At 37.5% G+C, this 72,089-nt stretch overlaps 6 protein-coding genes across 6 annotated transcripts; 1 reads left to right on the top strand and 5 right to left on the bottom strand.

Annotated features, from left to right (window-relative positions):
* Positions 1-12,062: 12,062 nt before the first annotated feature.
* On the bottom strand, positions 12,063-13,022 carry LOC138384145 (olfactory receptor 56B1-like). Its single transcript, XM_069469420.1, has one exon. It carries the CDS (start codon positions 13,020-13,022, stop codon positions 12,063-12,065), a length of 960 nt encoding a protein of 319 aa, XP_069325521.1.
* A 9,047-nt stretch (positions 13,023-22,069) lies between these two features.
* Positions 22,070-23,035, bottom strand: LOC138384144 (olfactory receptor 52P1). The gene has a single exon (XM_069469419.1). It carries the CDS (start codon positions 23,033-23,035, stop codon positions 22,070-22,072), a length of 966 nt encoding a protein of 321 aa, XP_069325520.1.
* Positions 23,036-37,712: 14,677 nt separating this feature from the next.
* LOC138384868 (olfactory receptor 52P1-like) lies at positions 37,713-38,648 on the top strand. The gene has a single exon (XM_069470529.1). It carries the CDS (start codon positions 37,713-37,715, stop codon positions 38,646-38,648), a length of 936 nt encoding a protein of 311 aa, XP_069326630.1.
* A 7,540-nt stretch (positions 38,649-46,188) lies between these two features.
* Positions 46,189-54,588, bottom strand: LOC138384867 (olfactory receptor 52P1-like). Its single transcript, XM_069470527.1, has 3 exons — positions 54,457-54,588; positions 48,750-48,758; positions 46,189-47,175 (listed from the first exon to the last, which is right to left on the bottom strand). Exons 1-3 carry the CDS (start codon positions 54,586-54,588, stop codon positions 46,189-46,191), a joined length of 1,128 nt encoding a protein of 375 aa, XP_069326628.1.
* A 459-nt stretch (positions 54,589-55,047) lies between these two features.
* On the bottom strand, positions 55,048-55,998 carry LOC138384143 (olfactory receptor 52D1-like). The gene has a single exon (XM_069469418.1). It carries the CDS (start codon positions 55,996-55,998, stop codon positions 55,048-55,050), a length of 951 nt encoding a protein of 316 aa, XP_069325519.1.
* Positions 55,999-67,696: 11,698 nt separating this feature from the next.
* LOC138384142 (olfactory receptor 52H1-like) lies at positions 67,697-68,638 on the bottom strand. Its single transcript, XM_069469416.1, has one exon. The coding sequence runs from the start codon at positions 68,636-68,638 to the stop codon at positions 67,697-67,699; it is 942 nt and encodes a 313-aa protein (XP_069325517.1).
* Positions 68,639-72,089: the final 3,451 nt, after the last annotated feature.

The raw sequence follows: 72,089 nt of genomic DNA, 5'->3' as shown, positions 1-72,089 counted from the left end.
AATTCTCTTAAAATAATGTAGCTATCAACAGCCATGATTAGCGGTAAAAATTGGTTTGTTCAAGTAATTATTCTATTTAATTACATTTACCCCATGGTATAATAAAAATCAATTCATATTTGAGAATCCTGCACAATTCAAATGAAATCATTGATGTTAAGGACAATGCTTAGCAACTCATCCCCAGTGTCTAGAAAAACAACTCACACATATTAGATACTCAATAACTGTTGTTTTTAAAATAAATGAATAGATGGATGGATGAATGAATAAATGAATAATTGATTTACATGTCATACTTGACTTTGAGATTTATTAAATTACAATCTAAATATTATTCCTTGCATTGCATAAAAGAAACCACTAGAAAGGAAAAATACAGAATATCTTTCTTAAGATTACTAGGAAAGATAAATAAAGTATCTTTGTTATAAAGAAGAGAAAAAAATACAAAGAAAGTGGAAAGTAAAAATAAGATGACAAAGGCAGAACAAGTAAATGGTTTTGATAATAAAGACACATTATTTAAATTTCCTATCAAATTGAAGATTATTCCAACTAATTTTTAAATATTATTTATGCAGTACAAAAGACTACATCAGGATTAAAATTATACACACGTTTCAAAATATATACATACACAAATTTTTAAGTAAACAATATTTCAAAGAAATGAGGAGGATATATTTATGTTAGACAAAAAAAATTCAGAACAAAAACACTTGAGTTAAGATAACCTTGAGAAAATAAAATGCTTCTTGTGTGGTATGTAATTAGAGGTAATTCTACAACATTGTTTCATTTCCAGTTTTGAGAAAGCTTTTTCATAACACAAATCATGCCAAATACTTACATTCACATTCTCAGTTTTTTAATAGAGAAGGTTTTAAAATGAGTTGCCAAAATTACACTTACATCATATAGCAGCTTATAAACTGAATTTCAATTTTTTATTTAAGCTTAGTGGATGATTCAGAAACTAAAATTTTAGCTTTGAAATTTCAAGGAGTGTATTATTTTTAATTTTATAAGAAAACATAAATATAGTCTTTTCAATATATGAAATGTTTTCCCTTAATAACCAAAATTACAAACAAGATTGTGTCATTCAGATTTAGTAAATTTATAATTCATAATTGTTGTCAACATTATATTTTTCAGGTTTCTTACACATAAATCATTAAGCTAAACATAAATTGAAAACAGTACATGTATATATACACACACACACTATTAAAATCTCAATAAGGCATTTGTAAAAGTTTCTTTTTCAATAATTTATAACAAGTTAGTAAAAGATAGTCAATAGGGTCACTATTCTTTTCTCCCTAGAGGGGAAATTGCACTTTAATTACATTGAACAGCATTTCTTAACTATGATATTCAATGCCTACTGCAGGCTATACATTGCGTTGTAAATAGCACTGCACAAGGCAATTTCACAGCTTCCCTTGAAGTTAAGGTGTGTCATTCAAAGAGTGGACAATATTAGTTCAGTGTCTGAATGATTTCTGTACAGAAAGAACAATGACCTGTGGTGGCAAAAAAGATAATGTGGATATATGCTGAGCCCACACATATGCAAGTTTGTGTCCATAGTGGTACTGCATTTTATGTAAGTATCAATGTGTCAAAAGTAGGTAGAGAACTTAAGGGAAGCATAAGTACTCCCTAAACTTAAAATAGAAAATGTTTTCTTCTAGGATTACATGTGCACTTTTCTGAAGGATTTATTTTTAAAATACTAGATAAACATTGTACTTATATCTCCTGTACTTCCTTGTTATAGGTATAGCTCGCTCACTAAAACCAGCTTTATGCTCACACAATAATTTAGGTCCAATGTTCAATACATTTGCAAAGCTCTTCAAGATCTAATTTAAAGGCCTAAATGTTACTTACAAATATAAGAAGTTTTTTTTTCAAAACAAATTTAAAATAATTTCTACACATCAAATTTTAATTTCTTCTGAAAAGAAATTTGACTTAGTTCTGCAGGGATGTAGGCAGGGTAACTGAAGTAGTAATAGGGATACAGGACTATCACCATTTATAAAATACAAGTTTGATGTCATCTGCTATTTATTCTCATTTTTAAACTCTCTAGGCAATAAATTTATGTTTTTATTAGACCGTCTTCAATCCAGTAGACCCACTTTCTCCTTGTATGAGGGTTGCTTGTTCCATGTACACTTTGCTACCCAAAATGGATGAAAAGCAGTTACAGCTCAGTCTTTCCAGAAAATAACAAAGGAAAATTAGACTAGGATTTGGGGAAATAGGGGAGAACTGGTAAGAAGCAAGAGTTATAGAGAACTATTTCTCCTTGTGGGACTGATTCTCACCTGACTTCCACCACTACTGAAGCAAGGATTCCTATTGGGATAGAGAAATATACAGACAATCATAATCATCATAACTCACACTGAATTTTAATGCCAGTGTTGGGAAAAGAAACATTTTCCAAGACAACTCAACCTCACACAACACTTGTTCATTCAATCTACGTGGATGGAATCAAAGATTTATGTCTGGAAAAATAGCAAACAACTGATATATCCCTCTTCACTTTATCTTACTGCCTACAGAAAAATAAATATTGTCATTTTGTAAGTTTTTAATACCTTAGTTTCAGGATAGCAAAATAGTGATCTGGATACAATCTAGTCCAGGTATTCGGGGTCTTGGTCGTAAAGCATCACAATGCTATTGTAAGTATACAGCTTACAGTCTTCAGTCACTAAATTTCTTAGTATCTGTGCTATTGAAGCACAGCTTTAAAGGAGAATGTGTGTTTTGTGTCCCAAGGGAATATTTCAGGATATCAGAGACGCAGATGCTGGTGTGGGAATCAAGTTAACCTCTGGAAGAGGAAAGAGAGCAAGAACTTTCCATTCTTAATGCTCAAATAATAGATAAATAAGGAAATAATCTTAAATGTGTTTGTGTGTTATATACATGTGGGGGAGAGAATGAAAATGAACACAAGTAATTATAATGAATACTAGCATTTAATTCTTATTGCAGATTTGTGTTTTCTTCTTTTCCACTGCCCTGTGGGAAATAGATCAAAAGCACTTAAGTAGAGATTGTTTCATTCATTCATACATTGATCCATTTTTAAATTTCTTCTTTTATTAATGTATGATTTTGTCTATTCCTTTAATTAATGTTTATTGAGAACTTTCTACTCTTCAAGTTAGACTAAGGACTGATGACTATTTTGGTGTCCTTAGATGTAATCCAAAGGCTTATTACACTTAGATATTAAATTAGAGAAATTCAGTTGGATATCCAGACATTGAAGTAATGATCATGATGATAGCAATAAATAAAAAAGTAACTGACTCTAATTTTATATTTATTATAATAATAAAATAAAAGTAGTAACAACATATGCTGAATAACTTGAAAAAACAAAGATGTTTTCAATGAGATTAAAAAGCCAATAATTCTAAAGCTTAAAGTGAACCTATGGTAGATCCCTACCTTAATTAAAATAATATATGTGTAAAATTATTGATATTAATTTATTATAAATGTTCTAACAAAAGTGATCATACTGTATTACAACATAAATATTACTACTTTAACAGTATGAAATATCTATTCCAAAACAGGACTATTGAGATTGATTAAAAGTTCATGTCAGATGTGTATAATTTATTTAAATACAGCTTATTCTTATATATGTAGATGCTTTTAAAAGGGATGCTATGATAAATGACCATGAGTGTGAAACTTCTATGATATTTCTGATCTGATTTTTTCTCAAAATAAATTTTTCTAGTGCATTAGAGTCCTCATTCCTTCATGCCCTAGTTGTGTGACAATTTGATGAGAGACCATTGTCTAGTTGTCATTTAACTATGCTGTTGCTTACTTAATAAATATTCTTTGTTTTAAAAGTTTATATGTTTAGTTTTAATTCAATGTGATAGAAGTTGTTTGTATTTTTTCTATTTCCAGGACTTCTTGATGGTATTATGTGATCTCATTAACAGGAATATGATCTGACTGTGCTAATGTTTTACCTGTGCTTGAGAAGGATGAATATTGTCTATCACTGGGGTATTGACTCAGGATATATTCACAAGAAATGTCTTATTTAGTAGGCTTACTGATTTTTTGTATTTTTTAAATTACAGATAAATTGTATGTGTTTATTATGTACTACACAATATTTGTATATATAGATTTCTGTATATATATACACGGTAGAATGGCTAAATCAAACTAAGTAACATATATAATACTTCCCACAGTTGTCGTCATGGTGAGAACACATATAATCTTTCTTATAATTTTTTAAGAATATAAAATATTGTTATTATAACAATGTTACCATATTGTATAATAACTTTTGAACTTACTCCTCTTATCTAAATGAAATTTTGTAACCTTTGACCAACATCTCCCTAGTTCCCTCTCCTACCACCACCTCAGATCCTAGTAACCACTAGTCTATTCTACTTCTATGAGATCAACTGTTTTATATTCTGCATATAGTGAGACCACGCAGCATTTGCCTTTCTGTGCATGGCTTGTCTCACTTAATATGATTTTTTGTACTTTTTGATTGTTCTTCAGTGAAAAATAGTGTATTCAAGTTTTCCTTTATTAGTTTTTCTTTTTACTTCTTTTTGCATGTGTACTAAGCTAGGAGATAAAATACAACCAAGAAAAAATACTCAAGTCAAAAAAAGGCAAGAAAGACAGAAAAGGTAACAAAAAACATATATGAGAAAGAGAAAACAAGGAAAGATGATAAACTTAAATCTAACCATATCAATAATCACATTAAATCTTAATGGTCTTTGTACCTCAATTATTAATATAAAGCATGGTTTATCAGATGAGAAAAAATAGCAAGACTCAACTCTATGGTGGCCACAAAAAAAGACACTTGGAGTAGAAAGACACAAATGTGTTAAAAGTAAAAGGATGAAAAACATTAAAACAATGATAAAACTAGTGAAAAGAAAGCTGGAGTGTCTATTTTAATATCAAAGAAAACTTCAGAGGAAAGAATTTTACCAAGGTAAATTTTATAATGTTAAGGAGTAAATTAATTAGCATTCCAAATGTTTATGCTCCTAATAAGAGAAATTCATAATGAATGAGGTCAAAACTTTTAGCTCTGTAAGGAAAAAATAGACAAATCCAAAAACAGGAGTAAAAATCTCAATACTGTCTCTCAAGAATTAATACAACAGGAAGCACACACCACGTAAGCAAGAATATACTAGACTTGAAGAACATTAGCAAACACCCTAGCCATGCAGAAAACTGTAAACCTGATGGAAAGCAGCATATGTTAGCACAGGAAACGTTCAAAATTCCAAATTTGAAGTACAATTTCTACTGAATGGGTATTGCTAGGATGAAGCAATGTTACTCATTTCACTTTGTACTGTCTCTGATTTTTTTTTTTATTGGAAAGGAAAAGAATGTACTTGTCAGATCAATTACTGCCTACCATTATTGAACACCATATTTGTTCCAAGATAAATACATTCTCAGGCGTAAACGTTACAATTGTAGATCCTACTTGATTGAACTTCTAGTAGCCTAGTTATTCTCCAGGATCCATCCCATTTTTGCAGTGGCCAGACTGGAGAATTAAGGCAAGCTATGACAGGGACTACCATCACTTTGTAACCAGCTCTATGAACAAATTCCAATGACCCTTATATGTTTGCTACAATCCTCTCCCTTAACTAACTACTTGACCTTTTTGAGTTGTTTACCAGAAATGGTGGCAATTCTGTAAGACAAAGGAGTTGAGATTCTGAAGGCCACTGGGCAGACTTCCTGATGCCAAGACTCACCATCCCTCAGTAACCTGCCCCACGCAGTAGACCTTTGTTTATTTATCCTTGTTAATTTCAAGATAGCCTGCCTGATACCCATAGCCCCTTTTTAAAAAGCCGTTACTCTCCGTTAGTGAAAACATGGACCTGAAGCTGCTTCTCTCATTTTCCCGACAAAATGTCTTCGTATTAAAATTTCCTTTCTTCCTTGGCAATGCTCCTTGTCTCAGCAATTGTTCTGTGCCGCAAGCCAGCAGACCTAGGCGAAACCTGTTTGGGGTTTTGATAGCAACTTTAGGTAACTTAGAATTTAGAAATTTAATGATATCACTAAACTCTATCATTTTCTCCACGATTTTATTTTTTTAATTTAATATCTTTTCTGAGAGTGTAACAGTAAAGGTCACTTCATCTTGAAGCTAACTAACAAATTTTTCTTTTACAATGCCTAATTGTGTGCTTGCTTAAGAATTCCAGGAAGCAGCATTGTTCAGTTAACTATAGAACCAGAGATTGTGGCACTTCCCCCTGGAGGGAAATGCTGAGCAGTTAACATTCAATTCCATTGCAGCCAAGCTGATGGTGGGTGGCTCAGCAGACCTCCAGAAGGCCCATTACTCCACATGACCGTCAGAAACAAGATGCAGATCTGCAAGTGGCCAGCCCCTCCCAAGCATCCTTCTCCTTTCAAATCCCTTCCTCAGGCTGAGAAACTTGAGATGGCTTTTGTGACATGAATCCTCTATCTCTGAGGGATGCCAGCTCTTGAAATAAACCCACTTTTCCTTTCACTACCTCCTTATCTCTCAAGTTTGAGAGTTTGGCTTTTTGAGAAATGGGTAGCCAAGCTTGCTTTCAGTTACAAGAGGATCAGTTTTATGGACTTCCACATAATATTACTACTATGATAGCTTTTACTCACAGGCCCAGAAAACAATACAGATGCTCCACAACTTGTAAAGGGCTTACAAATTGATAAAGCTATCATAAATTGAAAATATAGTAAGTCCAAAATGCATCTCATATAGCTAACATACTGAGCATCATGGCTTAGCCTAGCCTACCACAAGCATGTTCAAAACACTTACATTCGCCTTCAACTGGCAAAATTATCTAACACAAGGCCTACTTTATAAGAAAGTGTTGAACACCTCATGTAATTCATTGAATACTGTACCCTATAGAGTACAGTATCAGTTATTTACCCACATGACTGCATGGTTGACTGGGAGCTGAGGCTCTCTGCCACTACCTAGAATCACAAGAGAGTACCTTATCACACACTGTGAAAGATCAATTTCAAAATTTCAAGTAAGGTTTTTACTGAATGCATATTACTTTTGCAGCATCCTTGAGTCAAAACCTCTTAAGTCAAACCACCATAAATCAGGGACTGTCTATGTCTGTGTAGTTATTACGTCCCACTCTATACTCAGAGACCATGGAAATGACCAATAGATGGATCCATGACAGAGGGGACCTGCTAAAAGGAAGACTTCAGCTAGAACTAGGTTTATTACCTGTTCCTATTGGCCCTTAATTTAAACAGGGTGGGATGATGGGGGTCAGCAGGATAATGTAACAGAAGTAAAGGCATGAAAAGGGGCTCAAAATGTTTTTTGAGTTGTCTCTTTAAAACTGCTTTTGGGAATTAACAGGCCAGTGGTCAGAGGAGCAGAAAAGTGTTCTTTTCTGTTTGTTTTCTGTTGTCTTAAAATAGGATTGTCTGAACAAGGACAAGGATCTTAAGGTTGTAGTCACCAGAGATAAGGTCATGACCCAAGACCGAAAAAAACAGTTATACTTAAGCAACAATAGCCCGAAGCCATGATGCTGGTCAAACAGGTCCAGGGCCTACTCCCCAAAATCCCCCTTTAAAAAGCCCTGTATTTCTGTGTAAAGTCAGGGTGGTGGTCTTTGAGATGCGAGTCCAACACCCTCCACATTTTCTGATAAATTAATAAACTTCTCTTTCCTTTTCCTCAAATGATTTGTCCTTCTTCATTCTCACTGATTCGGCCCGGGGACAAGTACAGAACTTTCAGTAACAATAATACTTTGGGTTTCCAGGTGTCAATGTCATTAAAATGCCCAGATACTAACTTTTCCCCAGGTAGTGTCACCCACGTCAATGGATCTAAATCCATTTGTAAAGGGACTGGAAGAATCATTAGAATATACAGAAGCTCCTTGACCTACAATGAAATTACATCTCAATAAACCTATCATAAATTGAAAATATTATAAGTCAAAAGCGTGTTTTTGACTTAACATATATTCAACTAGCAATGAGCTTATCCAAATGTAATAACATTGTGCTGAATGCTTATTACTTAAACACCACTGGAAAGTCAATAAATCATAATTGGAACAGCTGTCAATGGGGAACTCTCGGTATATTTGCTAGAGTGTTGCAGATAAGGTCCTTACCCCTGGTATCCTGTCCATGCCCTCAGTTAAGATGTTCTAAGTAGGAAAATTGGCTCCACTCTGGGAACTGAGCAAGAGATCATGGCATTTTTTTGAGGCCACTGTCCACAGCCTCCCACTCCTCTGTTCCTGCTTTCTTGTGATTGTAGATGTTAGGTAGCAGCCTTGCTGGCTGCCTCTTTATTTTGCCCCTGAGGCCACCATTTTCAAAACACCCTACAACTGAAGTGTCCCTGGCTACAGCTTTGACCTCGCTGGTTGCTGAGTAATTGCTGTTCCCTAAATCCTGGCAGTTGCTTACTTCCAACACCTTTTCTTTTACTTAAAGGCTCTATCACCCCCACAAGCTACTAACCAGCCCAGCTCTCTGCCTGCCTCTCCTACTCTCACATCTGATCTGGAGAGGACAATCACACCTGAATATTTTAGTGTCCCTCTCACTAGTGTGTTCCTTATTGAATGCTGTGTTTTCTAGGCCCTCTCATAGAATGTAATTCTCTGATGACTCTTCTGGCCTCACCTAATGTCAGTTCCAGTGTTCTCTCTTCCTTCAGCTCTGCATTGCTTCCTCACCAGCTGCCAGGCCAACTCAGACATTTCCACTGACTCTTCCTCCTCCATCATCTTCTCCAGGCTCCAAAGAGTCACTCTAGCAGTGAGTTTGATCCATCTCCTGGAGTTCTTACCAGAGTGTTCAACACTGTCCACAGAAATTTCCTCAATTCAATACATTCTTATTTTCTATTAATATTTTCTTATTTCTTATGCTCTCATCCTCTTGATTAAGCACCCTTAATTTCTAACCCCTGACTTCTTACAATACACACTTTTTATTTATTGTAGCTCATATATGATATAAACACACTGGAATTTAACTTTAGTTACCAGCCTGGCAATCTGGAGAGGGCAGTAACCATAGCCTTGTATGGGGGAAGTTTCTTCAGTGTCTTCCTAAATAAGGGTAGGGTCAGCTCTCATGCAATAAGTGAAGACGTGGACCAGTTTGCAAATAAAATCCTCAGGAGTATCCTTCCAGATATCCATATCCTACGTTTCATAGTGCCAGATTTTTCAAACTAAACAACTAATGAGTTTTGAGACTCAATTTTCATGCCCAACTTTACTCCTCAGCTGTTACCCTTTTTGCTCCAGGAGGTAAGAGTCTGTTTGCAAGCTTTGCAGTGTATCCCACTTAATTTTTGTGTTTGTTAGCTGCCTTCTTTTTCTCATTATTGCTCTATGTGGTCTCAATGTAACATAGTAATAATTAGTCAATTCCACCATCCTATCCATTGTTAACCCCCACTCTCTCCATATCTTTCAAATGCCTAAAGTGATTGCAATAGCAAGAGCATCTACCTTCACAGAGACAGTTTTCTATATCATCATTGGTGAAATCTTCGGCCATTAGGTCACCACTTGTGTAAAGGCAAACTGTCCCCCACATTGTGTCATTCCACTCCTGTTATGACCTGTGTTGATTGTAGTCCCCTGAGAAGCAGACAGCTGGATAGAATTATTCACCCAATGGGTTTACTGGGGAAAACACATATGAAATGCATAGGACAAAGAGGCAGGAGAAGGGGAAGAGAGTCTTTAGACCATGATACATCTCTGACACCTGTGAAAAGAGAGAAGAGAGGAAAGATTGCCTAAGAAAAGCATCAGTGCTCAGTGCAGTTCTTAGAAAGCCTCGGCCAAGCCAGTGGGGAGTCTCCATGCCTAGCTTGACCACTGAAGGAGTCCTGCTTCTGGCCAGAATGGCTGCACTCAAGTTGTCTTGCAGTGTCCAGTCATTGGCAGGGGCAGCCAAGGGATGGACGATCTTTGTGTAAATGTCAAGTCATTTTCAAAGATATAGAAGTCAGACACTGTTTGTCAACAATGCTCCCCATATCAGATTCTCTTGAAGGGACATATAAGAGTTAAAAATCCCTGAAATTTTCAATTTTGCTAGACAGTAATGTGCAAGTTTTTTTTTTTTTTCTCCACTGGATATCATGTCATCTTGGTTTTATTTCAGTAAACTGCCTACTTATCATGGTAATATTTATTTAATAGAAATACTACCCTTTGTAACTTTATAGAAAATATCAAGCATATGTTTTCTTAAATTATCCTAATGTCCTGAAGTATATTGTTATTATAGAAAGTATTTTTGTGAGTCCACAGGGCATTTGATCTTATCTCTTTATTAATCTTTGAATGAAAAAAAAATCAAGTTTGTACAGAAAGCCAGATGAAAATAAAAATCCTTCACATTATATTCAATATACTTGAGAACTGATAGAACTGGCCTCATTGGAAGATGAGCGACAGTATGCAATGTGCAATAGACTTCTAGTGTCTGGTACAGCTTCCACTCAAATTAAAATTCATATTTAGGAGATATCCTAGAAAAGATCCCAGCTAGTAATGATAAGCTCTAAGCATGGGCCCAACGGAAAGCAGCTTGGATCAGATTGAAATACACGACAATAGGTTAAGACCTATTTTTGCTGTTTGTTGATTAATATCATGAAAAAAAGAAGAAAATTTTCAGGGTAGCATTTGTTACAGGGATACAAATGCTATACCTGCCTCCTTCTTTGTAGGCTTTTTCATTTCTGTCCCTCTAAAGATCTCTTTCTCACTTTCTCAAACTGCCTGCATCCTTGTATGGCTGTAATAGCAGTAGCAGAGTGGTAGGCAGAGGAGAGGTGCTTGCAGTAGAAATAAAGGGAGAGTCACTCAGGGTTAAGCAGTGTCTCAGCAAGAAACAAAAGTCACACACAAATGTGAGTCTGGAGAGAAGTTAATGAAGTTAATGAATGAGCGGTAGGTGGGGTTAATGAAACAAAATGGATGTTGAAAAGTAATGGTTGCTGGACACCCAGAGACTAATATCACAAAACTTTTATCACTCCCTTAGCCCGAAGGGGAGAGGAAAAAAAAAAAGAGTGTCACTCAATAGTCATGTAACTATTAAGTCATGTGACTAGTAGTCATGTGAGCTGTAGCTGTAGCAGGTGGGCTGCCTGAGAAATGCTGTAAGGACCATATCCAGTCAGGACCCTGAAGAATAAGTAACCCAATGTCTCTCCCCCCTTGCACTGTAAACTCATGCCACTGTATCCCATTGGCTCAATTTAACTGAATGCCCAAAGATAAAGAATCTTGAGTTTACAGTATATGAAGGTCAGCCCTACAGAGTGCAGAGCAGTGCAGAAAGTCAGAGAGCACATCTGGGGAGGCAGATGGAAGAAAACATCAGATCTTTGTGGCTCTAGTATCTTTTGGGTTCTGTCTGTGCAAACTGGGTCATCTCATATTCTACATAAAACCTCATCATGATCTGGCTTAGTTTTGTTTAAATTATTTTCTTTTCCTGCCTATGAATTCCATATTACTAGAGAGATACTAGTTCAGACAGACTGACTACACTTCCAAGTAATAGCTAACAATGTGCAGACATGACCGGCAATTCATGCCCCAGACCTATTTACTTTGTTGACTATGTGAATGTGTGTATATAAGTGTTTGTTACTATATTTGTTTATATTTTAGGAGATAGATATAAATAAGTAGTTCTGTGTTTTGATCCCTTTTGAGTGGTTATAGTCTCATGTATATTAATATATTTAGTTTTTGTCAATAGTTTGAGCTACTGTGAATGGTTTTTCTCTTGTATGTCTTTTTAGAAGCATCTACAATTATTTATGTACAAATCTAAATAGGTAATCTCAAAGGCCTTCACTTACTCTACCTTCTTTCAAATTCTATTATGCTGTTTAGAAGAATCCAAAGTTTATGTACATCATGTAGAAGATATCTAATGTCTTATTTCTTTTGTAAACCCAAACAAAGCACTTTTTGAAAGCCTGCCCTAAGTTCTCTGGTCCTAAGTGCATAAACTATAGGGTTTAGGGAAGGGGGGACGATGTTGTGCAGCACATTGAGTAGAACTGGAATCAAAGTGGCCTTCATCTCTGCCAGGTGGGTTACAGAAACCACTACAACAGCAGTGTAGAAGAAGAGGATGAGGATGAGATGGGAGCTACAAGTGCTCAGAGCCTTGGATGCAGCTTCAGCCGAGTTCAGTCTAAGCACAGACCGCAGAATCAAAGTATATGACAGTATAATAAGACTCAGATCACTCCCCATTCCAAGCCATGCCAGAACCAACTGGCAAATGCTGTTTGGCCTCCTGTCATCACAAGCCAGGCTTGTGACCCCAAGGTTAGAGCACAGACAATGCTCAATTTCATTCCTGGAGCAATAATTACGTTGAGCAGCAAGTACCGGCACTGGAATGACAAACAAGCCATTTCTGAGCACCATGAACAGGGTAGCTTTTAAGATTAAGGAATTGGTGACAATTGATGGGTAGCGAAGAGGGTGACAAATAGCCACGTATCTGTCAAAAGCCATGCAGAGGAAGATACCAGACTCCATGCCAACAAAGCAGTGAATGGCATAAATCTGAGCAAAGCACTCAGGGAGGCTGATGACCTTGGCGTCAAACCAGAAGATGGCCAGGATCTTGGGCATGATGGTGGTGGCCAGGCCCATGTCCACCACAGAGAGGATGCCTAGGAAAAGGTACATGGGCTGCTGCAGAGAAGGGTCCTGGCAGATGGTGATGAGGATGAGGATATTTGCCCCGATTGCTGAGAGATAGAGTAGTGCCAGTGGCAAGGATAGCCAGTGTTGCCAGCTGTGAATGCCTGGGAGTCCCAGCAGGATGAATTCAGAGACCTGGGATTTGGAGCTATTGGAGGCTTTGAGAGATGCAGACATGTTTTCCTATGAGAAAAAATGTTTTCCAAAGTTGCTTTCTCTGAGCATAATCATCATTAAATATTATTTTGAAACTCTCTTCATATATCAATAGTTTGGTGCTATAACAAAATCAGTTTGTCAGTCCATCTGTTTTAGTAATTTAAGATAAATAACAAGGAAGTTCTATGGCTTTAGAAGTGAAAATAAACTTAAAAGTCACAGTTATCTGTTTTGACTATCCAGGGAAATTTCATCATGAATCTGAAATCTCTATTTGTATTGTCCTTATATATCCCAGGTTGGAACCGCGATACAAGTATGATTCTGTTTTGTTTCCTAGATGTTTCTATATATTTTTTGAAATTTTGTGGAATCCAGCAAATGTGTTTTCTTCATATTTGTTTCAATGTCGGTTTAATCAGTTGCATGTTAACTAATGATAACTACATTTTTTAAAATGTTAAATTATGGGAGTTGAAAATTTGAAGCTGCATCATTTCAAGTTCATATAGAAGTCCATTATTGTTCTACATAACTTTTTAGAAATTTGTTTCCATGAACCTGTAAAGATGTGGAGAAATAAACCATGTTGCAGATTGCGATAGGGATAGCTTTTCTTTGATATTTTGCTTTGTGCACACTTCTGAGTAGGTTGCAATAGCTTAAAAAGAAGTGATCATGGCTGAATTTTTCAATTCAAGAAGGCATACAGTAGAGATATACCTTAGTTTATTTTTAATACTTAAATCTTAGAGAACCTATAAATGCATATAAATATAGGATTTAGGTACAAGTAATAACATCTTTTTTTTATTATTGTGGTAAGAACATTATTTTAGATCTAGTCTTTTACATTTTTAATGCTCAATACAGTATTTTTAACTATATGCACACTCTTTTACAGCAGATCTCTAAAACTTATTCATCTCGTATAACTGAAACTTTATACCCATTGAACATCAATTTTATCCTATTTCTTAAACAAAAATTACTTGTCCATAGTATGGAAGAAACTCTTGAAATGCTCAGAATCATGTTATAAATTAGAGTCATTACCTATCATTAAACTCTGCTGTTTTCCTAGTGCTTTTTATTCCATGTGGTTGCCCTACCAGCCATGCCTGAAACTAGCAAACCAGCCTGCCCTTGCCACAAACAATTGCTTCCTTCTTCTGGAGGTTTCCTTTATGTCACTTATGCACCCCTTCTCCTTAGTCCTACTGCTTCTGTAACTGCCTGGAACAATTGTCTTTTATTTTTTCATACTTATTTTCTGCCAACAATCTGATCTTTCAAAAACTGGTACTCCTTTGCTTGGCATAATTCATGCCATCACACTTTCTTTCAAATAAAGTCCAAACATCTTTATGTGTGAATAAGGCATTCTAAGATTTGACACAAACCCAGTTGAGTATCATCTTTTCTTTCAACTTCTTTGTATCCTACACTTCAGACACACATATTTATTCTGTACTAAAATTATTGATTTTTCAAGATATATCATTCTCAATATTTTTGCTATGGTGGGAGCTCTTGCAGGTTTATGAGAAAGAGAAAAAAAACTGGATTGCTAATATGTCAAGTTTTTAAAATGATATCTTTAAGGCAGGATGCTAGGAATTACTTATATTAGTTATAGGTTTATTCTTGATATAATTACAATTAAATACAGAAAAAATCTGGAAAAAATAAAATTCTTTTGTGTATCACCATCAGAAGATTCTTATTGACAACTAAATGTATTTCCTTTCAGATATTTCTTGCTACCTCTATTTTTGAAAAAACATATACTGCCTAATAATGGAACAAATCATGCTTCTTTAATAGTGAATATAATTTGATGAAAAGTAAAATCATCTAAATGTATCAATAGCAAAATTAACTGAATAAAAGGCACAAACATGGTTGGAGATAAATATAGTTTTATTTTGGCCTTTTAGAGAATTCTGAAGGAGTTTTAGCACAATATCTTTATAATGAGAACTTGATATTGTGTAATCCTTTTTAGTATACACGGCCTGAAATTTTTTGCCAAATGCTCATTTATTACTCTACATCCTCATATTATGTAACCTTTTATTTTTAATGCTGTCTCATTTTATAAAATGTTTTTTCCTGATATATGTATTATATAGTTAAGAGGAATAATTGTTTTTAATATTTTTGTAATTAAATTTGAGCATGACATAGAATGTGACACTGGTATGTAAAACAGTTAACATATTAATCTTGAAAATAATCTGGCAGGACTTTTATAGACAAGATGACTTCTAGTGCACCATAGGAGCCTGATATTTTCTAATTCTAACCTCAACCTTTTTCGAAAAGATTCTGCAAAGCTCTAGAGCTAGAGCAGAGGGAAGAGTCAATCTCATTTGCAGTATATTGCCTAAACAACATAAAGTTTAGGACAAGGCATCAGATGCTCTGGGATTTAGCCAATGAGACCATGTGAAGGATTTAGCACTTACCATGATTATGAGCAGAGACTCTCAGTCTGGGGGCCCGGCAATGGCAGGAGTTACCTATTGGGAAAAGACAGAACTTTATGAGAAAGAAGGCTTTACATGAGATGAGGATGTGTTCTTAGCTGAGATATGGTAAAGATATTATGAACTTCTGGAATTTATGGAGAGTAGTAAGCATCTCCGTGATCTAAGGATAATAGACCTCCTCTGGAGATATGAGGAGAAAAAAGGCCTATAGAGAGCTGAATTTCTAGGGTGTCAGATCCCAATAGAAAAGAAAGTAAATTAACTCAGAGAAATATTTCCTATTAAAGTGACCTGAGGATTTATATAAACAGAAAAACATCTTCATTTATAAAATCAAGATGAGCCTATAATGTGTAGGAAATTTTGTTAGAGTATTTGAATTGTTCTTAAGCACAAAAATTAAGGGAATTCTAAATTCTGTGATCAGGAGGTTTCTTCAAATATTTTTAAAAGAGAAAGTATTTATTCATTCAAAAATAAACATTTTGAGTTTCTACTGTGTTTAGAAAACAGGGTAGGCATAACGTGATCAAAAAAAGTCATGGTCCCTGTTCTCATGGAAATTGTGATCTAGAGAGGTAGAATAATATGTGAAAAATCAAGCAAACATATAATTATAGACTGAACTAAATATTTTAAAGCATAAGAACCCTGTTATATGAGAGCATATAATCTATCTTGTCAGAAGAGGCTATCAAGAATAAATACGAGTTTTTACTGAGGCCAAATGTTTGAGTAGAAGTTAACTATGGTGTATGTTTGGTGAATGGAGAGGGGAAGTATTTTAGAAATTTTAAAATGCTTAAATGAAAGGGATCATGGCCTATTCAAAGTATTACAATAACAGAGGGTAAATGTGGCGGGAACTTCCAAGATGTGGTGGAACATGGGATATAGTGTGAGATGATGCTGTTGAAGTCATAGAGGCCAGAGACTTGCAAGCAAATTTATGCTAAAATAATATGAAGCACTGAAAGTTTTTAAGGATAATTCAGGCATAGAAGCAATGTGGAGACAAGAGTAAATATGACAAAAAAAAGTAAGTAAATTAGATGTGCAGTGACAACAGTAACCCCAGGTGAGACAGCAGTATCTTGACTAGGATAGGGCAGTGAAGGTAAAGAGAAGTAGATGGATTTTGAAGGTACATTTGGAAGTAAAATTAATAATATTTATGACCTAATAATAATTCTAAGGTCCCAGTATAGTCAGTGGGATGAAATGTGTCATTAATATATCTATTCTAATCATGCATTTGGGGATTGAAGAAATAATCACTAGGTAGATGCAAAGATCACAGATCACATAAATCAGAGATCTTATTATGAATCATACCTGGGCCAGAATTTCATGACTCCTTCATGCTTTCATCCCTGAATGGCAATATCAACTCAGACACTGTGTCCAGCAGTCCTTGGAATGTTTGGGTATTTGCCTTTCTCCAAATAAATGGCTGTAAGATGATTTGTATTATTATAAGCCTCATCCACAATTATTTTTGAGATACATCTTCCTCTCTAGACCTAATCACTGCTAATTTGGACACATCCAGCCGCTGTAGGACAACACCCGTAATATTCCTAGAAGTCCTGTGGTACAGTTTAGATGTTTTTAGGAATCAACATCATCTTCACAGACTTCTTAACAAAGGATCTTACAACCATATCCTGACAGGCACAATCTGGATTTGATCCCAGCCTCAGGCTGGTTACATATTTATTTATTTTGGCTAGAGATGCTTGTGATAAGAAACAGTTTTATTTTCCACCCAGCAAATCCTGCCCTCTCTATATTCCTTTTTTAAAAAAATAGTTTTAAATTATTTTTTAAATTTTTAGTTATTATGGAGAAATAATATTTGCATAATTTTATAGGGTACATGTGATGTTTTGATACACGCATACAATGTAAATTAATCAAATCAAGATAATTAAGGTATACATCATCTGAAGCATTTATCATTTCTTTGTGTTAGGAACATTCCATTTCCACTCTTTTAGTTAAAATATAGCCTAATTTATTGTTTATAGTCACTTTGTTGTGCTATCAAATGTTCATTTTATCTATCTATAATTTTATACTTATTAGCCATCCCGACTTCCCCCACAGTGCTTACTACCCTTCTCAGCCTCTGGTAACCATCATTCTACTCTTTATCTTCATAAGATCAATTATTTTTTATATTTAGCTCCCACACATGAGTGAGAACATGTGAGATTTGTCTTTCTGTGCTTGGTTTATTTCACTTCACGTAATGTTCTCCAGTTCCATCCATGTTATTGCAAATGGTAGGATTTCATTCTTTTTGTGTCTATATAATATTCCATTGTGTACATGTATTATGCCACAATTTCTTTATCTGTTTGTCTGTGGATGGAAAGGCACATAAATTGATTCCAAATCTTGGCTATTGTGAACAGTGCTGCAATAAACATGGTAGTGCAGATATCTTTTCAATATACTGAATTCCCCTCCCTTGGATATATACCCAGCAGTGGGATTACTGGGTCATATGGTAGTTCTATTAGTTTTTTGAGGAAAGTCCATACTGTTCTCCATAGAGATTATAGAACAATCTCTTTTGATAAAAGCCATTTTAACTGGTGTGAGATGCTATCTCATTGTAGTTTTTTTTTTTTTTTTTTTTTTTTTTGAGACAGAGTCTCACTCTGTTGCCCAGGCTAGAGTGAGTGCCGTGGCGTCAGCCTAGCTCACAGCAACCTCAAACTCCTGAGCTCAAGCGATCCTCCTGTCTCAGCCTCCCGAGTAGCTGGGACTACAGGCATGCGCCACCATGCCCGGCTAATTTTTTCTATATATATATTTTTAGCTGTCCATATAATTTCTTTCTATTTTTAGTAGAGGTGGGGTCTCGCTCTTGCTTAGGCTGGTCTCGAACTCCTGAGCTCAAACGATCCGCCCACCTCGGCCTCCCAGAGTGCTAGGATTACAGGCGTGAGCCACCGCGCCCGGCCTCATTGTAGTTTTGATTTGCCTTTCCCTGATGACTAATGATGTTGAACATTTTTTCATCTACCTGTTGGCCATTTATATTAGTATGTCTTCTTTTGAGAAATATCTATTCAGATCCTTTGATTATTTTTAAATCAGATTATTTGATCTTTTTTCCTATTCAGTTATTGGAGCACCTTATATATTCTAGTTGTTGATCAGATGGGTGATTTGCAAATATTTTCTCCCATTCTGTGGGTTGTCTCTTTGTTGATTGTTGACTGTTTCCTTTGCTATGCAGAAGCTTTTCAGCTTGATGTGATCCCATTTGTCTAATTTTGCTTTGGTTGCCTGTGCTTTGGGAGTATTACTCAAGATGTCCTTCCCCAGATTAATGTCCTGAAGTATTTCCCCAAAGTTTTCTTTTAGTAGTTTCTTAGTTTTAGGTCTTAGATTTAAGTCTTTAATCCATTTTTATTTAATTTTTGTATAGGACAAGAGATAAAGGTCTAGTTTCATTCTCCTGCATATGGACATCCAGTTTCCTAGCACCATTTGTTGAAGAGACTGTCCTTTTCCACTGTATATTCTTTTTTCTTTTTTTTTTTTTTTTTGAGACAGAGTCTCACTCTGTTGCCCAGGCTAGAGTGAGTGCCGTGGCGTCAGCCTAGCTCACAGCAACCTCAAACTCCTGAGCTCAAGCAATCCTCCTATCTCAGCCTCCCGAGTAGCTGGGACTACAGGCATGCACCACCATGCCCGGCTAATTTTTTCTATATATATTTTTAGCTGTCCATATAATTTCTTTCTATTTTTTTAGTAGAGATGGGGTCTCGCTCTTGCTCAGGCTGGTCTCGAACTCCTGAGCTCAAACGATCCGCCCACCTCGGCCTCCCAGAGTGCTAGGATTACAGGCGTGAGCCACCACGCCCGGCCTCCACTGTATATTCTTGACAACTTTGTCGAAGATAAGTTCACTATAGATATGTGGATTTATTTCTGGGTTCTCTATACTATTTCATTGATCTATGTGTCTGTTTTTATGCCAGAATCATGCTGTTTGGGTTACTATAGCTTTGTAATATAATTTGAAATCAGGTAATGTGATTCCTTCAGCTTCATTCTTTTTTGCTCAGTATGGCTTTGGCTATTCTGGCTTTTTTTTGGTTTCATATAAACTTTAGGATTATTTTTTCTATTTCTTTGAAGAATGTCATTGGTATTTTGATGGGGACTGCATTGAATCTGTAGATTGCTTTGGGTGGTGTGGACATTTTCACAATATTGATTCTTCCAATCCATGAGCATGGAATATCTTTCTATTTGTGTGTGTGTGTGTGTGTGTGTGTGTGCTCTTCAGTTTCTCTCATCAGTGTTTCATAGTTTCATTGTAGAGATCTTTCACTTCTTTTGTCAAGTCTATTCCTAAGTATTTTATTTGATTTGTACCTACGATAATAAATGAAATTACTTTCTTGGTTTCCTTTTCAGATTGTATACTGTTGATGTATAGAAATGCTACTGATTTTTTTATCTTGATTGTGTATCCTTCAACCTTACTGAATTTGTTTATCAATTCTAATAGCTTTTTTGTGGAGTCTTTAGGTTTCTCTAGAGATAAGATCATATCATCTGCAAACAAGGATAATTTGTTTTCTTAAGCAGAAAAAGGTATCAGTAATAAAAAAAATCTATATAGCAAGAAAAGAAGAAATAATGGCTATGTCAAAAGTTTATATGAGGATTAGAATTTGAGAAAATTTACTGCTAATTATTTCACTTTTATTTATGAAATCAAAATTAATGTAGTGTTCCAAGCATGAGGGTCAGGAGGTGTATAAAGGGGGTTGACCTTAACAAAAACCTACTATTGCAAGCCAGGCAGCAGATAAAGCATAGACATCTAGCACTGAGATTGCAGTCAAAATGAGAAATTATGAACAAAGTAGTGCTTACAAAATGCATAGCTGTATACTTTCTTCAGAAGTTTTCCACTCTCTGAGTATAGGAATGTATGACACATTATAGGATTGGTCCAGAGTTAGGTTGTAGGTTTTCATGCTAGTAAGATGGTCAAGTTGGAGAATAAAGAAAGCAATTCAGTTGATAAACTATAGTGTTTAAAATTGCATATAATTCTTAAAAATCTGTTAAGAATATCTCACTTTGAGGATTTGAATGAAAAACTAATATCAGTGCCTGTCCATGTATTGGTGATCTTCCTATAGAATAGGGTAATGATTGTTTTTCCTTTGAAAAATAGTATTCAGCATACTTCATTAAATTTGTTTATTTGTAAACTGCTTATCCCTACATGTCTGAAGTATAATAACCAAAACATTAATATTCCTGAGACTGGGAGGTTTCAAAAGCTGAACCTTGATTTTCTACCTTTAGGACTAAAACTTTCCAAAAATGTGAAGGTCTGTTGAATGTCCATGAGAGAGTTTTATGTCCCCTCCACGTAACAGGGTAGGATAGCATACTGAGAGAACAACAAGCAGAAAATTTGCACCATCAATAACTTCAAAATTAAAAGTGCTAATTTGTTAGTGAAATATACTAGACCAATTGTCTGAAACTATTTTTCTTGAAAAATGGAAGGCTCAGTATGTGTAGAATCTGGTTTCCAATTCCGGTTTTATGGATACAATTAGGAACTTTCCACCACATGAGTTTAACTAGAATCAAATTTGACCTTCTTTTCATTATAAACAGATATATAAATAAATAAATAGATAAATAGATAGATAGCAAAGATTTCCCATTCTGATTGGTTTGGTTCGGTCACCATCCCATATAGGTCCAGGAAATAAGAGTTAATGACCTCTGGAAGCTCTTCCCACTTGTATAAATATATGAGACTATTTGAAAATTGCTTGTCAGAAGGTAATATCCAAGGTCATTCAGACTTAGCTTGGCTCCCTAAAGGCTGGAGATAGGAGTATATCTATGGGATAGAGAGCCCAAGTTTAGAAATGAAGAGTTATTCCTGACCTCTCCTGTACCCTCATCCTTAGAAGTCCTATTGTTTTATACTAAAGGATTCTAGGTTTCAAGCCCTTGTTTTGCCACTAGGTAATAATGTGGGTATTAGACAGATTTTTTCCCTCTTCTTGATTTGAAGTTCTGATGGGGAAATATAGAATTTATGCAAAAGCACAAATCCCTTGCAGCTCTAATTTTTTTAACTGCGGCTTTATTGTCCTATCTTCTGACTCTTGCAGATGGTAAGATAGCAAGCTATAGCTTAAAGTATAAAATTAGAAATCCATGCGTGGAGTATTGGGAGAGGGCCAGGGAGTGAAGAGAGACCTATGGCTATGCAGAGGATCTTCTAAACTGCAGCAGGGTAGAAACTCCCCAGGGCATGGTTGGTTGTTTTCAATGTCTGGGTCCCACCTAGGTTGCCAGAATCTTCCTATGTTTACATTTTCCTGAAGGGAAAGGAAGAATGCTGAATCTCCTTGCCCTATTCTGTGATTTATTATTCTTGGAAATGTTTTTTCAGAGGACATTATAACCTATTACAACCTCTTTCCGGTCTTGAATACTGAAGATTTCTTAATCTTGAAAAGTTACTTTTATTTTGGATTAAGTCCCTTCTATACTCCAGGGTCACTCAGATGCTTTGATTCCAATTCCCTGTCCCCTTTGAAACACTCTGACAACTCTTTCACGAATCTCCTTGGTCTTAACTCCATATACCACAGGGTTAAGAGCAGGTGGGAAGAGCAGATAGACATTAGCCAAAAGAATGTGAATATGGAGCGGAACCTGGTGGCCAAAGCGATGTGTAAAAAAGGAGAAGAGGGCTGGTGTATAAGAGATGAGGATGACACAGACGTGGGAACCACAGGTCCCTAGGGCCTTGGAACGAGCTTCATGGGATGAGAGACGAAGGACAGCTTGTGCAATGAGAGCATAGGAGAGACCAATGCAGAACAAGTCAACCCCAATGACCAGCAGTGCGGCTGTCAGCCCATACACACGGTTAGGCCTGGTGTCCCCACAGGCCAACTTCACAACAGCCATGTGCTCACAGTATGTATGTGGGATCACATGGCTTTGACAAAAGCTCAAACGCCCAATGAGGAAGGGACATGGGAGCATAAGCAGGGAGCCTCGCACCATAGCTACCACCCCGATGCGGGCAATGATGGTGTCAGTGAGGATAGTAGCATAGCGGAGTGGGTGGCAAATGGCCACATAGCGATCAAAGGCCATGGCCAGCAGCACAGTGGACTCCATCATGCAGAAGGCATGAATGAAGAACATCTGAGCCAGGCAGGCAGAGGCAGATATATGTCCAGCCCCACACCAGAGGATGCCCAGTAGCTTGGGAACTGTGGAGAGGGAGGCGGCTAAGTCGATGGTTGAGAGCATGCACAGGAAAAGGTACACGGGCTTGTGCAGGGATGGCTCGGTGGCAACAACAACCAGGATGGTTATGTTGCCTACAATTGTGGCTGTGCCCAGGCAGCACACAGGGAGTGAGAGCCACAGGTGTAATTCTTCTAGACCTGGGATACCCAGGAGGAAGAAAACAGAAGGGTCCATGTTTGTGTGATTAGGAGATTCCATCGATGTCTTCTCTGATTAGAAACCTCCACCCAGTATCACATTACCTGCAGAGACAACATGGAATAAGGATATGAATGACACTAGAGTAACACATACTAGCTATATAATGTTTGGCAGGCTTCATCATCTATCAAATGACAATAATAGTACCTATCCCCCTAGAGTTAAAAGAACCACATGGGTTAGTATTTGTAAACAGGTTTGAATAGTACCTGACATACAATGCTTGTTAAATTAAATAAAGGAATGTAAGAAAGGGTTCAAATAGCATTTAAATAAATGGGAATTATCTCCTAGCTAAGGCTTATTGTCCTCAAAGAAAGAGATGCACCTTATTCATTCTTCTTAAGAATATACCTGAATACCCTGAATACATACACACATATATATATATATATATATACACACATTCTTTTATGGAGTATGAGATTATATGTGACTGTCAGTCTAGAACATAAGCTACAAACATAGTTCATTGGGTAAAGTTGGACATTATTTTTCTTGACCTTTAAGTTAGAATAAGCTCTTATTTGGGATGCAGTGCTTAGTAATTATATTTTACCTTAATATACTCTAGTAGTTTCCATAATGCACTAACCGACACATATTTTCACATGTACCTGTTCAACCTTCATCTGAAATTCTATAAGATGCTTCATCTGCCTTTCCCCAATTTGTTGAAGTTTACCCTTTTTGGACTTCATTCTATTTTCAAAATAGAAAATTCTAACATTTTCTAGTCTACCATTGGGTCGATCCTTTCTTTACATTCTATATCTGCAGTCCTTGGTGATTTCAAAAAAGGCTATAGTCAAATACTTCTCAATCTCACCCTTCCACAATGGTAAGATGTGATTTGTTAAGATTACTTTGACTGATATCTAGACAGTGATGTCTTCTTGTGGAAAAAAAATTATACTAATCTCTCGTTTATCCCACCTTTCCCATACCTCCAGCCCCTAAAGGGACACAATCCACAGCACGGAGTGCTTACGCTAAATGGAATTATGCAGATTATCTGGGGCTATGGTAAGGGGAAGAAACAGAGGAGTAATCATTAGGATAAAAGCTGGGAAATCATTTTAGCTGGAGATTTCCAAAATGGGAATGAAAACTTCACTGCCCAGAAGGTCGTATCCATTGATTTAATCACAAATATTTAATGTTCACACCATGTATAATTAGCCCTATTTTAGAAGCTGGAGATATTGTGATCACTAAAAAAAAGGCCAGGAAATTCAGAGAGTTAGAATATAGTTACCAAAGGGAAATCAACTCTTTGCCACAACTCTTTCTCACTCTTAGTGTGTACGTTATGTTGGATGAGAGGTAAATGGCTAGATTCCTTAACAGACCAGCTACTATGCATATGTAGTCACTGAAAAAATAAATTTAGAGAAGAGGCTTCTCCATTTTTGAACCACACATAAGTTTCTTTCTTATAATATAAGTGGATTTAAGAGAATAAACAACACCCAGAAAGGCCAGATATGTTGGTAACCATTTTTTGTTGTTATTGTTCTCACAGATATAGGGACTAATAGAAGAAGAGGAGGTTGGTGAAAGTACTATTCTGCTCACATCTCAGAACCAATAAACCACATGACCTCCAGAGAAAAGAGAGATAAACTCTTATAACAGGAGTGTGTATGAGAAATTTTGTGCACACTGCTCTGTGAGCTTATGCCTGGGTGGACAGAGCCAGCAAGTATCTAAAGTTCCAATCGATTCAAGTTAGAGATTCATCTTCCCTAAGGAGAAAATAAATAACAAAGTGAATATTTGGACTTGGCCAAATATGTGACCATAGCTGATGTGATCTGCACATTCTAGACCTCCACCTAATATTCAGGCAAAAATGTAAGCCAGATCTCATGCTTGCCTTCATGTACTTTTTGAAGAGGCAGGATATTTCAAAGGCGGAGTATTTTGGAGTTTCTAAAGCACCAAGGTGAGGTGGTTAAAAAAAAAAAAAAAGTGTAGGCATTGGGACCCAGAAAACTGGGAACAAATCTTTGTATTTACCTCTAGCAGGAGGTAAATACAAAGCAGTGTTGCTTGAACAAGTAATTTTTCCTTTAGAATCCCACAGTTTTCTGATCTGTAAAATGGGAATAATGATACTTTGCAAGATTGTGAGAATTTAAAGAAAAGTACCTACTATGGTTTGTAGTGCACAGAAGGTGCCCAATAAATTTCACTTATTATTACCATCATCTTCATTACAATGGGAAAATAATCTCATATCCTATGTAGAATCCTCACTGAAGTTTTCTCAAACACCTAGAATCTAGTCTTTCCTTAAATGTTTCTATTAATATAATGTATAACTAGTTTACATTCAATGTAATTTGTTCCACCATAGGGCCAACTGGTTGATAAACAAATGTCCTTTATAATTTGTTTTTCTGTTTGCCCTCTAGGGTCATATAACAATCATCAGGAGATTGGAAAACAGCTTCCCTGGCTGCTCTTAGTTAAACTAGAGGTACTGAGCTATGGTTTTTATGATCCAGATTTGCTCACTGAACTCATGCAGCTCTCCGCCCAACTGAGCCAGCACAGATAACGGACCTGGGGGCAGAGTGTGGAGGCAAAGGGGCCCCACTCACTATACCACCTCATCCACGCAGTTTATGCCAGATTTGTCTGCAGCGTTCAGTCTTCCAACAAATCCACTCACCCAGAGCTGGGAGGCTTACCTCGATGATTCCTCTTTCAGGTTTCTTCCTGCTCTTCAGGTCTCTGATAACGCTTTATGACTTTTTGCCCTGTAGAAGCTGGACTGAGCACAGATTGCCACATATTACTTGATTAGATTTGCTCTGAATTTGACTGATGTAGCTGAACATTACTTGAAATTCCTGTAGTCTTTTCTTTCTAAGGAACCCCAACCTTTGCACCCACCAATCCTTCGTAGGGCTGTGCATTCTTACACTGTCACTCACTTCCATCACTCTTCCGCCCCTCTTACAGGTCTGTAGTCTCACACCATTCCTGGTACAGGATATTTTGTGATATGGATAAACTTTTGTGACCCTTTTCACTCACACCTCAGTTTAAACTTGTCCCTTGAACCCAGTCACTAACCTAACTCCTGTGACATTAAAGCCAACGCCCTCAGCAAGATAAAAGTTCTCACATCTCAATTTGGCGAAGAACTGGGGGATAGAAAAGGCTTTTTATGCCCTGAAACTGCACCACAAACTGAAGGCTGTCAGCCTGTCTGTGCAAGAGCACAGCTGAACTTGGACTACATCTGCCTGTTGTGAAATACTTGGGAAAAAACTCAAGGGAATCATTGGCAATTTCAGAAATAGCATAGTAAGTACCTCCCATTTCTTCAATCTGGTTAACATATCACCTGCTTCTCCCTTTGCTGGAACCCCCCTATTGTGATCCCTCTCCAACCCCTCAGCCTAATGCCAGGTTTTAACTCCTGTCTTAGGAGACCTGCTGACTACACAGAGGTGTTATTAAGCAAAATTTCTTTTTTCCTGGCCTTTAAATCTCAATCTCCCTGCTTGTTTGAAGCAAACTTCCCACAGCCAGTTGCACATTTAGACTTCTCGTGAAGACCAAGAAATACTTTTTTCAGAGTCTCGTCCTAGCCCAAACTCACATGATTCCAGGAGAGCAGAAATGAGAAGGCACAGCGTTGTAGGCGCTGAAGGCACAGCATCCTCGGATTGCAAGAGCATTGCTAGTCTCTGCCCCTCTCTGCACTGCCTGAAATCGGCCTCACGGTCCCCCTGGGAGTTTGGTGGGTTGCACTAGGGAGCTTCTTTGTTCCCTTGGAAATTGGGCATCCACGTTTTTCTCTTCTGAATGTAGACAAGAAGAAAATAGGGAGACGAAGCTACAGGCTTTTGTTAAAGAGGCAGAGAAGACATATTTGTAGTTTACTTCCTTAGAACTCTTTCTCTAATTTTGTTTTGTTTTGGTTTTAATTCCCCACATCTCAGTGCTGGCACTATTTATCTAAGGGCACTTAACATTTGAGGGCCACTGAGGCTACAAGCACTGTGGCTATCTGAATGCTGCTGCATTCCCCAAGGATCCCAGGACATGCTTTCCCTCCCATTCTTCTCTGTGGTTATCCCTGACCCATTCTGCTATGCTTGCTCCTTCCTGCGACTCTAGTATTATAGAGAATTTACTGGATATGTCCCCATACTGGCCACTGTCACACAGCTGCAGTGTGACTGACTAGCTTTGTGAAATGCCTTGCCATTTTTTTATATTACTTATTCATGATGTAGCAAGGTGGTAATGGAACACAATAGGAAATTGTACCCATTTGTAATATTTAGGAGATATGGCTTTGTTAAAGGGAGTTTTTTGCCTTTAACAAACAAAGGTAATTATCTTAGGAACTGAGAAAACCAGAGAAGCCATACAGTAAATATTACCAAGTCCATATCTTCTTGTGTCCTTTGCAGAGAATCTGTCCTTTGTGCTTATCTGAGTAAACTCTGTTGTCAGAGATCTCCTTTGCATTAAACACACAGCCTAACTTTCTATAGGATTAAATTGCTGTTGGTAGCAATACTCCCATGCTCAGAGAGTTTATTTAGGATAGCCTTACCACTCATATAACGTACTTCCCATACATCCCAAGCCTTCTTCAGGTCATGAACAAGTATCTTAAACTCCTATTCTCAGAAAAAAACAGCTCCAGCTATTATCTAAAAACCCACATTATGCAGGGAAACTGCCACGAATTGTCAGTGTAAAATTATAGTCTCTTTCTATAGCTTACTGCGGTTGATCTCCTCAGCACCTTTCCAGTGCTCCGCTGGTCATGTTTTCCTCCAGCCACACCATGTCTACAGGGGTCTTTCTTTACCGTGAGCAGTCCCCACACATGGATTCTGGTCAGCTGCATGCTCTTGATTTTAGCTCCTAAGAGATTCTCTAAGCCAGTGGTTTAAAAATTTTGGTGCACTTCAAAATTACTTGTACCTCTTGTTAAAACACAGATTGATAGTCCACATCCCTGCAGTTTCTGATTCAGTAAGTTGGGAGCAGGACTCCAAAAGTTTTCTTTCTGACAAGTTTCCAAGTAATGCTGGTGCTGTTGGTCAACAAATCACACTTTAAGAACCACTACTCTAAGAAATTAAATATTTTTAAAAAGTGTGTTTTCATCCTTAAAGTACTATCTGGTTTTCATTCCTGGTGAGTTCTGTTGGGCAGTGTAACTACCGCAAACATCTATAAGAAGTCATCTTAAAAATCTAGAGCAGAACAGGCATATAGCAACTTTCCTTTCCCAGAACACTACCCTGAAAATGTTTATCTGTCTAAAGCTAAAGGTGCCTCCAATCCACCCCAGTCCTATTAATTAAAAGCAAAATAAAAATAAAACAAAAGTGAAATAAGCTTTTGAAATTCCTTTGTTCATCCTTTAAAACGAGTCTGCCTCTCAGCAAGTTTTGGAAAAAATCCTGGATGGCACATTCCATGGAGCATATAATACCTTTGTGGTGTGTCAACTTGAGTAGACTAAATTCCTTTTGTCAGAATCACTTTCCGTTATGTTTCCAGATAAATGGGATTCTAGAGATAATCTCTCATGAAAGAAGAAGGAAGGGAAGTAGCTGTCATTGTATGGGAATACACACAACTCCCAGTTATTCACACACTAATATAGGTGCTGCTGCAAAGAGATTTCACTGTTCTACTAGAACACTAATTAATTGAATTTAAGTTAGGGGAATTATCTTGGGTGGGCATGATTTAATGAGTTAGAAGGCCATAACATGGGGCTTAGGCTTTCCTTGGGAAAAAAGAGACTTATACCTGTAGAAACCAGCTTCATCCCATGCCTGGGGAGTTTCCAGCCAGCTTGTGAGCTTTACTTCTTGATTTCCTACTCTATGTACTTCAGAGTCATCTAGTCAGCCCCCGCAATTATTAAATACATAAGCTATTAAATAATCCCTTGAATGTGTGTGTGTGTGTGTGTGTGTGTATATCCTACTGGTTTTGGTTTTGTTTTTTCTGATTCAACCTGACTAATAAAAAAACTATTATGCTTTCTTAATTTATTTCAATGTATCCATCAATGTATTCTGCAAGAAATTTGGGATGTTTTAGAGAAGACAAAGGACAAATAAAAGGAGCATTAGAAATGGAAAACAACACAAATTAGACACAGCAAATATGAAAGCATTATGTGATATTACTACAATTTCCTAATGAAAGTTAAGTATAAAATCTTAGACCAATGATATACTTTTCAAGGAAATATAACAAGAAGCAAGTAGTATGAGATATTGGTGAATCAAAAAATTAGAAATGTGGACCAAGAATGGTAGTTCATGCCTATAATGTCAGCACTTTGGGAGGCTGAGGTGGAAGGATCACTTGTGGCCAGGAGTTTGCGACCAGCCTGGGAAACACAGAGAGACCTTGCCTCTAAAAAAATAAAAAAATTAGCCAGGTATGGTGGCACACAATATTAGCCCCAGCTATTCGGCTATTCAGAAGAGTGAGGCAGGAGGATCAACTGAACCCAGGAGTAAAAGGTTGCAATGAGCTATGATTATGCCACTGCACTCCAGCCTGGATGACAAAGTGAAACCCTGTCTCTAAAAAAATAAAATAAAATAAATTAGAAATGTGTAATAAATGATAAATCTTTAGAAGCACTTCTAAATACTTCTAAAGCAAGAATACATAGAAGTTCACTATCACCCTTACCCCTTCTATACTGAGTATTGTACTGGAGGTCACAGCCATGAAGTAAGAAGAAAAATAATAATAAAAAAATAGGAAGCATTAATGATATTACTATTTGCAAAGAAAGTATAAGATAATCTACACAGAATTTGTTAGACTACAAAGAGAGATCAACAAGACCAACAGGTACAAGATCAACATAAAAAGATGGGCAAAAATTTTGAAAAATTATGGAGTAAGAGATTTTTACGCATAGAACAATATATTACAAAGAATGCTACATCATAAACCTGGATAAAACACTCAATATTATAAAGATATATGTATAATCTTCTCAAATGAATGTATAAATTAGATGGAACTCCAATTAAAATTCATTAGAAATTCTATAGAACTTGACAAATAACAAAATATATATTTAAAAAAGTCTAAGCATATCCAAGTCTATAAGAGCAGGGTGGGCAGACAGACTTTACAAAGTATTAAAAGATATAGAAGTTTGTTTCAAATTGTTACTAAAACAAAACTTGGAGAAAAAGAACTAAAAGTCCAGAAAGAGATCCATACATTTATTTGATATATATGGCATTATAATCAGAAAGGATAGAATGTAGTAACCAGTTGGAGTTGCTTATTAATATATTTAAATACATAATGAAATATGATGATTTCATGACCCAGAAACAACATAATTTCTAAATGGATTAAAGATAAATTCTTAAGTTTATATTTATATTATGTAAAAATCTTTATTTTGTAGGAATATATCTTAATGACATTGGACAAAGAAGAAAAATTAAGATTAAAATGTATAAATCACAAATAAAGCAATTGATACATGTCTCTTCTTCATAGTTTATATTAGCATGACATGAAACAATAGCATTCAAAGTAAATAGGTTAGGAGAAAATTGCTGAAACATGTATAAGTGAAAAGGTATTCATAAACATAAAATAAAAATAACTCCAAATCAATTTATAAAAGGACTAACAACTCATTACAAGAGTAGTCAAAAGTATATGAAAAGAAGTTGAATTTGATTAATTAATTAAGGTTAGCAGAAAAAAAAATACAACTGTAAACAATAGTGAGATACGATTTCACATGTTTCAGGTTAGCAAAAATAAACCAAACCCACTGTTAGCAAGAATGTGGGGAAGTGAGGAATCTCATATTTTGTGTGAGTGTAAAATGACAGAAATATTTTAAAGAGAAATTTAACAATATGTAGTAAAGGTGAAAGTATGTATAACCTTGAGCAAAGCAACTCTGTTTATTTGTATATATTATGTTGTAGGATATTCCAGTATTATGGAGTTGACAAAGATTTTCTGCTTGAGCAAACTTTAGACCAAAGAGAGAGAAGTCACGTAACACCATCATTTTATCATTACATGAAAACTGGGAACAGTCAAAATTATAGTTCTCTGAGAACTGCTTTTCAGGTCATGTTCTGCTTTGAATAAGAGGCCCAGTGGGATACCCTAATGAACTACTTCTTCCATCCTTGACCTCTGGAGAGTCATGGCTGTGCCCAGCTTAGCCAGAAGATGAAATCATAGACTTCAAAATCTCCCTTATATCGTGGGAGAGCCTTGGCCGAGTGTAATAAGAAGGCTTATATGTTGTGTCGCAGGAAAGAAACAGAGGAGGAGAGCCCGGGTGGGCAGGAAACTCCTTCCCACGGGCTTTTTCTTCCCATCTCAGCAAAAAAAGAGAAATTGTTCTATGAAGCACAAGATGGGCAGATTTAAGTTGTGACTTCCAAATGTCAACACCCTGATTATCAGAAGAAAAGAGGCCAATAGGAAGAATATAGTAGAACATTTTTAGGTAAGTTATGATTTAAATAATTAAAACAACTACCCCTGCTTCTCCTTCTTTCAATCAGATTGTTTTCCCTAAATTCCTTCTATCTGGAGTCCCAACTGATTGTATTTTAATGGCATTTATTTATTCTCTAGCCGCTCAGCAACCTCTACCACAGACAGCCAAAAAGTATTGCCTCTCTTCTGAAAGTTGAGCACATTTACAGAGGATATAAGGGGTTGAGGGAGTAAAAAATTCAAGAATTCAGGGATTTAAAGTAATGCAAAAACATTAGCAGGGATGACAAGGCAGAGGCAGTTTACAAATCCTGGCTCATAGTGAGTACTTAATGAGCACTATAGTTAATGAGAGGAATCACTTAAAGGAAAGAAATTTAGCATAAGTGCTAGGCAATAGAGCACAAATATAGGCAAAGCCATGATATAGACAACGGAGGATAAGTGAAAATAAGATTGAGCTAAATACAAGTTTGTCAAGAAAAGAAAAGAGGAATGTGGAAATCATTCCAGGGAAAAGGAGCTGTTAGTCATGGGTCCACCTCTGACCTTATCTCTGGGACTCCATGTACTTGACAGCAAAGTCACAGTGAATTTCTTACTATCCCCTCAATATACCTAAATTTTCTGATATTGTGTCTTTTCACTTATTGTTTCCTCTACCCAGAATGCTCTCCCCTCACTTCTCCATTGACTAACCTTGTCGTTGTTTTGGGCTATAGCAAATTTTCCTTGTCCCCTATACAAGGGAGAGTCCCTTCATGATCCCTTAAAACTCTTTTACGTTTTAGGCATAACATTTATTGAATGATGTCACTATCTGTTCATTTGCAAATTTATCTACTGGAGAAAGAATAATGAAGAAGAATGAGGAGCAAAGGGGACAAAAAGCAGAGGACAAAGAAAAAGAGGAGAACCTGGTTTTGTGCACCTTCACATGCACAGTTCCCGACACAGCTCTTGGGATGCTCATTCTCAGTGTGGCTGCACAGGGAAATATGCCCACGAGCTCTGAAAGAACATAAGTTTCTAGGCTCCAATTCTATACATTGTGATTCAATTGGTGGAGGCTACGCATCAGTAATTTTTATAGTCTTCAGGTATTTCTAATATGCAGCCAGGACTAAAATAGAAGTTTACGATGCAGTGGTATTTCACAGACCCACATAACAGGGAGTGGGTCTTTTAAAGGTTTGTGGGGGGCCGGAACAGTAAGAATAAGCACCCTGAGGCAGGGATGAACTTATCATGCTCAAAGAAGAGCAAAATGGCCAAAAGTAAAGTGAGCAAGGCAGGAGAATGGCAAACGATGAAGTTCAAGAGGTAAGCTGAAGACAGATAATACCTTGTCTGTCAAGAGGGTCATGAGTATTCACGATCAGAGTACACCCAGTGCCTTATACATCATTGTACATTTTGTTTCTCATGTAGTAAGAAGCCATTGAGGGTTGTGGTATCATGCTGTTTATATTTTTAAACATTTTAAAGATAATATGGCTGCTGTATGGGCAATAAGCAGTATGTAGGCAAAAGAAAAATGGGAAAATGAGTAAGAAGTCAGATCAGTAGTCCAAGTGAAAACTAAAGGCATCCTGGGTTGAATGGTGATGGTGAAAATGAGTGGTGGGAAGTCTCCCCAGAAGAGGGAATGTTGATGAGGCAGGAGAGAGGGGCATAACTGCAGGAATAAGTTTTTGAAGGAGGAAAAGGAAGTGTGATTCAGTTCAGAAGCAGACTAGTAAGCTTTAAATAAGAATGTGGCAGGGCGTGCATTGTAATAGGAAAACACAGTACCAATGCAGTGGGTGCTACTTCGGCTGTTGGAAGAAATGAGAGAATTCTGTTTTGGTTTCTTCTATTTTCTTATAAAAAAGAAAGAAAGATTTTGAGGTGGGAAGTGGAAGTGTCAGGAGATGAAGGACAGTAAAATGTCTCACAGAATAAAGCTATGAATAAAAATATGTTGATTGTATAGTGTGTGACAACTCTGCTGAGGACTGTGGTTAAACTAGAATCAGTGACCAATCACTGCTGTGTTTCTTGGAAGTCATGGTCAGCTGCTCAGGTGTAGATGAAAAGCACGCAGAGTTGAGTTTAACAAGAATTACACCTTTACTATGCTATTACAATTAAGGGAGAGAAGAACAAAGAAGTAGAGTGTAAGCACAAGGAAGTGATTATACCAACGGAACGTATTTTTTTTTAACCTGGTGGGGAGGGATGATGGTAACAGACAGGAAAAGGTGGTAGCATTGATGGATTAGAAATCCTTATGAAGTCAAAAAATTGTTGAAGTGGAAGGTACTGGGAAAAGTGAACTGGAGAAACCATGAGCTAAATGTAAGATCCCTAAGAAAAAAAAAGATTTTAAAGGCAGTGAAGTTATTCTAGTATATTATTTTTGATATTGTGAGTGACTGAAATGGGGTTAAGAAAAAGACCATTGGAAGTGAGGAGGTCAAGAAATAAATGACCAGGCTCCTTTTTGTTTGCTGATATGAAATAATTATAGGCCACAATTATGACACAAGTAGTGACAGAAGGAACGGCATCAAAAAGCTAACTTGATATCTAAGACAGGTACCCAAAACCTGACTTGATAAGGAAAGGTGGGGGAGGATAATAGCTAACTCAAGGAGAGTGGAAAAAGAGTGGTGTGATCTGACAGCTCATGTTTCAAAGAGGCCTGGGTTTTTAAAATAGAAAAAGAAACAAAGATCTGGAAAGTATATTGGGGAGCAAGAAAATAAAATACATACCCCACTTCAGGATCTGTGAGCAGTGAGGCTTATAAAAGCAACTTCCATTTGATGTGACTACAGAATGAGATATGTCCAGAGCATAGTCTATTTTCTGTTAGAGAAAGAAGGTAAAGTAATTTTGTTTAAAAAAGTAATTTTTTGGCATCAAGCTATGATTTCTAAGGAGCACAGCATAATTTGGATTTTGGAAGTGACAGATAGGTAGGAAATTGAATATTATTAGGAGATTCCATAACTATTCAGTGAAAAAAATATTAGCTATAAAGCCTGACTAGGAAGACTAAGTTTTCTTGACATGGCAACAGTAAACAAGGGTGTGAGATATGATGAGATTCATTGGGAAGGCATCTGAGGGTGAGATGAGTGTTCAGATGTAACTAAATTGTTTTGTTCAGGTCTAAATTATATTCTTCTGTGATACTGCTACCCGGATAGATTGTGGTGGTGAAGGGTACAGGAGTGTTGTGTGTTGATGGTGGGAGATGGGTAGTTTGGGGGATGAGTGTTGATGACCAAAAGCATAAGGAGCTGGTGTCAAGGCTATGGAATAAGGGCAGTCTTAACAGGAGATATTATATTTTATCCTTCTTTCTTAGCAACAATTCCATGTCTGGCAATTTTTTCAAAACCTGAATGGCTATATTTATGCTTATTTTCTTTGTGACAAATGGAAAATCTTAGCTGAGAGCATTGGTAAATTAAATTGAGGTGATATCTATTGGCCTTCTGAAAAGTAATGGCTTTTGAAGTAAATTGTACACGAAAAATAATTAGTGACATGTGAGAGCCCAATTGAGATTTAAAAGCTATAAATCAATGGGGGGCTCCTACCAGAACTGTGTGACATTTTGTATACATTATAATAATTAGTGTACTGAGATGGGGGCAAGGATCATGAAGGACAAGAGAACAGAGATCTTGATGCCATAAAAAAAATAAAGGTAGATTTAGTGGGAGGAAAAGATAAAAGATTGGAAGGGTATGAATGCAGGGATGGTGATGGGCACTGGCATTGCAATCAGTTTATCTGCTTAAATATTTAATTTACCCAGAAATGAGGCAGGAGTGAGGATCAAGCAGAAGAATATGACCTATAGGGTACCTCCCATATATCTGTCCATAATATCATTCCCATTCTGTCTTTATGTTTTGTTAGCTTCACAATCAATAAAAGAACTAGCTAATGCCCCATCAATTATTTTCTTCTTTGGTTGTTTACACTAAACCTAGTCAAGATGCTCTATGAATGGAGACCAGCTTTAAGGATGTGGAAGAATGTGGCAGCTTAAATTCTGTGTACTCTTTTGTAGCAATTTTAATAAGTCCATTGATTTTAAGAGTACCAGATTTTAACTGATTTAAGTATGGCTAAGAGAGTAATCTATAAGGAGTGCTGTACTCCAAGCATTTTAACCAGTTAAGGTCAGCTATCTATAAGAAAAGCAAAGGAGATCTTTAACTGGGGTGTGTATAAAAATAACAAGTATAATAATTAATAATGAGTAAACTCAGATTCTAGAGTGCAACTGGAATGACATATGACTACATTTTTTAAAAGTCAAAGAATATGCAGGAAATACTTAGTACGGCCAAATTTCAATTTATATTTCTACAACATGAAGGAAAATCCCAAGGATCTTGGTATGTCGTGCAGTTTGTTTAAGTGCAAAATTTATTTTAATAGTACTACAGATAACCTGAAATGAATTTCTGGAGTCACTAGGTTCTAAAGAAGTAACTCGAATATTCAGTTATCCCCCTGCATTTCATGATGGAAATTATATCCTGTGACAGTGCTAATAAATTTAATGATTCACAAAGTCATATCAAAAAGTCATGAAATTGTCATATGTGTTCTCTACAGTAGGCTTCTAATATAACTAAGGAGATCTGAGCCATATGAGTAGATAAATGTCTCTGTCTCATCTTAAGCTTGTTTTCTTGTGTTGCACAGGATCTACAAATTCTCTTTAGCAAACTCCATCTGGGATGTTGCTTGCTTCTGTCAGAACTAATTGTTCTCAGTGTTGCCTTAGGCATGAGTGCAAAGATCCTTCTAAGTGCACCTTGTATTACTATTTTCCAAGGATGCTTATTCCCTCTAAGATATTCTTCAAAATGCTGATGACAGTGTTATTCTGTTTATTCAGGCACAGATTTTTCTCTGTGTGTTGTTGGTCCTTTTCCCCCATACCACACACTCTATTATAGATTGGTTTTCTATTAGAAGTCCAAGTGTAATGAGATTTTCCTCATTATGCAGATGTATGAACACCTGCTTCCTGTAAGAGCCATTAATCATCCTCAGGACTACAATAGCTCAGAAGATTTCTAAAGACCACTTTACATCACAATGTTAAGTTAGTTCCCTAACGTGTGGAACTATTAACAGAAGCTGTGGGCTGAAATTGAATGTCTATGACCTAAAGAAAAAATAGATGGACTAGACAACGTGTGGGAGAGGGAAGACAGCAGGTACCACAGAGGTGAGTATTAGTGGAAAAGAGTTCTTGATTTAATTATAATACTACCTAGAATGTTCATAGATCCCTGGAAGGAGAGAGAAATTCTGCTTAATTCATAATAGGAACTGGAAAATAAATGAGTACTCTTAGGTAGCCCAATGGACTAATTTGAAGTAAACACCTCATAATTAAAGGTATAAAATTTACACAGGAAGGCCAGCTGTATTGGAAGAGAGATAGATGCATGAGTCAGGTCAAAAGCCTCCAAGGACTGTTCAGCAGGTGCAAATATGCATTGCCTGGAAGATAGTGGAAGACAGCCAACTTATAGCATCCTTACATGGACATTATATCTTTTATATTTGTCCAAAAAAAAAAAAAACTCATCAAGTCCCAGGGGGAGGAAAGGAATCACCACCCAGAAGTGGATCTCTGCCAGAGGGACAAAAATAAAATCAAAGGAACTCAAAGATTTCCTCTAACAGCTCAGCACTCCTGGAACAAGGGGTGAGGAAGTATAGTTTCTCTCTTTCTATATATTTTGGAGGCTTTTCAATGAGAAGGTCATGGCTCTACTATTAGGCTCTTCTGTTCTTCCAAGGATCAAACTAGTTTCTCCTATTTTTACTCCGACTTTAGAAAAATTTATTGAATTATAGAATTGCTGAACTGGGAAGGGTGAGAGTAAAGGTCCACTACAATATCCCTTATACCAAAAAGAAGCCAAAGCCCCAAAAAGAAATGATTGTGAAAACAATATAGATGATTAGAGATAGAATTGAAACCAGATTGTGGATTCTATGAATCCAAGAAGGCATTCTGCCATCTTTCTCTAGGTCCCATTTTCAGCAAGTCATTAGAACCCAAACCTGTAAAAACAACCCACTACCCATGTCTTATTGGCAGGTGCCTAAACAACTACCAACAGTTTCTACCATGATAATCTTCAACCATTCCAGCTTCATGACCTTCACTCTGATGGGCATACCTGGCTTAGAGTCACAGCACTTGTGGCTATCTGTTCCTTTCTCCTCCATGTGTTTGGCTATCTTCATTGGCAATGGTACTATCCTCTTCCTGGTGGCCACAGAGCCCACACTTCACACACCAATGTACCTGCTCCTGGCTCTGCTGATGGCAGCTGACCTCATATCCACTCTGGCTCTGGTGCCCAAGCTCCTCTGCCTCTTCTGGTTCAATGATCAGGACATAGCTGCCAATGCCTGTTTCACCCAGATATTTTTCATCCATGGAGCATCCGTGGTGCGATCAGCCCTACTTGTTGCAATGGCCTTTGATCGCTTTGTGGCTGTGTGTGAGCCATTACGTTACAACACAATTCTGAGCCATTCCCTAGTTGGACGCCTGGGACTGTTGGCTCTAGCCAAAGGTGTGATTCTTATCCTGCCCATGCCTCTTCTACTTCAAAGGCTGACCTTCTGCCACATAGTCATTCCTCACACCTACTGTGATCACATGGCTGTGGTGAAAATGGCCTGTGGCCACACCAGACCCAATCGTATCTATGGCCTCTTTGTGATCCTACTTGTGGTGGGACTTGATCTGCTGCTCATTGGCTTCTCTTATGCCTTCATCCTGCAGGCTGTAGTACGTCTCAACTCTCAAGATGCCATCTGCAAGGCCCTCAACACCTGCTCAGCCCACCTCTTTGTCATCCTTGTCACTTATGTGCCTGCACTCTTTTCCTCTGTCACTCATCGCATTGGTCACAATATCCCACCTCATGCCCATATTCTCCTTGCCAATCTCTACCTTCTCCTACCCTCAATGCTCAACCCCATCATCTATGGTATAAAGATGAAGGAAATACGGGACAAGGTGAATAAATGCCTGTGCAAAAGAACTTCATAAGCTGTGGGTCCCAGCAATAAACCTGTGAGAAAATGAACAATAAAGACAACTGATAATGCCTTTGCCCAACCATCTAAGGCTGAGTTTTATCTCCAGATGAACTGTGGAAAGAATAGACGATGAGGGATTTCCTTTTTTCTGTTTCTTTTGGCTTAGACGAAGGGCCAATATGTTTGTAGTTTCACTGAGTATGAACTATAAAAGGAAGAGCCATATCTTTTTCTATGTCTATTTAACAGGGATGGACTAATGGTATATATCACCTGATGACACTCACATCTCTGTTCATGTTCATCAATTACATACAAAATTGTTATGTAAATAATCCAAAGTCATCTTTCGTTGTCTCAGTAGACAGTTTGTATTTGCTTCATTCTTCTTTCTATTTTCTATTTCTCAAATTCTATGTGTCTTTTTCTAGCTAGTATCTTCTTGCTGAAAGGAACCTGGCATACCTGTTATCTTTGGATACCACCTCAACATTTAATAACTCATCAGGCAATTGATCTTTTCACCAAGAATTTTTTTAGTGCAATGGCAATGTGGCATGTTTGTAATACTAACAGGATGATTACTATGGAATCTGAGGATAACATATATGTACAGGATTCAGGGACTGCTGAGATACATACTACAAAAGGTTTTATTGCAAAGGAAAACTGTATTTAGACGCCTAATTCAAAAGACTTCTATGATTAGGAACTTTATCATAAAAAAAACATATGTAAGATGCTACCTGTTCCTGAAGTGATATTCCAAGGTGACTCAGATCCTGTACAAAGACCAACTTATATTGTTGTGATGAAGCATTGCTTTGTTCATATGTTTTACATCATTGTAATGAGTGAAATTTCTAATTATTTAAATGCATAGGGCCAGGCAAGGTGGCTCACGCCTGTAATTCTAGCACTCTGGGAGGCCGAGGCGGGTGGATTGTTTGAGGTCAGGAGTTCGAGACCAGCCTGAGCAAGAGCAAGACCCTGTCTCTACTAAAATTAGAAAGAAATTATATGGACAGCTAAAAATATATATAGAAAAATTAGCCGGGCATGGTGGTGCATGCTTGTAGTCCCAGCTACTCGGGAGGCTGAGGCAGGAGGATTGCTTGAGCCCAGGAGTTTGAAGTTGCTGTGAGTGAGGCTGATGCCATAGCACTCTAGCCCGGGCAACAGAGTGAGACTTTGTCTCAAAAAAAAAAATAAATAAAAAATAAATATTTAAATGCATAGGTACCAATGGATTGATTACACAATATAATAAGACAAATACAAAATTGGCTAGTTAGATAAATGTTAAACAAAATGGACAACAATATACACTAGGGAAAAGAAGCCCTATTCAATGAATAATGCTGGGAAATTGGATGACCACACAGAATAATGAAACAGGATCCACATCTCTCGCCACACACAAAAATTAATTCAAGATGGATAAAGGACTTAAATGTAAGGTATGAAACCATAAAAACTCTAGAAGAAAATGTTAGAAAAATTCTTCTAGATATTGGCCTAGGAAAAGAATTTATGAAAAAGACACCAATGGAAGTCACAGCAGCAACAAAAATAAATAAATGGGACTTGATTAAATTATAAAGCTTCTGCACATCTAGGGAAATAATCAACAGAGCAAATAGACAACCTACAGAATGGGAGAAAATATTCACAATCTATACATCCCATAAAGTGCTAATAACCAGAATCTACAAAGAATTCAAGCAAATGAGCAAGGAAAAAACAACCCCATTAAAAATTGGGCAAAAGACATGAACAGAAGCTTTTCAAAAGAAGATAGACAAGTGGCCAATAAACATATGAAAAAGTGATCAGTGTCACTAATTATTAGGGAAATGCATATTATAACCACAATGAGATATCACCTTACCCCTGTTAGAATGGCTTTTATTAAAAAGCCCAAAAACAATAAATGCTGATGTGGATGCAGAAAGGAACACTTATACACTGTCTGTGGGACTGCAAATTAGTACAACCTGTATGGAAATTCCTCAAAGAATTAAAAGTAGACCTACCATTCAATCCAGCACTCCCACTACTGGGTATTTACCCAAAGGAAAAGAAGTCATCTTATCAAAAAGACACCTACATGAGAATGTTTATTACAGCACAGTTCACAATTGCAAAGATGTGGAATCAACCCAAGTTCCCATCAATTCATGAGTGGATTAATAAAAGTAGTATACGTATACCAGGGAATACTACTCAGCCATAAAAAGGATAAAATAACACCTTTTGCAACAATTTGGATGGAACTGGAGACCACTATCCTAAGTGACGTATCTAAAGAATGTAAAAACAAATACCACATATACTTACTATTAGATTAGAACTAACCGATGAGCACACATGTGCATAGAGGGAAGTAAAACTCAGTGAAAATCAAGCAAGGGGGGAGTGGGGAAGAGGGAATGGGCAAAAAACCTACCTAATGGGTACAGTGAACACTATATAGGTGATGGGCACACTTATAGTCCTGACTCAAGCATTACAAAAGTGAGCTATGTAACCAAAAATGTTTATACCCCTGTAATATTTTGAAATAATAGTAAAAAAAATTAAACAAAATGAAACTATGAAGTATAAGAACTACTGAGAATTAGTATAATCACAATATTGGCACAACTTAAAGTTAAACATATGTGATTATTGATTTGAAAGTCAGGAAGAAAGATCTTACATTTCTACACTCCTTTTAAATATATATCACTATGTTCATGATTTGTATCATAATAATATTAATAGCATGGAGAATAAGAATGATGTATATGCTCTTATCCCTAGCCATAACTTCTAACCAATCCTGATCTCCTCTCTACTCTGGTAAACTGAACAATCTATAATCTCTAAGAACATACTTAATTCCTGTGATCTAGAACAGAGAAGGCCCTCTGTACTGATTACTCCTTTCCATTTGATTTCACTTAGTCCTGACTAGCCTTTAGAGTAGGAATATGACTACAAACAGGGAAAAAATCATATTATCCATCTAAGAGAAAAGAGAAATCATTCCTTCCAGCCAGTTCTGTTGCTAAATCTCTTAGTAAATAAATACCCCAGTTCACTCCTAACATAAGAGTGTTTTTACAGGAGATGTGTTAGGGAAAGGTTGGCATAGGGGGAAGAAAAGAGGTAAAGTCAGATCATTACTCTTTGTTGGATTATTTGTGCCTCTTTGTTCTTCGTAAGCCAGATATCCCACTGAAGTTTAGCATGGATAAAAGATTGATACCTGACACTAATTTGAGGTCACCATCATGATCAACATGGTGGAATTCAGAGAGAAACTAAAGAAATAAAGTACTGAATAGTCTACCATCATCATATAGTTTTTGAGAACCAGGAATCCAGGAGCAGTTCAGCAGATGATTCTAGCTCAGGTTCCTTCATGATGCTAAAGTAAAAATATGACCAGGGGCTAAAGTCAAGTGAAAACTGGGATGCAGCTGAAGGATCCACTTCTGAGAAGATAAACCCACATGGCTGTTGACTAGAAGTTGCATTTTCTTGCCATGTGGATCTCTCCATAGGGCTACTGTAGTATCCCCATGACATGGAATCAGTTTCCCAAAGAGTTAGTAATCCAAGAAGAGAGAAAGGAGCTTTTTTGACTTAGCCTCAGAAATGACCATATCACCTGCAAAACCAAAAATGTTTATTATCTGAAACTTTACAGAAAAAAGTTTGCAGACCCTTGCCTTAAAGAAGTGTAGCAATCAGAGAGAGAGAGTATGAGAGTGTGGGGAATAATTACCCATAGTTTCCTTTTCTCTTGCCCACCAAATTCCTTTCAGCGTCCCATAATGGCCATATGAATGTGCCACATAGCTCTCCTACCATAGGTAACCTAATTGACTGAAGGGTCTAACTCCTACAATTTGAAATCTATCATTAAATCTGCACCAAAATGATGCATCCCCATTGGCTCTCCCCAACAATGACTGAATGTGGCAAGGATGCCACCATCATGCAAAGCAGCTATAGATGATTATGTAAATCAATGGGTCTGGCCGTGTTCCAATAAAACTTTCTTTCCAAAAACAAGCAACAGGCCAAATTTAACCCACAGTCCACAGTTTTCCAATCCCTGCTCTAAAATCACAGCATTGTTTGTAAAAATGATTCATTGTAATCAACCCACAGTAGTAGACACTAATACAAGATTGGTTAAAGAATACTACAAATGGGTTTTTAAAAAGTGAGACAAATCTAATATATACTATAATGGGTAGGTGTCATTATTAATAGGTTAAACAATAAATTGCAAAATATCATGTATAAATATAATTCCACTTTATAGTAATAATACTTGTAGAATTTTTTTCACATAAGGAATAGGTATGAACACACACATATTGTACTGGGTTAAATAGCATCCCCCCAAAATTATGTCCACTCAGAACTTCAGAATGAGATCTTATTAGGAAATATGATCTTTGCAGATATAATCAAGTCGAGATGAGGTTATACTGGGTTAGAGTGGGGCACAATTATAAGAAGAGGGAAATTTGGATACAGACAAGCACAAAGGAAGGATGATGTGAAGAGGCACACAGGGAGGATGCCATGCCAAGACAGAGGCAGAGGTTAGAGTGCTGTATTTCAAGCCAAGGAATGCCACGGACCATCAGAAGCTAGGAGAGAAGCAAGGAAAGATTTTCCCCTAGAGCCTTCAGAGAGCATAGCCCTGCTGGCAACTTGACTTTGGACTTGTAGCCTCCAGAACAATAAAAGAAAAAAGTTCTGTTTTTTTAAGCCACCCAGTTTGTGGTAATTTATTACAGCAGCCCTAAGAAACTAATACATACATCAAAATCCTACCAATTATCATTGGGGAAATATTTATATTCTACACTTTATATTTTAGTGTTTACATTCCATGTTGTATATTTTGGTGATCAGGCAAAAAGTACTACAATAAGAAAGTAAAAAGTGCACATATGTTTTTCTCTAATAATTTCATTTATACATATTTACACATCAGTAATACTTTGTGTAAAAGAAAAAATTTAGTCACTATAATAAGATACTCATATAACTTTTAAACAACAAAAACCTAGAAACAAACATCTGTCCACCAATAAGTGACTGCTTCAATAAGTGCTGAAAAACATACAAAGGAATGCGACAGTCATTGAATATAATAAATAATATATAGATATTATTAAATAAAAAAGGAACAAATAAAACTATTTAGAATAATGTGTTTCCATCTGTGTAAATCACAAATTATAATTCAGATTTGCCCACAGAAGTTATTTGTTGATTAACTTGAACTGTGTATCTTGTTCCCATAAGAGACAAGTAAAGATACCTATCTTATGTTAGGGATGCATTTTTCCTAAATTCACACTTAGTAACTTTCTAAAAATTAGAATATTCTACCACCAAATTTATAGTGGTCCCCAAACTGGAGCATCCATCCAGATGTCAATGGCCTATGCCCCGGTTTTAGGGTTTCCATTTATTTTATAGGAAGCCTGATTGTATTAGAGTGGGCAAGATTGTCATGATGCTTTGTGTTATTAAAAATTTTAAAATATAATGTATATATGTAACCTAAACATTTGTACTCCCATAATATGCTGAAATAATAAAAGAAAAAAGAAATAGAAAAAGAAAAAATATAAAAATAAAGATAAGCTTTATAAAACACCTAAAACCCAAAATTGATTGGTTTTATTATTATTATTATATTTAACTAAATGACAGATAATGCAAATAAAATGGGATTGGAGGAGATTGGATACAAATTGAAATCATTTTCATTTATCATTAGTCAGCCATTGCTTAAGCTTTCTCTGATTAAATTCTAGGTATATTTCAGTAATTCAAAGTAGAAATTACCTGAAATCAAGCTGTTTTTGAGATAGTTCTGCTACACTACAACTGATACCAACAGTCCACAGATCATCTCAGAATCCCTTAAATCCCAATGAAGTTTTCTCCATCACAGTCAGTAGTGTTTTGCATGACATGCTGGACTATACTCTCCATTCTTCTGATAAAATATTCAAATTTAGTCCTCTGTCCCATTCATATTTTACAAAGAATCAAATTTGTAGCTTTTTCCTTAGAACCATAAAATACAGCTAAGTAGAAACAAAAAGACTTTTTCATTTCATTGTATATCCTATCACATTTGATTGCTTTACCAAGTACTAATATTATTTTAACAATCACAAAAATGGATAGTAAAACAATAATGACATTCTTATTTAGTTCTGTGTGAAAAATAAGACTTAGAAAGAAGTAAGGATTGAGATCTATGGACATCTATGGAAGTTCTTTTCTTTCTGGGAGTCATTTTAATATTTTTTAAAGACTACCTTCTAAGGTTACCTGAATTAGCAGTAATGGTTTATGAAAACTGAATTCCTTATATAAAGAAAAATTAATTTGATGATTCTGGTACTAATAGAAAATTAGAAAGTAAATAATTCAGTGGAGTGGGCTCAAGGTATAAGCCCTCTATTATTTGCAAAGGAAGTCCAGAATGTACTATAAAGCTTTAGTCACATTGATTGTTACATTATATTCTAAATCATTACATAGAAATGATAAACAATATCCCCTAAACTTACTGAATTCCAGTAACTGGGCATGGAATCTGAGCTCCACATGTTACCCCAAGTACTTATTGATGACTTCTAAGACTCCACATAAATGGCCTTGTAGAGTTTTATAACCAAGCTTTCCAATATAAAACTTATTTTTAAAACTACGAGCCTTAAGAATTATCTCTTTGCAAGAGATTCCTGGCATACACTGGAATTAGTTGAGACAAGCAGAAGAGTTGACTCTAGGAGTTTTCACAAATATGAAATTAGTTAAAATACATATCAATCTTTTAAGCCTTAGGAGCTTTCCATTTTTCCTTTTTCCTTTGACGTTTCTCTGGGAATTGGAGATTATGTTTCCTGTATATATTCCCTAGGCCTGCAAGGAAACAAGTCCTTTTGCCCAAATGTAAGGCTTCTGCAGCAAGGATAATAACATAGTAACTCTAAATTCAATTTGGAACTTTGCTGTCCCTTCTCATTCCCCTCAAACAATCTTCTTCACTTCCTCCCCTCGTCCTGAGCACACAAATACAAATACATACCTACATCTACACACATTTTAGCTTTGTCTTGGCATAGTAAGTAGTATTCTACAACTCATTGAAGGTGAGCAAGTTATGGTTTGCTCTTATGTTCTCCCCATATGGAAACATTCTACCCCATCTTACGTGTGTTCCATGTATGTTGTTATTCAAAGTGCTTTTACATGTATTATCACATAAAATTTGCCCAACCACTCTGTCAGGTATGGAGAGCAGATGTCATTTTTATTTCAGAGTTGATAATTGCCTTGCTTTAGAATTACTGAGACCAAGAAGGTCTCCTGTGTCTTACTTAGCTTCTCTGACCAAGGAGAAACATTTTAGCAGCTAATCTGCCAATATGACATATTTCTACCACTAGCCAATTCCTCAAGGAACTACATCCACTTAACATTTTTTCTTCATACTCACAACTGCTAGATTGTCAGACAAGTTTCTGACCATGGACAATGGTTATGGGCTTTTTCCTCCAACAACCATATTTGGTCACTTTGTCCCGAAACTCCTTGGTTTTCACTCCATAAATTATAGGATTGAGCATTGGAGGTACAAGGAAGTAGAGGTTGCCAAGAATGGTGTGGACATGGGGTGGAATGCCTCGGCCAAAGCGGTGAGTGAGAAAAGAGAATAGTGAGGGAGTGTAAGAGATAAGCATGACACAGATGTGTGTGGTGCACGTGTTGACTGCTTTGTGGTGGGCTTCTTTAGAAGAGAGACGCATTATAGCCCGGATGATCAGCACATAAGATGAAGCAATAGCTGAGAGGTCCAGCCCAGCAACCAGCAAGGCCACCACCAGACCATATATCCGGTTGACTGTGGTATCCACACAAACCATCTTTACCACAGCCATGTGCTCACAGTAGGTGGTAGGGATGATGCGATTGGTATGATAGGGCATCTGCTGGAGGAGGATGGGCATGGGGAGAATAAAGAGGATGGCTCTTGCCAAACTCACTAGGCCAATGAACCCAACACGACTATTGGAAAGGATGGTGGCATAGTGTAGGGGCTCGCAGATGGCCACATAGCGGTCAAAGGCCATGGTCATCAGTACAGACGACTGCATGGCAGAGATGGAGTGGATGAAAAATAGCTGAACCAGGCAGCCTTGGTAGCTGATCTCACTCTGGCCAAACCAGAAAATGCACAGCACCTTGGGAATGGTGGTTGTGGACATGCCCAGGTCCGTGAGAGCTAATAGGCAGAGGAGCAGGAACATGGGCTTATGCAGGGAGCGCTCTGTGGAGATGGTGAAGAGGATCGTGCAGTTCCCAATCACGGTGACAAAGTACATGGAGGAGAAGGGGATAGACATCCACCTGTGTTTGTCTTCCATCCCAGGAATGCCTTGGAGAATAAAGAAAGAAGGATGGCTCTGCGTGGCGTTGCAAGTAGTCATGGTGGCACCCTAGTGAAGTACCTGGGGGGAGAAATAAAATAACTACATGAGCATCAATTAAAAAGAAGTTTCAAAATGGAAGACAAAGATTGGAATGTTAAGATGCACAAAAGTGATTCTGAAACCATGATAGTATATATTATAAAGCATAGCAATGTACTGTAATATTACAGTAGCGATAATAAAAATCCCTGCCTCTTGGTATTCTAGTCCTTGTGCGATCCCTTCTGGTGCATGAGGGCTGCATGTAGCAACTAGCTTGTAATAGTATAAGGCAACTGATGTTCAACTCCAAGACTAGGTCATAAAAGGCAGTGTGGTATCTTGAGCTTTCTCTCTCTCTTTCTCTCTCACTACTTGCTCTGGGGTGAGTAGCCATATAAAAAGTTCCACACTTTGGGGAACTGAGGCCTCTGCAAACAGCCACATGAGTGAGTGTAGAATCTGATCATCCAGCTCTAATCACACCTGCAATTCATTACAGCCAACACCTTAATATGTTGACTCTAGGAGATCCCAAGCATTAATATCAGAGAGGATATATTTTATGTTTAAAGATGTTTATTAAGGACAAACTGGTTCATAATTCACCAATAAAATATCTTATTAAATATATATAAATATATTAAGAAATAAATGTGTATCTATTTAAATAACGTAACTTGAAATATGTAGAACAAAATTGGACAGAAATACAAAGAGAAACTGACAAAATATATACCCCTCTCAGAAACCAAAGGATGAAATCCATCAGCAAAAGAAGAGTTTTATTTTTTAAAAAGTGAAGATAACCTAAAAGCTTATAATAGATTCTTGCATCTAAAAATTAAGGAATACACATTTTCGGCAGATATGGGATCTGAAGAAGTGGGAACCTGTGCAATGGTGATGAAGAATGAAGCAGGCAGTGGGATGCTGCCCAGCTGAAGCTCAGGGAGCAGGCTACCACAATGTGAATATAAAGCCAACCCTCACCTAGAACCACTTACCTGAAAGTGGGGCGGTGAGAGAGTGGGCAGCTGGCCCCAGACACCTTCTGCAAATGTGTGTGTGTGAGCATGTACCTATGTATGTAGGTGTATCTCAGCAGACATCCATACGGCTCTTGAAGAGCACACTCATGGCCCTGCATCTCTCCACTCCTCACTTTCAGGCACTCAAAATCCATGGTGTGGTCCTTTAAGTAACCTAATTAAAGGCCCCCAGAGTGCCCAGAATTAGCTCTTTGCTACCCCCCACATACATACACACCAGGCACCACTACTATTATGTGTAAAATTGACCCTGGAGGTTCCCTGAACTCCCAGGAGATGAGGCTAATTAATCTTAAAGATTCTGGAATGTTCCAGTCTTTGCCAATCTTTGAGGAGTTGGAGGAAAGAAAGGGTGAGCTTAAAGCTGAATCAATGGACAAATGGATAAAGAAACTGTAGTATATACATACAATTGAGAATTATTCAGCCTTCAAAAAAATGGAGGAGATCCTGCCATTTGCCACGATGTGGATGAACCTGGAGGACATTACACAAAGTTAAATAAATAAGCCAGGCACAGAGAGACAAATACCACATGATCTCACTTACCTGTGGAATCTAAAAAGAAAAAAAAGAGGCCAATTATATAGAGAATAAAACAGTGGTTACTGGAGTTGGAGCTGTAGTGCAGAAAGATATAGGTCAAAAGATACAAAGTAGCAAATATGGAGGATGAACATGCCAAAAGATCTAATGTGCAATACAGGGACTACAATCAGTAATAGTGTATTGTGTTCAGGAATTTTGTTAAATGAGTAGATTACAGCTGCCCTTGGTACAAGGGGAAAATGGATAACTATGTGAAATGATGGATATTTATTTGTTTCACTATAGTAACCATTTTGCTACATATATATGTATCTTATAACATCATGTTGTATACCTTAAATATACACAATAAAATTTATTTTTGAAAAAAAGTTGAATTTGCACTAGATAGGGGACTAGCAGTTTGGGCATTCTAAAGGCTCTCATTCCCAAGCATGGCTAGGTGTGGGAGCCAGGGAAGCACTTACTTTGTGGCCAGAGTAATCATGTCCATGGAAACATCAGAGGTACAATTGTTGATGGATATCTTGGCAAAATAGTGTTAGCAGCCTCAAATTCTGTCTATCCCTAGCCTTTTTCTCTTTGTTATTCTCTAAGCTTTGTCCTGGGCTGGTAGCTTTGCCCTAGACATTCCCCAGTGCATCTTCGGCAATCCATCTCCCCCACCCCATCTTCACAGCCTCTTTTACCCCAGCATCCTCCCAACTTCTGGGTCCAGATGCAGCCAGATTTCTTTGCTAGTTAGTACAGAGAAAGTGAGTTACTAACATTTGTCAAAAATATTAAGATATGTTTTATACTTAAACTTTCTTTGAGTTATTTAAATGAGCAGTATATATCATAAAAATTTGCTCATCTACTTTTTAAAAAAGGAATAATGAAAATAATTAGGTTTTTAATTTTTCAGTTTTTAATTAATTCTATTGTGAGAACTCTTTATCCAAATTAGCATAAACATATTTTGATGATTATTTACTTTTCACATTAAATGAAACATATTTATGTTTATGTTCAAAGACAGACACAGAAACTGTATTTACAATACACATCATGGAATAAATAAGTGACCTTAAAGATTTATTAATGGCCTCACTGTCAATAATATAGTGTTATTACCAGGATAATTACAGATTTAAAATTCTTTAAAGTTAATTATGTGTTATATGCCAATTGGGAATTTTATTCTCCTACATCCCGATAATGCTGATTAACATGATAAACTGACCAAATCTGTTTAAGATTATCATTAATACATAAGAACCACCTTCCCTCGTTAGCCGATTGTTTACTTTCTACCAAATAATGTTAAAAGAGGAGATTGGATATTTTAGAAACACCATCAGAAAATGATTACCCTTGTTCCTCACTGGAGAAGACTTCTCAGGTACTATTAACAACCAGTAAAGCAGTAGAATTCCAAGGCATTGATTCATGCATACATGTTTCCAGCTAACAATGTTAATATCCTTTTTCCAATAAAAATTATTAATAAATCCATACCTATTAGAACCTTAAACTGAAGATTCTTAAGGATCCTCCAAAAGCAGATGATCCTTGAAGGGTAGTGGCTAACCCCAAATTTTCTGATTAGCAGATGAGGGCACAGAGTATATAGCCTCCAGCTAGGATAAGAGAACAAGATTACTTTTGTATATCTCTGTTCTCTTTTTTTCTTTGATTTATTATGAAAATTCTTTATTGTCTTAATTTGGTGTATCTTAGTGGTCGCCTAAAGGTTTTTAATGCATTTAAACATGTTTTTACTGTAATTGTAGCCTAATCTCATAAAGTATTTTTCTGCTATTTAATTTAGATCACAACTTGTGTGTGTGTGTGTGTGTGTGCGCGTGAGAGAGAGAGAGAGAGAGAGAGACACTACAGTATTCCTCTGAATCTGAGTGCCAGATTTGCCATTACCCAAACAATCCCATTTAGTAAAACTTATTAACTCTTCCTTTACACATTTAAGAAAACAGCTTTTCTTCTACAAGGCCCTTATGGTATTGGATTTTCCTTATATCATTAACCTCAATCTTCAGTATTTTATATATTGAACCCTGACCTAGAGTCAACTCAATACTTTAGCTCAAGTTATTTCATATTTGCCATATATTCAAGGTCAGTAGGGATGGTGACAAATATTAAGACAATTTTTATTAAAGTAGTATGTATCTTCATATACTCTCCAGTCTGTTTTACATGTACTATTTTATTCCATAGATAATTTGCTGCCCTTGAAAAACCCACAATTATCCCACTCCTGTGATGATAAATGATGCTTAAAATCACAATGCAGTTTGTTTTCTACAGGGGAGCTTTTGCCTACCTATCACACACAAATCTATCTTGTACATAAGAACTAATTCCTAGAGACTTTCATATATTTAGAACCTATAGCTTTCAAATAAGAAATTATAAAAACAAGGGGGGGTAGGTAATAACTCTATATAACATTAAACAATGTAACATAGCTATAGATTCCCAAATGCATGTACAGACTGACTATGGAGTACTTTTTTCTGATGATGATTGGTGTAGAAATGTGTGAATTTGGGTGGCTTTTTACATTTTGCCTACCATTGCATGAAACGTTGGGGTTTCTTCAAAATGTGTGTGTCATATTTCTTGGGGAGGGGGGTTGTTTTCTTCTGTTTCTTTTCTGAGACTCCTAGAGGAGCTGAATTTGTAATTTAGAAACATTTAATTTTGTTAATCCTGTCTGGGACACTTAAGTAACATCTAAAGCATTATTGCTTTAGAACGTTCAAATAAAATTTCCTGACCAAAAACAAACAAACAAAACAAAAAAACCTATAGCCTTCCAGTGAACCACATTTTCCAGAGAAGGATACGGGGTGAACTTCCAAAATAAATTAATATGGCTTACTCAGAAAGCTCCCAAGAGAGGTAACTGACTCCCTCTTTCTATGCACTGTCTTAGGTTGCTCTTCTCATAGTAAGAAAAATAAAACTGATCATTGGACACCAGATTTTAGGTCAAATAGAGTATGGCAAGGCTAAAGGAAAAGGTCTCCTAGATCTCAAAAATATGCTAAAAAGGATTTTGGTCATGTTTTTATGCTGCCTGGGTTTGGTGATATATGTCCCTGGCTCCACAGCTTATTACATAGACTAATAATCACTGACTTCCTGGTAATTGTCTGTATTTCATTTGTTCAATGCACGCAGTTTAGAGTCTTACATACTACTGCATAGCTATTGTCATATCAAATAACTCATTAGATTATCTTTTAATAAAAGAAACACGCAGAACTAACTACAGGCTGTTTTCTGAACAACATTCTGATCAATAAAATTCTGAAAATGGTTATCATCTGAAATGCACAAACTGATATTTTGAAGGCCAATCGCATCTGCTTTTGGCCAAGAGAGATCAGGAAAATATCCTGCCAGCAGTTATTAATAGTTCATGTCATTCTCTGTTGAACATAAAACCTAAAGAACATCACAATACACAGATAGGACATTCTGTGATAAAGACTGGAACAAGATGGAGAAAAGGCCAATGGGAATAACTCTTCTGGCTAACATAGCTAACTGCTTTTTCTTTACCAATGTTTATGCTAGCCTACTTTTGTCTTCATATTTCCTAGATAAAAAATATACTAAAATACAATTCCCAAATACCCATTTTTCTTGACCACATCTAATCTAGAATCCTCCCAATCTTCCAAGATCACAAGCTCACATTGTGTAAGAATCCCCTCCCAACTCTCTGAATTGCTGGTTCTGGAATGCTTTCTTGCTTGCTGCATCAAGATTAATAAACCTAACTTTTTGAGTGTAAATATATTCTTTGTCATCTTAGGTTAGTAGCTTTAATAATTTCCACAGAGGAGATAATCTACACAGTTGTTTAATTTTCCTTCCCCCAACATACGGGAAGCACCATCTTATGATTAATTTTTTGATAGTACTTTCCCATAGGAATGGCTTAATTATTTAACATGGAAATCATGAGAAGATCAAAAATATTCTCTCAAGTTATGAACAGGTTGCACATTTTTGCCTCACCCCAATGGAAAGAGGGACTAGAATCAAGGTGGGTCATAAAATTATGATTACTTCAGTGTAGAGAAAGCATAGAATTATCTTAATATGTACATAATTTCTTCTTTGCCCCCATAATATCTTTTATATCGTGTCTTTTCACATGTCATATTTTGTTGTAATTTCATTATTTCCTCTCTTTTTAGATTGTGAGTTTCCTAAAGTCTGACATTGTGCTTTATTTACTGGTGAAATTATATTATACCCTGTTACATAGTTTATGCTCAATAAATATTTTTAAATGGATGTTCAGCTATAAGAATAATAAATGGGCCAGGCGTGGTGGCTCACGCCTGTAATCCTAGCACTCTGGGAGGCCGAGGCGGGTGGATGGCTCGAGGTCAGGAGTTCAAGACCAGCCTGAGCAAGAGCGAGACCCCGTCTCTACTAAAAATAGAAAGAAATTATACAGACAGCTAAAAATATATATAGAAAAAATTAGCCGGGCATGGTGGCGCATGCCTGTAGTCCCAGCTACCGGGAGGCTGAGGCAGGAGGATTGCTTAAGCCCAGGAGTTTGAGGTTGCTGTGAGCTAGGCTGACGCCACGGCACTCACTCTAGCCCAGGCAACAGAGCGAGACTCTGTCTCAAAATAAATAAATAAATAAATAAAGAGTGTTTCTAAAGTTCTTGCAAAAGTTTAGTTCTCTTCAGAAAGTGGGTTAGACATTTTCAGGCCTGAATAAGAGGAATGAGGAGTTATTGCTTAATGGTTACGGAGTTTCTGTTTGGAAACTTTAATTTATCAGTTTCTTTAATAAGGTTTGGGAAATAGTGGTGACGGTTGCACAATATTGTAAATATAATTAATGTCACTGAATTGTACACTTAAAATGGTTAAAATGACAACATTTGTGTTATGTATATTTTACCATAGCACAATAAAGAAAACTCTAGCCTCTGTTTATATGACCCTTATTCATTGAACACCACATTACAAACTAAGTCAATGGTGGGTAGGCTGAATCTCAGACCTTAGAGAAATAAAGACACATGGATACTAAAGTTTAAAAGTAGAATGAATGCCTTAAAAGATCAAGAGTGTCTGGCAATAAACAATATATGATGAAAAATTGACACTGTAGAATATTACTATATTGTATAGAAGAATAGACTGGCTACTTGCTTTTATGTTTTCCAAAGGGGAAAAAAACCCAAAAAAGTATTAACAGAATAATGCCTTAAAAAGATCAAGAGTGTCTGGCAATAAACAACATATAATGAAAAATTGACTCTGGAGAATATTACTGTATCATGTAGAACAATAGACTGGCTACTTACATTTATTTTTTCGAAAAGGGGAAAAGACCCCAAAAACAAAAAAAAAAAAAATGGCAATTCTTGTGGAAGGTAAGTCTGTGCTGAAGCATGAAGGCCAACTGTTTGGGGAAGGATTCTTGTCACTCTGACTATCAGCCTAGATAGCATTAGCAGGAAACTCTGTGTCCTGGCAATTCTTGTATACCCAAAGGGCTGTTGGCTAATTGAGGTAAGTGAAAGGTCAGATCAAGTTCACAGCAGCCCTCAGAATGATGTGTGTGTTAAACCCATCACTCTTAGGCTATCAGGAAAAATGCAAAAGTCATCAGTCATGAGGTGAGTGTATTAGCTGCAAAGTGACATCTTTTCAAGTACTTCCTTGAAAAACTTGTGCTGTAGGCTTCCCATGGAATTATGTACTTTCAAACTTCTCACAATAAACCAACCAGAAGTCATTAATTTTAAACCTAATCCCAGATCCAGGGGATCTTGGGCTCTCACAGCCATCTCTAGCCTAGTCTGATACCCTCGCTGAAGACTGTCCTGGTCTAAGAAAGCGCTGACAATAATTAATTAATGTGTGTGTGTGTATTCTAAATTCCTTAACTACCTCTAGCACATGGGATTTCTGTATACGAAGAGAATAACCCCTGGCTCTTGCTTTCAAGTGTGCTGTTATTATACATTGCCTCCTCACCTTTCCCTGGAAAGATTCAAGACCTATAGGCCTATTAACAGACTACATGATAATTTTACAGAAAAATGGTATTCTATGATATTCTGTACATATAGTAAGTATAGATGAATTGTTCTAAATACTTCAAAAACTCTCAGATAATACATGATCCTGGCTTGCTAGGATTAGCAGAAACAGCAACTTCTAGTTCAAGTAAAAGAGGTGCTGAAAAAGGTAAAAGATGAATTATAACTTTCCCCATTAGACCTTGGGGTATGTAGCAACTATATTTACCTCCTCCCCATAAAAAAGCCAAATATTCTCAGGCGGATCTGTTTGGTATTAATGCCATATACCAGGGGGTTGAGAACAGGGGGCACGAGGAGATAGAGATTTGCAAGTACAATGTGGATCTGAGGAGGTACTTGGTGGCCAAAGCGATGTGTGAAAAAGGAAAAAAAGGCAGGGATATAGAAGACAAGAATCACACAGATATGGGCTCCACAAGTGCTAAATGCTCGGAACTGGGCATCCTTGGAGGGTAGGCGCAGCACAGCCCGCAGGATCAGGACATAGGAAGTGGCAATGAGGACCACATCCATGCCAGTGATTGAAAGTGCCACAGTGAGACCATAAATGGTGTTAGGCTTGATGTTGGCACAGGCCAGCTTGGCTATGCCCATGTGTTCACAGTAGGTGTGGGGGATGATGTGATGTCCACAGAAAGGTAAGCGTTCAATAAGGATGACAAAGGGGAAAACAAAGAGAAGACCACGAACCACACATGCCAGACCAATCTTCCCAATCATGGTGGCATTGAGGATGGCTGTGTAATGAAGTGGACGGCAGATAGCCACATAGCGGTCGAAAGCCATGGCCAGCAGAACAGCTGACTCTGTGGCAAAGACTGCGTGAACAAAAAACATCTGGGTGAGGCAGCCATGGTAGGAAATTATGTGAGACCGAAGCCAGAATATTGTTAGCATTTTGGGCAATGTAGTCGAGCAGAGTAACAGATCAGTGATGGAAAGTAGACACAGGAAAAGGTACATTGGCTCATGCAGAGCTGTGTCTGTCATGATGATGTAAAGAACGGTACCGTTGCCGAACAGAGCAAGGACATACATGGAGCAGAAGGGGATGGCAATCCAAACATGCTGGTCTTGCATCCCAGGGATTCCAAGCAGAATAAATGCAGAAGGGTGGGGGGCAGTGTCATTGGGCACAGATGTAGAGAGCATAATGATGCAGAGAGCAGAGGCTTTATCTTCCTAAAAGTGGTTGAAAAATGAAATGATATCACCTCAGATGTCATTTACTCCTCCTAGTCACTCAATTTCTTGCCTTTCTTCATTCCCACCAATTCTACTCAAATTCGTGCCTTCCTCACTTCCTGTCTGTGTTATTAAAATAGCTCTGTAACTAATATGCCCACTTTCAGGATTTCCATCTTCCAGTGAAGCCTCTGCTTCGCTGCCTAAATATTCTAACGTGAGTATGATCAACTATAATGTAAATATAACCTCTCTAAGTGTGTGCTGTACAGCATACCTGCTATTAAGCTCCTCCATTCTACCCTCCACCTCTTTCTATCATGTTCTGGGCTCTGGGACATTGATCTCTATGGACTACATTGAGAGTTGCTCACCCTCTCACTTATGGTTGAATTAAGCAATAGGAAACACCAACAGGAGAGTGGAGGGAGGAGTAAGAGTGAGGTTAGGTGTTTATTCCTTTAGCACCCTCCCAGCAGGGTTGTTACAAGCTTACTGAATCCCTGTCTAAACACTATTCTCTGGCCCTGGTTTCCTCTGGTAATATCTTCCTCTTGTCCCTTAAGTCCAATGGTTGTAACAGTGCCTGCTGTCATGTACCCAAGGAATGTCACAGGCACTTGTGATTTCCCTACGCACACCCACACTCTTGTAAATGGTTTCTGTATTACATTCTCTTCGATTTACCTGAACTGAGTATGCCATCTGTCTCCTCCTGGGATCCTGTTACAATGGCATGCAGAGTTCTTCTTGACCTTGCTCTTGCCTACCTGTCTAGCATTATTTACCTCCATATTTCACCATATACTTCATGTTCCCATCACACCTAAGTGTTGCGAAATGTCTAAAAGCATGCTTTCTCACACTAGCATGGCTTTTTATTTGGTGCTTTTCCTGCACAGAATGGCTTTCTCCATTGGATCATCTGGCAAATTCCTAGTATTCACTCAAAAATCAGCTGAATACTTCCACCTCCATGCAGTCCTTCTATCAAGCCTTCTCCTATGGAGAGAGAACCATACATTTTCAACATGCCTCCCTTGGGAAATATAAAATTGTTTAATAATTATGTGTATAACTCTCTCCCCATTACACTGTGAAATTTCTGAGTCTTATTTTTTCTCTATATCCAGCATCTATGACTTATGTACATTGCAACAACCAATAGTGCTTAATGATTAATTAATGAAAGATTAAACACAGTAATTGAATTTTTAAACAGACTTGGGTAAGTGACCATGATTGGAAAAATGATATTCCCTCTTGGGAGCCTTGTTTGTAAATCAGATATGATCTTCCCTTGCTAGTTCCACGATTTCTAACATGTTCTTTTAACTCTGTATGTTCTGAGAGGTGGTCCTTATCACCTCTTCTTTAATACATTTATAACTTAATCTAATCTAATTTATGTAATAAATTTGTCTGCTTTCTTGATTAATCATATGCATTAGTTGGATTATAAAACACATCTGCCTTAGTCTGCTTTGCCAGCTTTAGAATATAATATTTTAGAGTAGTGATACTTTAGGGCCAGTTAGTCCAGAAGCCACACGAGTATGTGCTTCAGCAAACATCCAAGGAGACGAAGCACACCATGGGAAGGGAAGAAGAAAGGGAGAGACTGGAGCTTACAGGTAAGTTAAACCAGAGAAGGTTTCTCAGAGTGCCTGCTCCATGGTTTGAGGTTATGCCAACAGGAAAGGAAAAAGAAAAAATTCTGGAGCCTTCTAGCCTTGGGAGACTCCAATAGGTGAAGCCAGAATCATCATTCTTACCTTGTTGAAGTCCAGTCTTTAGGAGTCGAAGAATCTTGTTTTTAGAAGGAACATTAATATTAAGTTTATCCAGTTATTCTCACCTAAAAAGAATTTTAGAATATGGAAGAACCTAAGAGAGAATTAAAGTATTCTATAATAATTATAAAGAATATTCTTCCTTTAGTCACTGCTCACTCAAAACTGCATTATCAAAAGACTAACAGTCCATTATGAATTTTGTTTGTTTTAGTAATTGTAGTATGTATTTCTGATATATGACTTCAAGTTGATACTAGCTTTATACTAAAGGTCACTGTAAATTTTGTAGGTAATAATGTTATTACAAATTTTAATGACTAATAAGATTATTTTGTTTATATTTTAAAACCATGAAAACAGTTTACTACCAATTTTACTGTACTTTTATACTTCCTTAAGAATTTAAAAATTCAGTTATAACTTTCAAAAAATGTGATTATTAAACATGTCAATGCGCATCTTAGAAAAAATATAAATGTTTTTGCTTCTATCCTGGTAATACCTCAGATTTTTAAATAATAGATAAATGAATATAATCTTGTCATCTAATTGGGAAATAAATCACAAAGCATATATAGTTCAATAATTATATGATGCTTGACTTTCAAATGTGATATACTAAAAAGTGATCACATGGCACTTCTTTGTACAATACATCCCTAGTAACAGGGAAATTATGCTTTCTTGAGACAGCTGTTCTCAACCTCAGACCCTCTGAGTTTCAGAATGTTTCCCTTTTCATTGAGTCAACATGTATAACCACATTCCACATTAAATGCTAGGATTTCTCTTTAATGTCTTAGGCTTCCAATTTTATACTCTTTCTCTGGCTTCTCTTTCATTTCATTCCTTTGTTGACATTTTTTTTGACAGTCTTTTATGTACCAGTTATTCTTTCAAGTGTTATTAAATATATTGAAGAGTGAGAACATGCATGGTTGAGGGTATATTAAGTGTATTGTCTAATAAGACACAATTAGTCAAATAATCTCCAATATATGCATAAGATGTTTCATAGATGTATTCCATTAAAAAAAAAAAAGTTAAATGAGCCAGTTCCTACTCAGGAAAAGTTTCCCTGAGGAAATGAAATTTAGTTTCCAAATTCGAGTCTTCCTCAAATGCTTCAAACATCTCTTGTAGGACTCAACTCCTGGTCTTGTTACCCTCCTGAAGCTCTCTGCTGTTGTCTAGTCTGAAAAATAAGAGATCAGGACGTAGGTTCAGACTTCCTGGGTTCAGAATATTGCTCTGCTGCAGTTACTTGCTAACTGTATTACCTTGAGCACTTTTCTTATTCCCCTCTGTCCTGTTCTTAATATAAAATTCAGATGATAATAGTTCCTAAGGTTTTGTGTAGGCTTACTTGAGAGAAAGCATGTGAAGCATCTATTACATATTAATAGTCTCTGTAACTTAATAAGCATTACCTATAATGCTCACTGTTATTTCTTATTATTTTAAAATCTCTGAGTTCGTTGCTCAAGGTACTCACCTCTCAAAAGAGTAACTTCATTTAGTTCCTCATTTTGAAAAACATATTGGCTTTTCTTGAGTCTATAATACAATGGTGAAGACATTTTGGTTTCACCTTCTCCTAAACCAAAGATTCTCTTCAAAGATTCAAGACTTGTCCTCAGTTAGCTTGGTTCGGGGAATTCTCACAAGATATGAAGTGGGATGGCTCCTCAGTAATTCCAATCCCACCAATGTGCTACTGCAATGAAGTCCTCTCATTAATTTCCTGAGGTCAAGGAACTATTGTGACTTTTGGGATCCTTCTACACAAAAGGAGCAAGTGTGTTCTAAGCTGCTGCTAACAGCAGAGTAAGGAAGAAGGAAAGCTTGCCTTATTTCTGTTAAAGGAAGAATTTTAGAGGCAGTCACCTGATTTTGCCCTGGATAATAACAGATCTAGGGATACTGCAACAGGATTTCTAGCTTAGTAGGTATCTAAGGTTTCTGCACACAAAATTCCAGGATTATTTACATGGAGGAAATGAGATTTTGAGGGTACCAGCTGTACTCAGATGCTGGGGAGACGGGAAATCAGATGAGTTTGCAGACTCATTTGGGCTTTCTGGGGACACTGAGGATCCTAGGTACTCAGGAGCAAAGTTACTCACTAGCAACATATATAGCTTCACTCCTACCTTACTAGCATGATCAATATGAGTGAGATCAAGACACAACTATTGTGCTCCACTATAGTAATCATTTCATTGTTTATATGTATCCCATAACATCCTGTTGTATACCTTAGATATATACAATAAAAATGATTTTTTAAAAAATAAATTCTGACCTCATCATTGTTTTAAGAAAGGCTGCTCTTAGAGGTCCATCTGACTAGCTTGCCTTGAGCCCATACGGCAAACAGCAAGAGATAAAAGCTCTAACTGCAACAGGAAGGATTCAGGTGCAAAGCAAAGAAGGACTTACTGATGATAATTTTTGGCATACATCAAGGCAACTCAAACACCTGAGGAATTCAAGGAACTACAGTTTGTATAATGGGCAATCTGAGATGACCTTCAGAATAGCTAAGGACGTCAATATCTCTATATGATTGTCATCTCTATCTTTCACTACCCCTGCTTCTGGCTTTAAACTATCCTCAGCCATATTTTCTGTCTACTTTATCCATTTAACACTCACCCCAGCCTCGGTGATCAGCAGTAATGGATAAGACTTGATCCAGCACAAGTAGCATAGTTCCTGGATCTGAGCTCTGGTCTCATTTATCCCTATCCTGTGAAGGCTTTTTTGGCCCAGAGAGCCTGTGCCATGGCTCAGAGCACCAATGGTCTCAGCTGCTAAAAGTAGAGGCAAATTTGCAAATAAGATCTCTAGGGAGAGAGCCATACTACAGTCTTCTTATAAAGCCAGACATATTTTCAAGGCAGGAGAAGGGGTCTCCATTGTCCTGCCCTAATGGATTAATAGCTGCCTATCCTTTAGGCAAAAAACATAACCAAATTGTGCCAGAGTGTTGGGGACAGCAATTCAGGGAGAAGGGAAAGAACGTGGAATGAGGATAGAATAGGAAAAGATATATCTTGGGTTGGAATTTGTACAGCGTCCTTTGTTGCCTAATCTGGTGCACATACTGCTTATTTTCAAGAAAAGAATCCCTGTGTCTAATTTGAATTCCTCCAGGTTGACCTTGAGCTTCATTCTTTATTTCTCTTTAAAATTTTTGTGTTCTTATTAGGGTTATTTGTTGTCTTTTCTTCTTCATCTAATTATACCAGATGATAAGCTACTTAATCAAAGGTACTGTTCATTATGGTTCAGTGTGAAGACACATACTTTTCCTACAATCCACTGAGGAAATGACATATTGGCAGTTGTTGATACAGAAGTCAGGGATTCAGAGAAAAGCTCCACACTAGAAATGTAGATTTGCTAGTCATCATCATAATGACAATACTTAAATGAGGGTAAATGAGATAAAAAGAGAGTGAGTATATAAAGAGGACTGAAGGCTAAACCCTAATATTAAGACATTATATGATGAGTGATTATGTCATGAGAAAGAAACAGCGAAGGAGACAAATAAGGAGTAGCTGTAGGCCGAGCGCAGTAGCTCACGCCTGTAATCCTAGCACTCTGGGAGGCCGAGGTGGGCGGATCGTTTGAGCTCAGGAGTTCGAGACCAGCCTGAGCAAGAGCGAGACCCCATCTCTACTAAAAATAGAAAGAAATTATATGGACAGCTAAAAATATATATAGAAAAAATTAGCCGGGCATGGTGGTGCATGCCTGTAGTCCCAGCTACTCGGGAGGCTGAGACAGGAGGATCGATTGAGCTCAGGAGTTTGAGGTTGCTGTGAGCTAGGCTAACGCCACGGCACTCTAGCCTGGGCAACAGAGTGAGACTCTGTCTCAAAAAAAAAAAAAAAAAAAAAAGGAGTAGCTGTAAGGTAGGAGAAAAACCACTGAAAGCCAGCGAAGAAAATAATATTTTGAAAATGTATATAAAATAATATTTTTAAAGTATATAAAATGGTGGTATAAGGGTGAAAAAGTGCAATACATCTCCCTCATCCACTCCAAGGTCTGTGGCCAACACCCTTATAATAAAAGACAGAATAACAAAAGAAAAGCATAACAAATGTATTTAATTCAAGTTTTACATGACACAGGAAACTTCACAAATGAAGAAACAAACCCTAGGGAAAACTGTCGCTTTATGCTGAGGTTCCATGCAGAATGGACAACTGTGTGGAACTGTGATTAGACAAAAAGGGTCTGAACAAAGGGAAACATACTGAAGGGAACTTGGCAAGACCTGTTTGTTCAGGTTCTTCTTGGCCTTTCTGTGCAGCACAGCAAAACCCTTCTCTGGTTATGAGGGAGGACCCTTCTGGAATAAGGGTCTGTGGCCTATTTTGGGGGGAGAAAGATCATTTAATGACTGCTTTAGGTTTTATGCCTTGATTTGAGAGAGAGGAGTTCTCATTACTATGACCTGTGGGAAATGTCACAGAGAACTTCTTGCTTGTGAGGCCCTTCCAGTGTGCTTCAGTTTAAAAAGCTCAGCCTGCCAAGACAGCATCCTTTGGGTTATCACATTCTGAGCCCCAGCAGTAGCATAGCTGAGTCTCAGCAGGGTCTTTATGTAGCTTGATCAGCAACTTTTTAAAGAAACTCTGTAGGAGTTAGACATACCATGTTCACAGACTCAGTCTAGAACTCCTAAAACTTCTTGTGAAGAGACTGCTGTATCTTCTGAATCCTTGGCCGAGATTACTTAATAGTGGGTGATCAATAAATGCCTGTTGAATTGAAATGAATCCCCTTCTAACCTTAGATAACACAACCCTCGAGACATTTCTCACTGTGGCTGCCATCTCGCCAGGTATGAAGGGGCCTGCCTTTTCCAATGCTTTCCTCAGTGGCCAGTCTTGCTTGGCAATTCTATCTTTCCTCAGTGGTAAAATATCACTAACTTTGTTTTAAGCCTATTATTTATTTATTTTTTCTTTCTTTTTGTTTGGAGACAGAGTCTCACTCTGTTGCCCCGGCTAGAGTGCTATGGCATCAGCCTAGCTCATAGTAACCTCAAACTCCTGGGCTCAAGCAATCCTCCTGCCTCAGCATCCCAAGTAGCTGGGACTACAGGAATGCGCCACCATACCTGGCTAATTTTTTCTATGTATTTTCAGTTGTCTGGCTAATTTCTTTCTATTTTTTTAGTAGAGACAGGGTCTCGCTCTTGCTCAGGCTGGTCTTGAACTCCTGACCTGGAGATATCCTCCCACCTCGGCCTCCCAGAGTGCTAGGATTACAAGCGTGAGCCACCACACCCAGCCTGAGCCTATTATTTATGGTACAGACTAACTATCTGTGTGGGGTAAATCTGTAACACACATTACATGCAGGTTTGAAAACCATAGATATCCACCTGGGGTATCAGTTTAATCAGGAAGGCTAGTTTCAAAGTCTAGTGGCCAAGAATCTGAAATTTGCTTCTTTTCCCCGCCTTTCTGCTGTAACAAAATTTCTTAGCTGTTCTGAAAATCAGTTCCCACATCTATGGAAAATAATAATTACTTGGAAATGCTCAAAGACAAGGCCAGAGGAATAAGTTGGGTCACAATTTTTACCTTACTATGGAGAAAATAAGTCTTTCTCTATGATGATTCAGAACTTTCTTTCTGATTAGGGTGAATTACAAATCCAGGCAGATGTGCACCATGCAAAATAGTTATTTAATTTGTTAATTAAAACTAATTTGTTTCAACCCCTTCATTCAGCACATATTTATTGAGTGCCTATTATGTGCTAGAAACTTTGCAGGTGATGAGAATACAATGATAAACCAGGCAGACACTAACCTGGTCCTCAATGACCTAATGGAGGGGTAAACATTAAAAAACTACACTATAACTATCACCTTATTAAAGTTGTAATACATCCTAAAATAAAAAGTTTTAGAGCCGGTTCCCCTCGGCCCCAGGAACAGAGAGGCAGAGTCACCGATTATTGGCTAGTTCGAGCTAGGGTCCAAATTCCAGAGCACCAACACAGTGGCCTCTCCACAAACTAGGACCCCGCCCTGGGGTAAAGGTTAAGCTTTTATACTTTTCTGTATGCTAGTTTTCACACGACATGTTAGTCTGCACACGACACGTTTGTACACGACACGTTAGTCTGCACACAACACACTAGTCTGCACACAACACACTAGTCTGCACACAACACACTAGTCTGCACATCCTCCCCCTTCAGTTTATTTGTTCTTTTTTTAGAAGTGGCTGATTGCGTTGGCTTCTGGTTTGTTGACTCTAAGCTTCGGGCTTTTCCTGCTGGCGCCAGTTGTAGTTAACGTCATCCAGGGGAAGAGGAGGGTCTCTGACGGGGAAGGGGGCTGTTGTTGCATACCTTCTAGTTTTTGGTTACAAGCGATACTGGGAACACACGCCCTGCACAAGCTGTTCATACACTGATCATGTCTTGCTCTTCTTATCTACTTAGTTGGTTGGAAGGCACCTGGACTCTCCAGCCCTTTATCAGGAAGGAACTTGAGGTTACCTCCCCAGGGCTTTGTTTTCCTTTACTTTAGTGAAGCCTGCCATATGCTAAGCACCAAGCCAGCAAGCCATATATACAGAAGCAGAACTAGGCTTCTCACATCCAGGAAGCCTAGCCTATCATGGAGTTACCTTTGCTCTTATCCCTGTTTTTCATTCTGATTAACTATATTTATCAAACAACTAAAAGCAAGCATAGTCACAGAAGCGAATAGCATCAGTTAGAATCAAAGAGAGCACACATTTTCCTACTATCAATTCCTGTTCTTCAAAAGTACATTGTGCAGTGAGAATGTACACAAGAAATAATAATCTATTTTAGGGTGGAAGGCTAGTATACACAGGTTTTGAGAAAGAATTCTCCAGACAAAGATTAGGATATAAAAGTATAAAATTTATTTTATCTTTTAGGAAGAGAGAGATAGGGAGAGTGAGAGGGTAGGAGAGAGAAAAGGGAAATAAATGGAAGAAGAGAGAGGGGAGTTGCATGGCGAGGCACCCAAAAAAGACAAGGGAGATGCCTGCACTAAGAATAAGAGGCTGGTCAGTTTTTACAGAAACCAGGAGGAAGGAAAAAAAAAATAGTTATTTTTGTCAGTTGAAACGGAAGCAGCCATGGAGTGGAGTAATTAGCAGGAGGCAGTTGTGGGCCGTCAGGTTGTCTTCCCTGGTTTTTCTGCTTCTGGGCACTTGGTTATCTCTGAAACATAGTCAGGCTTTTCCCAGGGGACGTGTCTCGCCTCTCAGATACGGTTTGGGGGAGGAAACTGAGACCTGGAGTTTGGCACCCTTGCTGTCCACTCAGGTCTCCTCAGGAACTACTTGAGGCTATAAAACAAAGCTTAAAAGGCAGTGAGCTGGTGAATGTAAAGAGAAAGGTTTAAATTTCCTTTCTCTTAGGCTCTTTTCAGATGTGAAAAGGGAACCCCCTCAAGGTGCCTGTCAGGGAGAGAAAGAACAGAGAGAGAACAGAGAGCTCATTTCCTCTGTTATTTCACTAGCAAGGCTGACCATCTTTTCAATCGAGTGTGCGAGATTAAAGAAGGAATATATGAGGAAGGAATTTTAATTGAAGCCTAAAAAGGAGTCTCTAGGCAAAGGATAGGAAAGGGAAGAGACAAGGAGAAATTTGGTGTATTTGAGAAGCCAAAACTAGGCAAGTATTGTAGGTGTCCTGTAGTGTCATCCTGCCCTTCAGTGCCGTGTTTGCCAACTTCTCCAAGATACAGAGCTATAATGCATCAACTTTCCAGCAATATCTTTTCAACTGAGTACATAAAAGAGAAGAGGGAGCAGTTAAGACATGAACAACACAATCACTGAAATAACGAACTATGGAATCTAAGCTGTTAGAGAAGGAAGAAAGGAAAGGTTAAAGATAATGGTTTGGAGGAAAAGATTTCTGATAAATTTTGAATATACAGCAAGCTTTTATTGAGAACACACAGTTTCACAGGTACGTTCATTAGGTAGCGTATAAGAAGATGCCTAAGACTAAGTTTCTGCCTTCAAGAAGCTCATAAGATAGGTGTGGATGCACAAGCAAATAAATATAACAGTTTTTAATGGAGGCATAGACAAAGCAGCCCCTGCATGTGTCCCTTCTGAACTGCCTAAAGGATATGACAGAGCAATGAAAACGGCAACACACACAGATACACATGTGCACACACAGAGGGTCTTATCTCAGAATGCCAGTTTTACTCTTTACTTCTTACTCACAAGTAATTTAATATGTTCATCTTCATTAAATGTATGGCTTCTTTATCAGTGGAGATTTTAGGAAATAATTGGTATTTCCTAATACAGCCTCCTAACAGGAGCATGGATGCCTCCCGCACCAAGTTTTATCTTATGTCGAAAATAAGACTCTGAGTATGGGAACATAAAAGAAAAATATCACTAATGCAATTACTTGCTTAAGGAGTCAGTGAAGGGCAAATGAAGTGTAAATAAATGTTAGGTAACCTGCAAGGCTCTTACTTTTACAAGAGGTTGCTCTTTTCATATGACTTTCCCCTTTGTTGCAATGATCCCAAGGAAAGACAACACTTGTGCATGATCCCGAGGACAATGGAATCATCAAAGAGTTTCAAGGTACAAAGTGACACAATCATATGTGAATTATGAAATGCTCACTCTTGCCTTTATACAGAGAATGGATTGGGTGGAGCAAGGTTAGAACTCCTTCAAAAAGATTTTGAAAAACTCTCAGAGAAACAGGTCATAGGTTAGAGCCCAGTCGAGCTCAGTGGCCACATGAAGGTGAGGATGAGATGTATATACTCACTAGAATGACTTACAGCTACCTCATACTTAATGATATTTAACTTAAGTGTTGAGTTAATTTTGTCTGAGGATAATTTAGGTAAAATAAAAGATAAGGCACAGGTTTCTGGCTTTGGAATTCATGGTTTTAGTGCTGCAATTTACCATAAAGGAAGAGAGAAAAGAAAGCACTTTTTACAGAAGAAGGTGGTAGGATTCCAGGTCAGTTTTGGAGAAATTAAGTTTGAGAGCCTTTTGAGCCATTGAGAAGTAGATACCTAGATGTAATTAAATAAAGAACTCAGAGCTCAGAAACATACAGACCTGGGTTTAGATCCCAGATATATTAATTATATTTCTATTAAAAATTTCTGTCTCATCATTTGTAAACCAAATTTACTAATATTACCCTACCAAAATTACATTCTGAATTAAATATATTAATACTTGTAAAATGTAGGCCAAGAGTTGTGAAAAGTAAATCCTTAGACATTTCTTGGAACATATAACTAAAGAAAATATGTACAAAAGATGAACAACTCTATGTAATCTCAGATGGGCAGGGAAAAAGTAAGGAAATAAAGACAACTGAAGGAGGCATTACTCATATATAAAATATAAACTGAAGAAGTGTGAAGCAGTAAGTTTGATAATCATAGCAGAGAGGTTTAATAACTTCTTAGAAGGGAAGACAAGAGGTGTTGCCTTCAAGTCATAAGCTGAGAAATACAGGAGTGAATTGCATGTTAGGAAATGTCTACCCTTCAAATATTTTAAGATTAGCAATAGGAAAGATGTAACCCTCAGTTTAGTGCTCTTCTGTATCAATCATCAGCTTTTTCACACAAGTGGTGGGAAAACTAAACCAAGAAACCCCTTGATATTCTTGAACTTTGTAAGATTTTCTTTCTCCCCTCTCCCTCCTGCCTATATTTTGCACTTGGTTGGAATGCTCAATTTTCAAATTTGTAGTAGTTGCAGCTTTATTTTTATGTCTTCCTAAGTATGTTTCATAGGATTTAACCAAATCAATTTTACCTAAATTTTTCCTTCAATGTCCACTCATTGTAACTTCTTCAAAGAAAAGAGGAGAATAAATTTGTCCTGGATCTGCTTTGTCTTCACTCCATAAACAATAGGATTTAGAGCAGGAGGGATGGCCACATAGAGGTTGGCAAATAGGATGAGCACATTTCTAGGGACACTGTGCCCGAAGCGATGAGCAAGGATGGAGAAGGCGGCAGGTGTGTAAAACATGAGGATGACACAGACGTGGGAGCCGCAGGTACCGAGGGCCTTTTGGTGGGCATTCTGGGATGAGAGTTGAAAGACAGCACGGAGGATGAAGGTATAGGAAACAGCAATAAAGATCACGTCCGAGAGGACAGTCATGACAGGTACAGCAAATCCATACCAGATGTTGATGGAGATGTCAGCAGACGAAAGCCGAGCAACCCCTATATGCTCACAGTATGTGTGCGGAATGATACGTGTCCTGCAAAAGGGTAGTCGTTTTATAAGAAAAACGTCTGGCAGGATGACAGAGAAGCTCCTCACAATGATGCTCACCATAAGTTTGATGACCACCTGCGGAGTCAGGATGGTGTTGTATCTCAAGGGAAAGCAGATGGCCACATAGCGATCAAATGCCATGGCCGACAGGATGGCTGAGTCCACTACAAAGCTGAAGTGGAGGAAGAACACCTGAGCGAGACAACCAGAGAAGGTTATTTCTTGGGAGCCAAGCCAGAGGTTACTAAGCAATTTGGGCACTGTGGCAGTGGACAAGATGACGTCCGTGGTGGCCAGCATACAAAGAAAGAAAAACATGGGCTCATGGAGGCTGTGCTCAACTGCAATGAGGTAGAGGAGGATGCCATTGCCCAGAACAGCCACAACATAAATGACACAAAAGGGAATCCCAATCCACATGTGGAACTTCTCCAGGCCGGGTATTCCAACAAGGGTAAAAGAGCTGGGGTTGTAACAGCTCAAGTTATACATGGTCTCTGCAGTCTGGGATTCTCTGGTTCTTGAGCCCTGAGGACAAACCAAGTGTCAGAATGGGCTGAGAAGGCTAACAATTTTACTCTCATGTTGAAAATCATTGGGGAAGGCAACTGTCACATTGAGGGCTCCTACATTAGAAGCACCTCCTGTCCCCAGGAAGACCTGGCACCTATATGACTGGCAGCCTATTGCCCCTACTCTTTGCTCTAGACTCACTTAATTTATTTGTATGTTTACTAGTAAACTATATGAAAGGGTTATATTGGTTGTTCAGTAATTTCTTATCATTAAACATAATTAATTATGTTCCTTTCTCAATGCAGAATATTTAGGATAAGCCCAAACTCAAAAGAGAGGAAAAAAAAAAAAAATAACAAGCAGGAGAATAAGGAAGGGGCAGGAAGGGAAGGGAAAGAGAATAATAAAAATATTAAAAATACCAAAGTGGATGAAGATGAACTGTGAAGAAAGGGGGAAATTGACTGTTCTAGAGCAAATATGTTTAAGACAATGGGTCTAATAAAATAACTGAAGAATTTGGATAAAGCAGGAGAAAAAGTAATGAGAGAGGAAGGGAAAAAGGGCAGATTCCAGTGCTGTGGATGGTGTGGGAGTTTTATTCCAAAGGGATTGAAACATGGTCAGATTAGAGTGTATGCTCACTTGGATGTGCGTATAAGAGAATCTGTGTACCAGAAAACACACAGGGACAAGTGAGCAGCGTTATCCTGACTCAAGCAGAGAACAGCACGCTCAGAGGATAATTTATGAATGAGGGGCAATGTTTTAAACCTTGGAGGATCTCTATTCCTCCATCTTAGTAGGAGGGACAACTCTATCAGTGATTCTGACGATGCCTCCGTGGCAGAAAACACCTAGTGCTATAGGCAAAGACAAGCAGAGCAGATTCTCACCTCCTAGAGATGAAACAAAGAATAATAAAGAACTGTTTACACCAATGTTTTCATTTCTGGCCTATCAATATTTGGACCCCAGCTTTCTACTAAATAGAACCTGCCCTTGAAGTTGGCTTTGGCATTGAAAATACCCTTTGAGTTTTAAGTCTGTTTGTGTGACCTACTTGGTAGACTACTTTGAACAAGGAAGGAAAAGGAGTCAGGAACATTGATACTGGGGAGCCCAGCATTAGAGAGGCCCCACAGAACATGCACCATGTTTGGGTCTTACCTTCCACAACAAATTTACAAGGCCCTTCAAAAAGCTTTTAAGGAAAGGAAGTGGATCTTGCAAGCAAGTCACAACAGTCTAGATTATTGTGTTTGGCAGGGTTCTGTAGCCTTGATCATAAGGAAAGAATAGCTCCAGCCATGTAGGATTTGGTGATGTCTCTGCCAAGTCCCTAGTAACAGCTTTACATCGTGAGCTTCCCTCCCTTAGTTCTGCCATTAACAGAGCCCTTACTTAGCCAAAGTGGGCATATTACATCTACCTAGGAGAAGGCAACTAGTTCCCACTGTCTAAAGGCAGTCCCCTGAGTGAAAGTCTGTTCTAAGATATGTCTCCAGGTCTGATGCAGACCAAACTCCTACAAATACTGTGCTCATTCGAATGACATAGAGCAATAGAGTCTTGTTCTCCCTAAAATGGTGACCTCCTGTGGTCTGAAAAGCAAAAGACTAAGAAAACCTAAAATGTCTCTATAATTTATGTTAAATGGCAGTTCGGCCTCTTGGAGCACAGATACACTACCCCCTAACAGGAAACACATTTCCCCTTGAGTTTCAGGGAGTATCTTTAAGGGGGGGGGGAAATAAACCACTAATCATTAAAACTATAAAGAGTACCCAAAAGAAAACATCCAAACCAAAGTCTATTGGTTCAGTCAAAGCCCATTCTGATCGCATTGCGTCTACCCAAAGAGCAATTTCCTCCTGAATTCCCTGCTGTACCACTGGTCACATAAGCTGATGTGCACATGAAATCAAGTGTCCCACCATTGTCTATCTCCTTATTATAGAATCATTGGTGTCAAAAGGACTCCTTTCTCCCAGGGTTGTGTCCTTCAGGGCACAGGTCAGAGCTATGCCCTATACACCGAGCAAACTAGAGGCTCTGTTATCTGATAAAATCACAGAGCCAGGTCAGGGCTTATCTCCTCATTAATTGACTGCAGTTTTCAACTCACTAGATTCTTCTGTCTCTTGATTTGCAGGATTAGTGGGAAGTATCTATTCAGAAGGAAAAAAGTAGAAATTTAACCTGAGAAAGAGTCTAGTGAGAGGCAAAATGAAAATATTTATGCCTTTTCCCATATTCCCAGGAGATAACTCAGGCTATATGGCCCCCTCCATTTTCTGTTCCCACACAAGGGATGGAACTCACCATATTAATTCCTTTCCCTTAGGATAGAATATAGCTTGAGGGTTTTAGTGGCCTGTGGGCATCGGATCCCTGGGAGTTTCAGTGTAAGACAAATCAGACACAATCAGTTGAGTCAGAATTCTCAAAAGACTAAGAATGTTCCTGTACTTTCATTGTTCTTTAATTAGTCTATTTGTATAATAAAATTGAACACAATTGAATTAAAATTGTGTTTTAGTATACTTGATATTGGAGAGTAAGTGCTACAATTTTTTCTTCAAAATTTTCTTAGCCATTCTAAACACTTTGCATTGCCATGAAAGTTTTGTAAATAGTTTCTCAATTTACAAACAGACACACACACACACACACACACACACACACGCACACTTAGGGTTTTTATCTGACTGATGTATATTTTGAATCTAGGTATCAATGTGGAAATATTGGACATATTTATAATAACATATATTCTTATGATAAATATTTTAAATACGCCATGTCCCCTCACTAATGTAGCTTCTTAATTTCCTCCCTAATGTATTAAATTATCCATATGTGTTTCATATGTACTTAAAACATACAAATGCCTTTTCTTTGGAAGCAGAATATATTATTATCCTATAGCTACTATAGAAAATTACCACAAACGTCATGGCTTAAAACAACACAGATGTATTATCATATAGTTTTGCAGTTCCGACGTCCAGCGTGGATCCCACTGGGCTAAAAGCAAGGTGTTGAGGAGGCTGCATGTCTTTTGGGAAGAAAATTTGTTTCCTTGCTTTTTCTATCCTCTAGAAGGTCCTTTCCTTCATCTTCAAAGCCAGCAATGTTACTTCTGCCCTTCTGCCATGGTCATATTTTCCTTTGACTGCCCTATTCTGACTTCCTCTCCCTCCTTTAAGAACTCTGAGTGCATTTGAGCCATCTAGAAAATCAGGATAATCTCCCTACTTTAAGGTCTATTGATTAGTTTCATCTGAATTTCAGATGAAACTAAATTCCGTTTTGCCATATAACTCAACATAATCACAGGTTCTGTGATTTAGGATGAGGATAATTTCTGGAGGTGCATTATTCTGCCTACCACACATTTTCATAGTTTGTAAATTATGTTTGT

This window comes from Eulemur rufifrons, chromosome 6 (assembly GCF_041146395.1).
Source record: "Eulemur rufifrons isolate Redbay chromosome 6, OSU_ERuf_1, whole genome shotgun sequence".
NCBI classification, from domain to species: Eukaryota; Metazoa; Chordata; class Mammalia; order Primates; family Lemuridae; genus Eulemur; species Eulemur rufifrons.
Note: the sequence above shows the minus strand (reverse complement) of the source record. Positions and strands in the feature narration are given on the sequence as shown.

What these genes read in the sequence shown, in the direction of transcription:
- LOC138384145 (XM_069469420.1), bottom strand. Translation starts at nt 13,022, where the DNA reads ATGTCTGCATCTCTCAAAGCCTCCAATAGCTCCAAATCCCAGGTCTCT.
- LOC138384143 (XM_069469418.1), bottom strand. Translation starts at nt 55,998, where the DNA reads ATGCTCTCTACATCTGTGCCCAATGACACTGCCCCCCACCCTTCTGCA.
- LOC138384868 (XM_069470529.1), top strand. Translation starts at nt 37,713, where the DNA reads ATGATAATCTTCAACCATTCCAGCTTCATGACCTTCACTCTGATGGGC.
- LOC138384142 (XM_069469416.1), bottom strand. Translation starts at nt 68,638, where the DNA reads ATGTATAACTTGAGCTGTTACAACCCCAGCTCTTTTACCCTTGTTGGA.
- LOC138384867 (XM_069470527.1), bottom strand. Translation starts at nt 54,588, where the DNA reads ATGGCTGTGAGAGCCCAAGATCCCCTGGATCTGGGATTAGGTTTAAAA.
- LOC138384144 (XM_069469419.1), bottom strand. Translation starts at nt 23,035, where the DNA reads ATGGAATCTCCTAATCACACAAACATGGACCCTTCTGTTTTCTTCCTC.